The 68,862-nt window shown below is 62.1% G+C and overlaps 1 protein-coding gene across 2 annotated transcripts; it reads right to left on the minus strand.

Moving 5' to 3' along the window:
* Window positions 1-10,821: 10,821 nt before the first annotated feature.
* On the minus strand, window positions 10,822-48,445 carry CD82 (CD82 molecule). Of its 2 annotated transcripts, XM_079103045.1 has the most exons (9): window positions 47,781-47,918; window positions 24,628-24,709; window positions 21,989-22,061; window positions 18,614-18,738; window positions 18,457-18,531; window positions 12,945-13,046; window positions 12,179-12,382; window positions 11,963-12,046; window positions 10,822-11,560 (listed from the first exon to the last, which is right to left on the minus strand). In XM_079103045.1, exons 2-9 carry the CDS (start codon window positions 24,688-24,690, stop codon window positions 11,483-11,485), a joined length of 804 nt encoding a protein of 267 aa, XP_078959171.1. In that variant the 5' UTR covers window positions 24,691-24,709; window positions 47,781-47,918; the 3' UTR covers window positions 10,822-11,482. The 2 variants fall into 2 exon arrangements, 1 of the variants encoding a protein (XP_078959171.1); XR_013757652.1 differs by lacking the exon at window positions 10,822-11,560 and having other exon boundaries at window positions 47,781-48,445.
* Between the last annotated feature and the right edge of the window lie 20,417 nt (window positions 48,446-68,862).

Genomic DNA, 68,862 nt, shown 5'->3' on the forward strand with positions numbered 1-68,862 from the left:
CCCTGGGGACAGACGGCCCCTCCCCCGCCCGGATGTGTCATCTTCAGGGGGGCAGCCAAGGGTGAAGGGCTGGTGGGCTGGGGGCGGGGTGGGAACAGGGAGGGTGACGTCACCCTGCTCTTAGTAATGCTTTGGCAGAGCCTGAAGCTCCCACCTTGGGGGTGTAGCTGGGGCCAGCGGCAGGCTGCCAAGTCTGATCCAGGCTGGGCACCCTGCCAGGAGCACCTCGGACAGGGCCTCCTGGGCAGGGGGCCTCGGGAGGAGCCACCCTCCTGGGGGCTCTGGAGAGTGGTGTCCACGTCGGATGTCTGCAGAGGGATCCCCAGAACAGCTGTCTGTCTGCTTGACAAGATGGGTGGCCAGCCGCCCCCTGGTCCATGTCCGACTGTCTGACTGTCCAGCAGCTTATTCCCTCCATGGTCTGGCTGGGTTATAGCACTGCCGCTAGGAGATGCCAGGCGGGGTGGGTGGACCCTGAGCAGGCCCCTGCAGACTTGGGGACCCTCTGACCCCATCTGCTGGGGCTCATCAGATACCCAGCCCTGGACCAGGAGCCGGGGGGGGGGGGGACACAGCCACCCTGCTGAGGCCCTGCCTTTGGGTGCCCGTGTTCTCTAGGGGGAGGGCCGCAGTGCCCTGACGGAGGCCTGCGTGGGGCGGGCCAGGTGTCGGTGGACGAGGAGCACCACTTCCTTCCTGGGTCCTGCTCTCATCCACTCCCAGGGGGACGGTCCCCCCATCCCTGGATAAAAGGCTGGGCCGTCCCAAGAGAGTTCTGACCCCCTTCAGTGATAAGAAGTCCCACTCACTCTGCGCTGCAAACACAGGTTGATGACACAAAGCACCTGGTGGCCCCGCGAGTCTCAAAGTTGACCTTGGTTCGAAGCTCAGACCCTTTCTGCCCCTGCTGCCCTCTGCAAGCAGAGGCTGGGTAGAGTGGACCTTCTGTCCCTGCTACCCAGGGGCCCGGCTCCTGGCTCTGCTATGGCACCTCTGGAAGCCACAGGCTTGGAGGGGAGGGAGGGTTCTAGCCCAGCGGGTCTGCTCCCGGGCTGGCTGAACAGCTCCCACCAGGCCCCCCGCAAGCCCCAGGCGGCGACACTCCCGCCCCCTGCTTCCCACGGTGGCTCGGTCTCCTCAGTGAGCTTGGGCCGCAGCCCTGAGGAGGGAGAGTAGCTGTTTCCTGAAACAGCTTGGCAGGCTGGCAGAACACATAGCGGTCATAAGTTTCGGGGACCCCGGCCCATCCCACTTCAGACTGGGTCCTTCTCTCCACCCCAGCAGCTAGCAGCCATCTCTGGCCTCCCCCAAGCGAGGCGGCTGTGACCAGGCTGCTGGGTCCCCACCCACTGGGGATGCATGGGCCATCTGCTCATGGTCCCTGGGGAAGCCTTGGCCAAGCCTGAGGGAGGGACAGGGACGCCCCCTCCGCAGGGTCTGAAGTCCAGGCGCCCCCAGCCCTCCCTGCCAAGCCTTAGATGAACTTCCTCTTGGGCTGCCCGACCCCAGACCCTCACCTCAGGCAGGCCGTCCATCTGCCCCTGGCCAAGCTCCGCCATGGCTCCTGTGCTCTGATGACCTCGGCTCTGCCCTCGCTGTGCCCTCCTCCAGGATCCCCAAGCACAGCGGATGGGGGCCTGGCATTCGGAGCTGCTCAAGCTGGAACGGGGGAGCCTCCCTCCCCGGCCTCCCCCTCACATAGGACGCCCACCTCAGCCCCCTGGGACGCGTGACTGGGGCTCCTCTGCCCACGCTCCCTTCTCCCAGCCTGGCCTGCAGCAGTGTTCCCCAGATTGCCCGGGTCTCCAGATCCACAGAGCTGCTGGTGCAAAGCCAGGTTCCCAGAGCCCCTCACACCCAAGGGGTCAGTCTGCAGCATGGGCTCAGGGACCCGGGTCTCAGGTCAGGCAAGTAGGGGGCCCTGCACCGAAGGAACGCATGGCTGTCCGGCTGTCCTCGCGCCTTACTTCACCCTGGCGCTGAGAAGGGCGCTCGTGTCTCTCTCCTCCACTCAGTCACCAGACGTGCGTCCCATGACCTCGCTGTGTCTGGCCCTGTGCTCCAGGCCGCGCCCGGGCGGGGACAAGCCACAGGCCCTCAGGGCAGCTGGGGTTCAGAGGGGTTGCTACCCTTAGCCAGCTATTGCCACTGACCTCAGGGAGCTGCCGGGGACACTGCCTGGAGTCGGGCGTCCAGGGCTGGCTTGGCGTCCAGCAGCCTTTGGCCCAGTAGCTCAGGAGCCCTTGCAACTGCCCAAGGGGCCACGACCATCGCAGCGCTGCTTTTGGGGGAGGACTCAAAGCAAGGGAAGGGCCTGGGCTTGAACTCGTGGGCCGGGTGTTGGCTGGTGGGAGGCAGCTCCCGTGCACAGGGTGCCCACCAAGGCCGTCCGTGCATGGAGCACAGTCCCAAAGGCAGGTCCCAGGGCGCCGGAGCTGAGGGGAGCGCCCCGTGGAGGCCCTTCGGAGCTGGCCGGGCCTCCGCGTGAGCTCCTCTCAGCCACGTTCAAGGTTCCAGTTCAAGTTCAGGGCTGGCAGCTCTGCCCAGGCCCCCAGGCAAGCCCATGGCCTGGCCAGCAGCCCTGGAATCCGGCAGGGTGTCCACACATTGGTGAGTGCTACTGGCCCGAGCAGCAGGCGGCAGCTGAGGCTGAGCCCTGCACGGGGTCAGGGTGGCCCTCCCCAGCCTGCCGTGGGATCCGGATAGGACAAGCCATGCAGCCTGGCCCAGCCGGCCGGGCCTCCCCATCTGGGAAAGGGGCTGCCTGGGTGCTGCCGTCCGAGGCCTGCTGTGGGATAGCTGAGACACCGGCCATGCTGAGCCCGTCCTAGGGTCTTCTGTCTAGTTTAAAGATGAGGAGGTGGGGGTCCAGCCGGGCGGGGTGACCTGCCTAAGCTTTCTCAGCCAGCGAGGGTCCATCTGTAGGGACCTCCCCAGCACCCAGGTGGCCCCAGGGGACGACAGCCACGTGGTCCCCTCACTGCCTGGGAGACCTCGGGCCCCGCCTGCTCTTCTCCTGCTCCTCTCCTGCTCCATTTCCCCACCACCCAGCTCCCCAGCTCCTGGCCACGGGAAGGCTCCCTGCAGGCAGACTCTGACTGGCCGGGGTACCTGAAGGAGGACCTGCTGGGGGACTGGGCTGAGGACCCTTGGTGGCCTGTGGTCACCGCAGTGATGTGACTGCCCCCTTAGGAGGAGCCTCGCCCGAATCTTCCATCTGTAAACAGCTCACCCAGGGAGGCGGGCACGGTGCCCGTGCAGGAGATGGCAGGGGTCCAGTCGCTAGGCAGGAGGGGGCTGGGGTGGGCGGGGATGGAGCTGTCCACCACTGCCACCCGGACAGGAGGGAGCAGGATGGGCCTGCTCTCCCCTCCCCCACCAGCACACGTCACCCCCTCCTTGGCTGGCTGCCACCCACAGCGTCACCCAGGCCTGAGCCATGCCACCAGAAGCCAGCCAGCTCTTGGGGTCAGGCAACGTCCTCTAAAGGTCCCACCGCCCTCTTCCTCCTCTCAGGCCCCAGGCCCTCACTCGCCAGCCTGGGGGAACTTTCAAAATCCTTTTTATGAAGAGGCCGGGTGTGTGGGGTCTCAGTAGGACACCCTCCTGAACTCAGGCAGATGCGGACCTGAATCCCGTCCTGACCACGTCCGGGCCAGGGGACCTCAGTCTTCTCACCTGCAAAGTGGGAATGGCCCCAGCTCCCCAGTGTCACTGGAGGGACACAAGGGCTGAGCGAGGGACCCAGGAAATGCATCCTGGAGGAAAGACCCCGAAGTGGTGGGCGACAGGCCTGGATGGATGCTTCCTGGCTCAGTGGGAGGTGGAATAAAGAGAAACCCATCGGCGCCCCATCTGTGGCACGGAAGCGTCTCTTCTTTGTCTTCCTTTCTGGAAGCGCAGGGGAATTAGAGGCTCTGGCTGGGGCCAGCGAGACGGGGTGAGAAAGGGCATAATTCTCGGGGATGGAAGGCTGAGAACATTCTGAATGACGTCAGCGCCGTGTGCAGAATGCATTACGCTCTCCCAAGTGCTGCTGCCTTCTCTGGCTCACTGGAGAGGGAGGCTCAGAACCTGAGTCCCCGGGCCGGTGTGGCTCAGGGGCAGAGCATTGTCCTGCCTGTGGGCACGGGGCCCTGGGTTCCATCCCCGGACAGCAAAGGAGGGAGAGGGAGAGAGCGTGCGTGAGCTCAGTGCCAGGGCCCTTTCTTGCCCGCTTGGCCGTGCATGAGTCTCAGACCAGACCCGTGTTTTTTCTTCAGCTTCTTTGCTGCTGTGACCAAGCAGCCTGCTTAGAGGAGGGGATGATTCGGGGCTCCTGCTCCAGGGGTCTCAGTCCACAGGCGGCAGGCTCCGTTGCTCTGGGCCCGAGGGAGGCAGCACAGCATGGAGGAAGAGTGTGGGGGAGGGCGGCAGCTCAGGACGAGAACCCGGAGAGCGCCGCTCGCCAGGGCGGCCACCAGCTCCTCCAGCCCCGCCCAGCTGCCCCTACCCGTGAGTGAGGGGAGCACAAGGGGCTGCGCCCCCCCCTCCCCGGTCCACGGGGAGCAGGCCTGCGCTGGCCCCGAGGCTTTGGGGCGCACTCCCAGCCGTCTTGTCTGAGCCGCTTTTCTTGTCCACCAGCCCTCTGAGCCCCTGTGAGGACGACAGTGGGCTCAGGGCCGGGCCTGGCCTACCATGGCCCTTAGCACACGCTGGCTGCCATTATCGTCACCCAAGCGTCACCGTCTCAGGTGCTGCTGTGGTGTGTAGTGACCCCCAAGTTCAGGGTCTGCAGGACCACCATTCTGTAGCTTGTGTCTCTGTGCAGACACCAGCCTGGGCTTCGTGGGCGGCTCCTCTGGTCTCCTTTGCACCTGTGGCTGGGGGTGACCCACCTGCCTATCATCTGCCATCAGGCTGACCTGGGCTTCACAGGGTAAAGACATATGTGTGTGAGAGACGGACAGACAGACGTGAGGGTGAGCGTGCGTGAGACACTCTGGAGACTCGGGCTCAGGACGGGAACCCTGTCCTGTTCCCGACGTCTCCTGCCCAAAGCAAGTCCTGGGCCGGCCTGGCTGTTTTGCAAACACCTGACCGCGCTCTGCAGTCCGGGGACAGGCACCAGGCCTCCGGAGTGCCTGGTCAGTGGCTCCCACCCAGCTGCACCTCTGCCCTTGGCTCCCCAGAGGGCCCGCGACCCCACTCTGCAGCCCCACGGAGCCCGGCCCCTCAGGAGCTGGAAACCAGGCTGCACCCGCACAGGCATACCAGGAGCTCCGGGGGACCCCATGACCTGTGCCCCGTGGACCGACCGGGTGGAGACCTGCCCCTCAGCCGCAGAGGAAGGAAATGCAGCCGGCACACTGGACGACCCCGGCCCCAGCTGTCCGCGCATCGGACCCCTTGACTACCCCTGAGGAGGCGTCTCAGGCCAGCCACGCCCGGACAGGCCCAGCCTGGGAAGAGCCGTCCTGCTCACGGGCAGCGGGCAGGCGGGAGCCCGAGGGCAGGCCGGGGGGCGCTGTTCTGTTCGGGTGCACTTCTGACCGGCTCCTGCACCTCCTGGAGCTCTGAGCCCCCAGCCCCGGGGACTGGAGTCCGGGGCCCTCCTGGAGGAGGGGCTGCCCTCTGCTCCCGACTCAGCACACAGCTGGCTCCGTCTGTTGACTGCCAGCGCCCCTCCCCCACTCGATGAGCTCCTACTTCAGGGACCGTCCTCCTTTCTGTGAACTCAGGCGCTTGGCCAGAGCCACACCCCAGCCCTGCTTTGTATTTTATTTAGAGACGGGGTCTCTCTGCGTTGCTTTGCGCCTCACTGAGCTGCTGAGGCTGGCTTTGAACTCATGATCCTCCTGCCTCGGCCTCCCGCGCCGCTGGGATGACAGGCGTGAGCACCGTGCCCAGCAGGGACCTGTCCTTCGTGACCCCGTTCCTTCCTCCATGCCTGGTGTCCAGTGGTACCCAATCATTATGGCATGAGTGACGGAGGGAAAGCGGACTCATTGCCCTGTGCCCTCCCAGAAGGGCTCTCTCTATTCCTGTTCTGAACTACAAGGTCTTCGCTCCCCCGGCCTTGCGGCCTAATGGGAAGGATACGGAGTCATCGGTCCCATTTCTCTCCCTACAGCACGATTGTGGGCATGTGCTGTTGTTCAGGTTGTGCACTGCCAGCTCCAAGGGGAGCCACTTATTTAGACTATGCTGTGAAGGGCTCCTCTTGGATTCTCACAGCGGGGCAGACCTGCAGCAATGGTCTCAACCTTTCCAAGCTTTGGTTTCCCCAATCACAAGGGGCAAAAGTCAACACTAAGATGGCTCCTGTCAGGAGAGACGGGGCCCTAGGAGGACGCACCGTCCATGCTGGCTGGGACTACAGCGACCTCTGCAGTGGCCTCTTCCCTCTGTCCTCTGGCTGCCTGGCTGTGGCTCCTCTGGAGAAGGGCCTCTCTCCTCCAGTCCTAAAACCCCACCGACCCACCAGGCGGGGTCCCGACTGGCCTCCCCACAGAACGAATCTGAGCCACACCAAGGGCCTGGGCCCCCCTGAAGGACCCCAGAGGACTGGCTGCTGGGACCCAGGGTCCCTGTCACCCCGGAGCCCCAGGCCGGGTGCATCCAGGGGGGCAGAGCAGGGGAGGAGGGCAGGCCCTGCCCACGGCCAGCTGCCGCTGCACCCCAGCCCCCCGGCCTTTGGTCCCTCACTGCCCGCCAGCCCTGCACTTGGGCTGCTCCCCTGGCACTCTGCACGCAAGGGCCCTGTGTCCCTGTCCCCAGTGGCTGCCGCCTGAGGCTCCTGAGCTCCCGTGGTGGGTGCCGGTGGGAGGCTTGGCTCTGGGCCGCACAGTCCCCAGCCAGCGGCAGGTGCTGGGAACGACGCTGGGGGCGGCCGGGGTCAGCCGTGCTGGCAGCTCAGTCCCTGCGGGCCTGCCTGGAGGTCCGAGGTCCCGCGTCCCCCACTGCCTCCTTCCTGTGCAAGCAGGGCAGCCGGGGAGGACCCCACTGCGGGGACCCCTCACAGGACGGGCCGCGGGGCCCCATGAGCCACAGCCTCCGTTTTCCAGAAGAGACCGAAGAGAGACACGGCCTGCCCCTTGTCACCCGGCCTCCCCTCGTCACCCGGCCCAGCTGAAGCTCCGACCTGCGCTGCTGAGCCGCCCGGGCAGGGCGGTCCTGGGGGAGGGCCAGCGGTCAGCACTCCGTTCCTTCCTGTTTGTCCCGCTGGCCGTTCATTCTTCGACTTCCTTCCGCAGGATGGGCCCCAGCAGCCCGGGCTCAGAGGCGCTGTCGCCGTGGGCGGTGGGTGGGGGCGGCCAGCGCGCTGCGCCCGGCCTGCGTGCAGAGCGCTGGGTGCGAGGTCCCTCCTCACAGGCGCCGGTGGCAGCGGGTGTGCTCCTGCCCCGTCCTCTCTAAGAGCCTGGACTGCCACCTAGTAGGTGTCCCCTAAGCATGCCCAGGACAACCAGGGAGTGGGCCTCGGTCCACGGGTTCAGAAGACCCGCAGGACAGCCAGGCTTTGGTCCCGAGGCCGGGTGGCGGCTCGGTGTCTGTCCCTCTGCAGGGGAAGGAGATGGTGGCAGCCCTGGCTGCTGGATGCCCCAGCAGTGTCCCCCACACCCTGCTGTCCTCGCCTGGGGCAGTGGCTCCTCTGGAAGACGCCGGGGCTAGGAAACGGGCTGAGGTGGGCAGCTGGGGTGTCCCGCCAGGCCAGCAGGCCTCGGACTTCCTGCACGCCACAGCCACCTGCAGGCTGAGGAGCTTGGGTGGCTGAGGAGCTTGGGTGGCTGTCCCTGGCCAGGAGCAGACTGAGCCCCTCGGGTTTCCAGGGCGCAGTGTATGTGCAAGTGCGCCGGCCCTTTCAACCACATCCCAGCCGTCCACGCTAGTAATTGAAATCGCCAGATAGTTCCACACTGCCTACCCCTCAGGGACCCCGTTCCAGCCCAAGCCCTCCATCCCCATGGGTCAGCATCCACAGCGGTCAGTCCCCCAGCCCTGCTTCCCGGACACTGGCAGGGCCCCTCCAGGGAGCCCCCATGGTGCTGCTGGCCCCACTTCCTGCCTGGCCTCAGGGAGCAGAGGGTGGGCACCAGCAAGGGGCATTGGTGCCAGTGCCTGTCCTCTGCACAGCATGTCCTTGACCTGGGTCTCGGCAGGAGACATGGCGGTGACCCTGTCCACTGCCGAAGGCCAAGCGGCAGCTCGGAGGGCCCGGCTCGCCCAGAAGGCGGGCAGCAGGAGGGACGCCCAGACAGGAGCAGTGCACTGGTCACTTCAGGGATTAGAAAAATGTCCCTACGCCCCCTCCCGCCTTGCAAGCCGGCCTCCCAGGGGCCTGGTGGAGTGGGAGGCTGGCCCGGGTCCTCCCCAGAGGCTGATGAGGCCAGCGGGCCAGGGCCCACTGCCACCAGAATCCAGGACGGTGGAGTGGACTCTGGGTCTGGGCCTTCAGCGGTCAGCCCGTGGCAGGGCGGACAGGACGCGGCCCGGGGCTGTGCCCGCTCCCTCCTCCTCTGGTGTGGCTGCGTTCTGAGCCCTGGGTCCCCAGGAGGATGCGGTTGAGCTCACTGAGCTCAGCACGTCCCTGGGTCCCTGGACCCCTGACCCCTCACCCGACAGGGCCACCGTCACCGCGGGACTTGCGTTTGGCCCCACTGCCCACGCCGGCCGCCAGCCCATAGGTGCAGGCGCAGGACGGCGCTCACACCAGCTCCCCTGCTGCGGGCGCCGGGGTGGGGGGGGGTCCCTCGGCTGGCCTGGCCCGTCCCCCAACGCCCGTCAGCAGAAGCCCCAGTCCTCCTCATCTGGGAGAGGCCAGGGACCTGAGCTCTGGTCCTGCCCCTCCTGCAGGCCGTTCTCAGGGCAGGGCCAGCACCCGGGGTCCCACGGTCCAGCAGGCAGTCCTGAAGGGGCAGCTCCAGCCGCTCTCCATGTCTGTGCTCTCGCCTGCCACAAGGGGGCAGCAGGGTGCTGGGGCACAGGCTGTGCGAGGCTGGCGGCAGCATGTTGAGATTAGCGCACCTGTTCCTCTGGTGCTTTTTCATTTCCTTTTTGACACCGGGGATTGAACCCAAGGGAGCTTGACCACTGAGCCACATCCCCAGCCCTTTTTAACATTTTTTTAATTTAGAGACAGGGCCTCGCCCAGTTGCTTAGGGCCTCGCTAAGTTGCTGAGGCTGGCTTTGAACCTGTGATCCTCCTGCCTCAGCCTCCAGAGCTGCTGGGATGCCAGCAAATTCACCTGTTTCCCTTCACTGTCTTCACCTGTAAAGTGCGACTAATAATCCACAGGCAGCTGTGGACTCGCCGCGGCCGCGCTGGCCAGGGACCGGCTGTGAGGGGCAGTGCCTCACGTGCAGTCACTGGCCTCCCCTGCTCCTCCTGGGCAAGCAGCACGTGGTGGGCACATGGGGCTTTCTGCTAGGGGCCCAGTGCCTTTTCTCGTTCAACAAGAAGGTCCTTGAGGTTCGTGTCTGGGTTGGGCATGCACTTTAGAGTCTAGCCAGCCATTTCTCCCAGCAGGTAAACAGGAGGGCAACTCGGGAAAGGAGAGCAGTAGAATCATCAAAGTCTCCTCTTTCCGCCCCATTTTTTGCTTTGGCCACCGGGAAGCTCAGAAGCAAAATTCTGATTTAACCTAACAGGGAGGACTTGAGGATGGCACTCACTTTCACCTCGTGTCCCACCCAGATCGGTGGGTGGTGCCGAGTTGAGGAGGCATCCGTGGCCACAGAGAGCCACGCGGGCCGTCAAGTGAGGTCCGGGTGCTTCTGGACTAAGCAGTGAGCACTGGGGTCTGCGAGGGAGCGCGCTGTGGGCGGCTGGTGTTGGCCACCACGGGATGAGCAGCCTGATGAGCAGCCAGCTCTGCTGATGGCCAGACCTCCGCTTCCTCAAAAATGTCCCTTTTTCCTCTGTTTCATGCTTTGAGACATGTGCTTTCTTGTGGGAAAGGCAGGAAATCAAGGAAACAAGCCGACCGATCACCTGGAGTCCTGGCTCTGGGGCAGGACAGGCAGTGGCAGGAGGGTCCAGGTGTGGAGAACTGCCCACCAGACTCAGGTCTCCCCAACCCCAGCGCTGGGCCTGCCCTGCACATCTCTGTCCTGCAGGAGGCGGGTTCAGGTCAGGGCGGGGACGCGGCCTCCTTGACAGCACCAGGCTTTTTGGCCTGGACACCCCCACCCCATCTCTCGGGCGACATCTGCCCAAGGCCTGAGGATCTACAGCAGGACGACTCAGGGGTCGCTCCAGAGGGCTGCAAAAAGGCAGGTTCCTGTCCCCACCCCGAGTCTGCCCACCAGAGTCCACTTCCACAAGTGCCCCAGGACATGACCGGCCCCCAGGCTTGGGGCTGGCCGCAGCCGGGAGTGGCTGAGAACCTGGGCTGGGGCAGCAGCGCCCCCTGCTGGGCGCTTCGAAAACACCTCCCATCTTCTGCCTGGGCACCCAGGCTGGAAGAGACCCTTCCCCAAAGATCCCTTCCTCCTCCTACTGGGACCCCAGGGGTCAGAGGAGAGACGACAGCAGGCAAGTGCCCACCAGCTGCCCGGCGGCGCCTCCCCGCGGTGTGCCCTGAGGCTGAGCCTCTGAGCCCCCTCGGGCTGCAGGACACTGGGCAGGACTTTCTGGGGGCAGCTTCCCCTGGTCTCAGAGGCAGGACCCCAGACGGTGACCTGTCTTAGCACATGAACAACTGCGGCCACTGCCGTCCGGGGTGGCAGCCTGCGCGGGGCAGGGCTGCCCCGGGGACAGCAGCAGGGCCCCACCCTCCAGCAGGGGCAGCCTCTCGCGCACCTCGGCCCTTCCCAGGAAGAAGCCTCCAGGCCACCTCGGGCTGGATGGTCGCAAATCCTGTTTAATAGTCAGCCTTCAACGTTCCAGAACATCCGCAGAACTGGGCCACAGCCCCTCCCCGCTCCCGCCAGGAGGCACAGTCCTGCCCGCCCGCAGTCCAGCGGCAGAGGATGGTGGCTCAGAAAGGCCAGCCAGGGTTCTGGGTCCCTGGAGAATCAGGGCCAGCTCTGCCCATGCCCATGGGGGCTCCTGGGGCCCTCGTGGCTGGAGGCCCCCCAGCCCGGGGCTCACCGCGCTGCCCCAGCTCGGTCAGGTCTGGGGCAGGAGCGCCCAACCTCCCGGCTGCCCCCAGTAAAATGTGAAAAACCAAAGGCAGGTGCGTCCAGAGGAAGAAAGCTGACCCACCGGGGACAGTCCCCTGAGTCCCAGGGTGCCCTGTCCAACCTCCCGCAATCCTTAACACAGGCCCAGGGCAGCAGAGGGGCAGCCTGCCCTGCTGGGGCTGCAGGAGCCCAGAGAGCCCTCAGCAGAAAGCAGGAGACCAGAGCCACCAGGGCTCAGTAAGGAGGCAGAGAGGGGAGGCCCCGGCCCCGGAAGACCCTCTGCCAGCCAGCCCAGGCAGGAGGGGGCTTGGAGGGAGGTGGGGCCGGCCAGAAGGAGCCAGGAGTTGGGCACGCTGAGGAGGCGGGAACAGCAGCTGCCTCAATACTTGGGGACCTTGCTGTAGTCTTCAGAATGGATGTGCCGGCACAAGCAGATGGACAGCAGCATCCCCAGGAGCTGTAGGGGAGAGGTGGAGGTCAGGGAGGGATGCAGGCCAGGGAGGGATGGAGGTCAGGGAGGGATGCAGGCCAGGGAGGGATGGAGGCCAGGGAGGGATGGAGGCCAGGGAGGGACGGAGGCCAGAGAGGGAGCCCATCCGGCACCCAGTGGCCAGCCCACTTTCCAGGTCAACACCTAGCTTTCCGCAGCCTGTGCCTCACAGCCACCCAGCAGTGCAGGCCCAACAAGGAGACCCAGAGAGGGTCGGCGCCTTGGCTGAGGTCACAGAGCCAGGCAGGACTCAGGCCAGAGGGCCTCTGGAGGTTCGTGGCCACCTGCCCCGCAGGTCTCGGCCTTCCGAGGACATGGGCAGGGCAGAGATGAACCAGGAGGCGGAGCATGGGGCGGGGCGGGGCAGACCTCGATGACAGCGACGCCCACGCAGACTCCGAGGACGACGCCCAGGTTCTCCTGCAGCCACGCCTCCACCTTCTCCATGCAGCCCTGCAGAGGGAGCCCCAGCCGTCACCGCACTGCCCGCCCGCCAGGGGGCCACCCCGCGGCTCTGCCGTCCGGAACCCGGAGCCGACTGCCGCGGGAAGGCCGGCGCGGCCGCGGGGGCGCAGGCGCACGCACCTCCTTGTGCACAGGCCAGCGCTCGGGGTCGTTGCCGCCCTCGGTGCCGTTGCTGGGGGCCTGGCAGAAGCCCGTCTGCTGGGAGAGCCCGTCATCCTCCTCCCCGCCATCCTGGCAGGAGCAGGGGTAGGTGACCTCGGTGCGGTTCATGAGCTCCGCGTTGTCGGTCCAGTTGTAGAAGCTGACCCAGCCGCAGCACTTCACCTGGGCAGCGGGGACAGGCTCCTGGTGACCACCGCGCAGCCGGCGGCCCCTCCCGCAGAGGCTCGGGTCTGCCGCTCACGGGCCCCTGGGGTCCCCGAGGGTCAAAGGGACAGCTGGGCAGGTGGCATGCCCAGGTGCCCAGTGGAGGTCGGTCCCCAGCTGCCTCCTGCCCTCTCGGGGGTGGAGTCCCGCCAGCAGCCAGTGGCCAGCAGGGGGCGCTCGGGCTCGGCTCCTGGGTTTCCTCACCCCAGGGCCTGGGCCTCCCTTCCTGGGCCCTCCCTTCCTGGGCCTCCCTTCCTGGGCCTCCCTCCCGCAGAGCAGGCTGACCCCACAGGGGAGGGGACACCCGCAGGCTCCTGCACCCGAGCAAAATGAGGCGGCCCCCCTCCACCCCTCTAGGACACGGCGCAGGGACTCTTGTCCGAGGCCCACCACGATGACCACGTCGTGAGCAGGGCCTCAAGGCCACGCCCCCGGTGGCCCTGTGGGGGCGCGGGTGCCAGGGAGGCCCGGCACGGTGCGCACGCTCGCGAGCCGCCTCCAGACGCGCGGGCCGGCTCACCTGCGCCTGCACGTAGTCCCAGGCCTCCTGCAGGCTGTCCTGGCTGCTGGCGTTGTAGTTCCGGATCAGCTGCGTCACCACGTCGCCCATGTCCTGCTTCAGCTGCGGAGGGGAGCGCAGGCTGGGGTCAGACTCCTGGAACCCCAGCCGGCCTCCGCTCGCACCCCTTAAGCCGCACCCCAGCAACCTGCTCCTGCGTCCACAGGCCCAACCACTTTCTTGACACCTCCTGGGCGCCCATGGGGTCAGTGCTGGCCTCTCCTGCCCTAGGGTCTATTTTGCCCGCAGTAACCGCATGGCCTTATTTGCGGGGGGTGGTCCTGGGGATTGAACTCATCCGCACTCGACCCCTAAGCCACGTCCCAACCCTGTTTTGTATTTTATTTAGAGACAGGGTCTCACTGAGTTGCTTAGCACCTCGCTTTTACTGAGGCTGGCTTTGAACTCTTGATCCTCCTGCCTCAGCCTCCCCCAGGCTGCTAAATGCACATTTTTCCATGTCACTACTGCAAAGATTCTGGTGGCCTACCACCACTCAGGGAAAATGCCAGTGTCCTCTGAATGACCCCTGGGCCCTACGCCATTTGCCCCTGCTCTTCCCAGGTGTCTCTGTCTCTCTTCTTGCTTCCTCTGCTTCAGGTTACACAGGGCTCCTTGCTGTCCGCATGCTGGGCACACTCCTGCCCCAGGGCCTTTGCACTTGCTGTTCCCTGTGCTGGAAGGCTCTTCCCTAGATGTTAACATGGCTCTGCTAAACATCACGCAAAGTGTCAACCCTTCCCTATCCCCCACCCGCTTCAGCCACCCTTCCCGGCCCCCTTATTCTACGGGGGTAAGTGTGGGGTGCTGTCTTCACGGCACTTATATCACATCCTCCTGCTTCCTGGCTCTGTCGCCCCTCTCCTCTGCTGCATGGGGACAAGGTAGCCTCACTAGAGTCCCAAGAGGCTGGAGCAAAGCCGGTCAGAGTCTGGCACAGGGTAGGCGGATGACACAAACCCACGAGTGGCCACTGCCCTGCCTGCACCCTGCCGCCGCTGAGGACTGACCCTCTTGGAGGTCAGGGGCCAGGACCCGCCTCAGAGGGCGGATGGGAGGAGCTGGGCCCACCTGCCTTCTCCCCTGGACAGGTGCAGCCACAGAGAAGGGCCCCGAGACCGCGGACGGACACCAGAGGGGCAGCCTGGGCCCTGAGAGGGTGGCAGGACGGCCCCCCTCCCCTCCCCTCCCCCGCCAGCAGGGCCCCACAGAGCCCACCTCTGGCCTGGGCTGGTCATCCACCCTGGTCAGGACTGGTCTTGGCTAAACCCCACAGAAGACAGACTTGAGATGAGGCCCAGAGAGGCCCGGGCACCACGCCCACCCGAGGCCGCCCGCACCAGCCTGAGCTGAGGCTCTGCAGGAGCCATGGGGTGCAGGCAGCAGCCGAGCAGAGGACAAGCCAGCGGGGCCCCTCCTGGTCCCTGTCCCAGGCCCAGTCCCCGCACCCCGTGGACCTTCCGGGCACCTGGCATAGATAGGCTGACTGTGGCCACTGCTCAGCCGAGGACCCACGGCAGGACCCAGAGAGGCCACACAGCCCAAGGGGAAGGGCACACTGGCCTTCCAGGTGCCTGAGGCCAGGCCCTGGGGCTGAGGCAGTGCCCCTGGGGTGGGCCTCGGGGGCTGGCCCTGCCCCTCTGAATGACCAGGCGGCGACCCCGGAAGGCGAGGCCCTGGGCAGGGTCGTTTTAGGACGCTGAGTCCCATGGCGGCTGGTTTCGCCCGCTGTGCCCACACGCCTGCAGGGCAGTACCTCGACCTGATCCTCCCTGCTGACCTACTACGGCCTAGGTGTCGGCCTAGGTGTCGGCCCTGTTTCCTCTTTACTAACTCACAGGAGACAGCCCAGAGAGGCTGCGTCACTTCTCCAAGGCCACACAGCCAGCGGGAAGGAGCTGGGCTTCGGGTTCCAGAAGCCACCATCTTACCCTTTGGGCTCCATCAGCTCTAAGCCCGCAGCCTGCCTTGAAGGGGGCCAGGAAGTTCTCGCTGGGGCCCCAGAAGCTAAGGGTCGCCTGCGGACCCTGGGTCTGTCCTGAACGGTCTCCAGGGAGCAGATCTCCCTGGGCGGAGAGGAGGGTCCAGGCTGCTGCTCCCCACGCCCCCCAGTCCCGCTGGCTGCCCACGACCTCGGCTCTGCCCACGCCCAGTGTGGCGCGGCCGACCTCCCCAGCCCAGGAGAGGTGACGGGCAGGCAGGCTGCCGGTTTCCAGGGAAACACCAACCCGAGTCCAGGGACCCGGGCGCAGAGCTGATGCCTCGGGATCCAGGGCCCAGGGGACCTGAGTGGGGAGGCCAGGGACATCACCGTGGCAACCAGGGTGTGCCAGGGACAAGAGGGAGCGGGGAGGGACCGGCCGCCCTCGCCCGGTCCTACGGGGCTCTCGCTGTGTCCACATCCCCCTGGGTGGCAGGCAGGCCCGGTGCTGCCCGGACACTGCGGCACAGCCAGGGGTTCCGAGGACATGTCCTCAGAGCCTCTTACGGATGTGGCGGGACGAGGGCCTGGCGTCCAGCTCCCCTGGGGACCCAAGAGAGGGCGCGGGCAAGCGACAGAGACCTGTTGTGCCCTGGAACTGGCACCAGGCACGGGGGCACCTGCGTGGGACTGTGGGCTTCCTGGTGGGGGGGGTCCCGGGTCTCCCGAGGGACCTGGGGGAGCGGTCGGCCCTTCCAGGCCACAGAGCCCCTTCCCTCCAGCCTCTCAGCCCCCAGAACAGCCTCTCAGAGCCTCCACAGCCAACCCATGCGGGCTGTCGGGTGGGTGAGCTATGGCCGTGTGCACCAAGCCCAGCACCCAGCACCCAGCACCCAGTGTGCTCACTCCCTTCCTCTGCTCCTCCCACCCACAGCCGCCAGGGAGGATGAATCAGAATCCCAGACTGTCAGAACTGGCCATAGGTCACAGATGGCTCAGAGAGGCTTGGTAACTTGTCCAAAGTCACACAGCAATCACTGGCAGGCCTGCCCCAGAAGCCAGGGCCCCTAAATTCGAGACCTGGACCCTGACCAACAACAGGAGGCAGAGGAAGCTCAGACAGCTGGACAGCCAGGAGGACGGCCCCGGCACACCTGAGGCCAGGTGCCCCTGCACTGAGCCCGGTTGGTGTGGGTGGCAGCAGACACTCGCCCCTGCCGCCCCTGCCAGGACCCTCGGCTGGGCAGCCCCGCCTGGCGCCCCCGCGGCTCTGGCTCAGACTTTAGAAAGGCAGGGAGGTGCCCGCCCCAGCGTCAGCCCGTCCAGTCCCGAGGGCCACCTGCATGGAGTGGACCAGGAAGCCTCTCTGCCCTCAGGGTCCACGCTGCCACCAAGAGAGTGGCCATTGCTATTTGGGGACTTTGAAAGGACTTTTTAAATTTCAGAATTGCAGGTCCCAGACGGGGGGTCCGATGTGACTGTCGTTTGAGGAGAGGACACTGAGCACAGAGAGGCTGGGCAACGCTTCCGGGGACACAGAGCAGGGCTGGACATGGGCCGCCTGGTGCCAGGCTTGTGTTTTAGCCACCATCTGTGTGCACAGGCAGTTGTGGCCTCTCCCAGTGGCCAGGGAGCCAGGCAGGGGCGCGAGGCAGGGATGGACGAAGGCTGCTTGCCGGCCTCCCGGCTTGGCCTCACCACAAGGGCAAACAGTTGGTGGGCTATCTGGTCTCCCAGGATCTGCGATGTGCCGGCAAAAAACCACATCACTGCGTCCAGCCAGGGACACCAGGCCACAGAGCTTCCCAGCAAGCCAGGAAATGTCCCCTGCCTTCCAGAAAGGCACCGCGCAGCAGGGCCAGGAGGGGAGGCCAGGAGCCAGAGGGGGGACCTGGTGCACAGAGGGCGGCTCGTGTCCACCACGCCCTGCCCTGGGGCGGCCGGGCCGGCTGGCTCCTGGGTCCTAGCCGCTGCTGGGAGGTGCCTGGGGACAGAGGGGTCGCCAGGCCTGGCGCCTTCTGGCTTCTTAAGATGGAGATTATAGTCTGGCTCCCAGTTGGTCCCAGGTGCCATCTCTACTGGCATGAATCACAGGACGGGAGGCAGGCTGCCTGAGGCCCGGCAGGGCTCTCGGCCTGTCACAGAGGCCAGTTCTCTGGGGCCTGGTTCCTGCCAACCCGATTGCAGCGTGCCACGACTGGGCCAGAGGGGGCCTGGGCCTGTGACCCCTTTGCTGGGAAGGAGTGTCTCTTGCTAACCACAGGCTTCCAGAGCCAAGTAAGCACGCTTTCGTTTATCCAGTCCACCATTTCCTCTTTTGCTCTGGCTGCCAGGAAGCTCAGTGTTCAAGTCAGCCCTGACCTGCAGCCCCTGGTTTCAGACATAGTAGTTTTCCTGGAGAATGGGAGACTGTTCCCATGCTTCTGGGAAACAATTTGGGTATGGATTAGAAACAAGTAAAGCGGATTCACATCAGACTTTGCCAGCAGGACGCCTGGCTTCCAGCGCTGGTTCTATTACGTACTCCTGTGTGAGCTTTGGCAAGTTGCTTAACCTCTCTGCCTCCACTGCCACTTCTGAATATAGGGATTTTTATACCCACGACCTCATAGGACCGTCGTGAGGGGTAACTGAACACAGAGCGTGTGCGCGCCCAGCTGCCCCAGCGCTCGGTGTGTGTGGATCCCGGCAGGGATGGGGTCCTGGTTACTGCTCCTGATGTGGTTAGTGTCGGCCGTTTCTCTGAGCATCTGTCAACATAAACCACCCTGCAGAGCTGCTGCAAGGACAAGACCACGTAGGTGACGCTTCTGAAAGCTGCCACGGGCACACAGTAGGTACTCAATTCACAGCAGCCACCCTGGCTCTGTTCTCTCTTGCGCTATCTTTATAGAGTTTGAGGCTCAGCCTCCTGCGAAGCCCTGGGTGCCTCTGTCCCCGTGTGGAGGAGTTTGTTGGAAGTTTTCTGAGTAAAAGAATGGCCCTGGCTGGCACTGCCCCTTTCCCCTTCTCTGGCCCCAGCAGTGCAGACGCTATGGCTGGTGCTCTGGCAGCCATTTTGTGACTGTGAGGTAATGGCATGTCACAGAAAACCCATCCCAGTGAGGATGAGGCTGCTGAGGAGGCGGAACAGGGCCTCCGAGCTCCCAGACCAACCTTCTGTATGAGTCACCAACAGACGTCCCCTGAGTTTAAGCTGCACAAAGTCTTTCTCTTCCCGAACACTCAGACCTCCCTCGGACACAGGACCCATCTCTCATTAGCGGCCTCCACCCTGGGCCTCGCCTCTGGAAGCGTGACGCGGCTCTCATGTATGCTAAGGTGTCTTCACAACAGCAAAAGTGTCACTTAGTGAAAGCCCGCGCCGCAGGCCGGCTCTGGGCGGGGTGAGCCCGGCTGGCTCCTCCGGCTCCCGGGACCCGGGCTTCAGGATGTCCTGGTTCATGGAGGGTCCGTCAGGCCCAGGTGAGGGACAGCAGGAGCGGGGCACAGGCCATCACGGGCACAGGAGCCCCGCAGCCCGGGGCCGCCCAGCCCGAGGGCAGCGCTTACCTTGCCCACGTTGAAGTAGAAGAGGGTCCCGGCGGCCACCTGGGCGATGAGGATCAGGAGCAGGAAGGCGAAGTACTGGGGACAGAGAGGCCGGTCAGCTGCAGCCCGTCCCTCCCTCCGTCCACCCGGGGCTGCCCGAGGGAGGGGCCGCACTCACCAGCCCCAGCAGGCAGCGGACCTCGTTGACGGCGCCCACGCAGCCCAGGAAGCCCATGAGCATGGTGACGGCCCCCACGCCCACGAAGACGTAGGCCCCCACCTTCAGTGAGCTGGAGGAGGTTTCTGGGACGGAGGAGGAAGGAACCGTGAAGGACCAAGTCAGAGGGCCCAGCAGGGCGAACACCTGGCCTCAGGCCCAGGCTGGCTCCCCCCGCACCAGCCAGGGAGCCAGGGAGCCGGGGTCACCCAACAGGGAGCTGCCTCCCCTGGATAAGCCGCATCCTCACGTAAAACTGCAACCCCGCACCCTGATCCAGCCTAACCTGCAGCCCTGCCGAGGTTCTCTTCCTTTGCCCTTCTCGGGATCAAACCTGTTCTGTGTCTCACTGATTCTCCTCACTCATTATCTGCCCCGACCCCCCAAGAATGCGAGCAGCAGGAGGCCGGGGCTTGGCTTTGTTCCTGCTGAGCCCGCAGCTGGCAGAATGGTGGTCTGGCACAGTGAGGTGCCCCACAGATGTCTGTGGGATGAATGAGCAGCGGGCGCCTGGGTTGGATGGTGCTGCAGGGCCAGGGACTCGAGAGCTTCCCGCCCCTCGACACACTTCTGGGGCGCTCCACACGCAGCCTCCTGCCCTGGCCTCAGCCTGCCAAGTCTGGCCACTTCACAGAGGAGGAAACCGAGGTTCAGAGAGGCACCCTGCAGGGGCCAGAGCAGGGATCTGGAAACACGATGCGTGGGGCCCTTGTCCACCCAGCAGACGAGGCCGCCGGGAGGCAGAGGGAGGGCCTCTGCCCACAACCTGCCCACCGTCCTTCAGTGCCCAGGAGAGGCCAGGGCCAGCACTTCCGCACCCTGGCTGCAGGGGGAGGCCACTGCATGTCCCCAGGAGTAACTGCCCAGGGGGGCAGTTAGGGGGCTCACCACGTCACTTCCTGGTCACAGACAGCGCCTGGAGCTCAGGGAGAGACAGGCCCACCCGCTCGCCGCCCCACCCCCGTGGCCTGGGGTTCCTGGCGCGGCCCCTCCCCGCAGCCCTCGGGTGGACAGGAGCCTGTGGCTCGCGCCTCCTTCCTGTGACTGGGTCCCAAGGCTCCTCCTGGGGACGGCTCCTGGGGACAAAGCAGCCAGCTCGGCCTGAAAGCCACCACGTGCCAGCCCGTGCCGCCCTCTGTCCAGGCCACCCTGTCCCTATGACCTCGGGCTGGGGAGGCCACCCCTCTGCACGGCAGGCCCATGGCGTGGAGAGCACGGCAGGACGAGGCCAGGCGACCCCTGGGCGGCCGGGCCCCGCGGGCCACCTGCTGTCTGCTCGGCGCACGGGAAGCGTCAGCACTAGGTTCTCTTAAAGCCCCTGTGGCCACGCCGCAAGGGCCCGTTCACGAGACCGTCCCACTCTCCACCCGGAGGGGACCACGAGTGTCCCGCGTGACCTCAGGAGGCCGAGAGACGCGCCATCATCTCCCCACTATCTTTGGTTCCGGGGATGGAACCCGGGGCCTCACCACTCAGTCCCGTCCCCGGCTCATTTCATGTTTTGTTTAGAGACAGGGCCTCATGGAGCGGCTCAGGGCCGCACCATTGCTGAGACTGGCCTCCAGCTTGCGATCCTCCCGCCTCAGCCTCTGAGATCGCAGGTGTGCGCCGCTGTGCCTGGCAGTTATTCCTGTTCTATAGCTGCGGTGGCTCAGAGAGGTAAGTGACTTGCTGAAGGTCACACAGCAGTGAACAGCAGAGCCACGATGACTCGGCCCCCTGCATCTAGCTCTTCACCACAGGGGGTCGCTTTTCTCAGAAAGCCCTAACTCAGGGCGCGGTAGAGCCGGGTGGCGTGGGGGTTCTGGGCGCAGGCTTGGAAGCCATGTCCCCCGCTTGACATCTCAGGTCCCTGTCTTCTGGCTGTGTGCCCTTGGACAAGTCACTTCCCCTCTCTGTGCTCTAATTCCCTCTATAAAATGGGGATGGCCCAGCCCCACAGGCTCAAGCAAGGATCCCACTGGGTACAGAAAGGGCGGCGTCACGCGGGCCCAGCACGCAGCAGGCAGGCCGGGCGCTCCGGTTTCCCGTTCTGACCCTGGCCGGCTGCGTGACTCTCAGGGGGCTGCCCCCCGTCTCAGTTTACCCAAGTGTACGGTGACCGGGTCAGCGGGTTCCGATTCAGGCCTCCGACCCTGGCCACCTGAGGAGTCCAGGCGGGTGGGGAGTGTTTTAAATGACAAACAGAGCTGGCCCACGCCCGCGGCATCAGGTCTCCCGCGGCGCTGTGGCCGGCCTGTACTCATAAACACCCGCGCTCAGCCAGCCGGCAGTGCCCAGGGCAGGTGCAGGCGGGTCTCGGGACTTCGCCCTGAGGCTCGGAGCCTGCTGGGCGTGGGAGGTGGAGGCAGGGAGCCTGGGTCTGATGGAGGCGGAGGAGGCTGTGTCCCCTGGGAGGGTGCAGGAGCCTGGGGACTGTGCAGGAGACCCAGCTCTAACCCCACAGGAGGCCGGGGGCTGACAGTCCCAGGCCCTGTGGACGGTGGCTGAGGGCCGGCTGCACTGACCCATCTCCTGGAGGGAGGCCCGGCTCCCGGGGCCAGTGACAGGTGTGGCCCTGCCTCACTGCCTCCAGCCAGGTGTGGCTTTATTTAAATCAAGCAGCTATCCTGGGCCAGAGTCCAGACTGGCTGCCCGGGCGGCTGCTAGGAAAGAAGGGTTGTCCCCACGGAGCCCAGGACAGCCAGGCAGCCAGCCCTGGGATTCCCTAGGAGACGCAGGAAGTCTGTCACCAGGTGACACGGACCCCAGGCTGTGGCTCCCCCCCCTCCCCCGCCACCTGCAGACTTCAGGACCAAAGCTCTCAGTCCTGCACCTGCTCATCAGGAGCTGGGTGACCTCCAGCCGGTGCCTTAACTTCTCTGAGCTGTTTCTCCATTTGAAAGGCGGGCACAGGCTCGCCCCACCTCCCGGGCTCTGGGGAGCTGAGGCAGGTCACGTGCGCCCCAACCCAGCGCCAGCCAAGGTGGCCCTGCCAGAACCTCCCTCCACCACGGAGTGCCCAGCAAGTGCCCGGCCACGGCAAGTGCTCCACCAGCACCCAAAGGCTGCCCGCAGGCGCCTCCTGCCTCCATCTGAGCTGGGAAGGGGCAGGCAAATGAGGCCGGGCCGGAGGGAAGGGACGGAGGACCGGCCTCCTCATCTTCTCCAGCCGCCACTTTTCTCCAGGCAACAGCCGCTTGGCCTGTCCTCCTGGGAGCCCTGGGGAGGGACCCTCAGCACCAGGTGACCACATGCCGGGGGCGACTGAGAAGCGGCAGGCACTGAACCCAAGGGCCCTGGGGAGCGCCTGGCCTGCGTGGCCCCAACGGACTCAGGAGGCAGCGGGCTCCTTACGCAGGACGGAGATGAAACTGCTCCTGTCGGCCAGGATCCACACGCCGAAGCCCAGGATCACCGCGCCCAGGATCTGGAGGGAGAAGACCGCAGTCAGCGGGGGTCCCCAGGGGGTGGGAGCCCAGGGAAGGGAAGAGGGCAGGGGGCACGAGGCCGCCACCTCCCTTGCCCCCCAGCCCAGGGATGTCAAGATGGCCCCACTCCCAGCAATACAGAGAGCAAGTCACGGGCCTGGGGAGTCCCCGGACCCAGCCAGGGCAGCCGAACCCACAGGGGCAGCATCCCGCCTTACCCCCTGGCCCTTGCCCAGGTCCTTCCCCTCCATCCAGCCCAACTCAGGCCTGAGGTGCCCAAGCAGGCCAGCTCGGGGAAGACCCTCCGAGGACCTAAACATCGAAGTCTAATTTGTCCTTCGTTTCTCAGCAAGGAGGCCAGCCTCCCTGACTCCTGCAGGCAGACTAAGGTGCCCCATCCTACTGCAGCCACTGACTGACCCTCGTCCATCGCCAGCCCCTGGGGCCTAACTCCTGCCGGGTCTGCCTCCCTGGGTGGCCTGCAGCTCCCATGGTCACGGCTGGGGGACGCAGCTCTGTCGCTGGGTGGCCCTGTCCCCAGGCACTGGACAGCAGGGGGAGGAATGAGCCCTGAGCTGGACTCCACAGGTTTTGGTGGCCAAAGAGCCACCTGCCTCTGTCCCCTCTGCTGGGTGACGTCTCTGACCTGAGCTCAACCCGCAGGGGGTCCCAGCCGAGATCCACCCCGCCAGGCGGCAGAGGCTGGCGGGGCCCCGGCCCTGGGCAAAGTCACCAGCTGGAGGACAGGGCGGCCCTGCCGTCGCTGCTGGGGCCCGCGGAACCCTCCTGCAGGGCCCTCTCACCAGCCCTGGTGCCACCTCAGCCAGGTCAGGTCCAGGGCCAGCGGCCTGTTCCCTTCCACTGGAGACCAGAGCCCACAAAACCCTGCTACGCTGTCAGACTCCAGGTCGACTGGACACGTCCCTCCGGAAGTCCTCATGCCACGGGCTCGGGTGGCTCCTGCCCCGGGCCTCCCACTCAGCCCAGACTCAGCACCGCTGGACAGGCTGGCGGGCCCGGTGGTCCCAGGCTGTCCTGGGACCGCAGAGTGCCTGCCCCGCACAACTGCACTCGGGGGCGGGCAGGAGGGGACAGCCCTCCTGGAAGGGAGCAGGCCACGGGCAGGAGACCTCTAGGTGGGCACGACCTCGGGCGGATGAAGACCCCCGCGCCTGCCCGCCCCCAGCCTGCCGAGAGGAGCCAGGGAGGGAAGCCCCCAGGCTGCTGTGCAGCCTGGTGACCACAGTCTGACCCTCAGGTGTGGCCAGTGCAGCCACCAGGCCATGGGGCGGCCAGGAAGGAGGCCAGGCCTGGCAGCCTCCCAGCAGGCAAGGCACCCTGGCACCCCACCCTGTGAACCAGGCCTGGTGGCTGGGCCATGCTCCAGGCCCACCAACCCTGCCTGCCCTGCCCTGGCCTGCAGACCAGGCCAGCGGGGAGGGGGCACAGCTTCCTTCCTCAGACGGCCCTGCACAGGGTTTCCTGGGCAGTTTGCCAGGGCGCGTGGCGTCGGGGGAGCATGGCCTGGGCCGCAGCAGAGGCCACTCCCAGCCCCAGGCATCTCCTGACCCTTCCCAGGCCCCAGCCGGCGTCCTTCCCCGGCAGGTGCCCGTGGTGTCCTGGAGGGGCCCTGCCCCGCGTCCCTGCTGGGCTTTCCCCCTGACCCTGGGACCCCCAGGGCACTACAGGAAGCCCTGCCCACCCCAGGAGGCAGGTGCCCGCCACCCGCCGGGCAAGTCACTCCCAGCCCTGCCTTACGATCCACCCGGGTCGTCACTGGACGGAAGCCCGAATCCTCGGCCTCCGCCCCAGTATGTGACCACGCGGAGGAGCCCAAGGCAGACTGCGTGGTGTCCTGGGGGACTGGCCCCTGAACCCCTAGGACAGGGCCCCGGCGCTCACGCCCCTGTAAAGTGGCAGGAAGTCGGCCGCCTGCCTGCGACCACCCATCTCTGGATCGCAGTGACACCTGATGGTGACACAGAGGCTAGGTGGACAGTCGCCGCACGCATCGTCACGTCGGCGGCCACGTGGGAGGCCGTGCCATCACGTCAGTGCAGCCACGTGGGAGGCCGTACCTGCTCCCTGCAGACACGACTAAAACCGAAACCTTCCATCTGCCGTCGGCTGGGTCCACAGGAGCAGAGCCCTGGAGGCAGAGGGCGGCCTGCAGGCCAGCTGTGCGGAGGAGTGACAAAGGGACCGGCCGGCCGCCACCTCTCCTCTCCTTCCCTGTCCTGAGGGGTCAGCCTGGGCTGCACGGAGGCAGTGCTGCCTCACCCTGCCAGGGCCCAGGAGGTGCGGGGAGGAGGCCAAGACCAGCCCAGGGCCCTGGCCAGAGGCTCCAGTCTTTGTCCACAGGGGCTGGGATGGCCAGGAGAGGGGGCCGGCCTTTGCAGAGAGCCACCAGGACGTCCCTTCTGCCCCCACTGATTTCCCCGGGACTGTCCTCAGCCTGGCAGTCACCCCACCAAGGTGCCCATGACCCTGACCCTCTGCAGGGTCTCAATCTGGATGACCTGGAGGACCAGCTGTGGAGGGGCAGGTGGCCGTGGCCGTACTTACGAAGAACAGCAGGTTGAAGAGGAAGAGGAAGTATTTGGTGACCTTGACACAGGCCGCCCCCATCCTTGGGTCCTGGAGTTCCCTGGAGAGAGGAGAGAGTGGCAGTCAGGGTGGGGGCTGGCCCTGGTGAGGGAGCCAGCTCAGTCCACCTGAGGAAGCTACCAGCACTGTCCCTGCTTTAGGGAGGGCTGAGGCCCAGAGAGGCCAGATGACGGGTCCAAAGTCACACAGCTGGAGGTGTGGTCCTCTGGGTGGCTGCGGCCCCTCGACGCTGGGCAGCCAGGGCCTGGGACGGCTATTCCACAGGGCCGGAGGGAAGGCCCTCCCCTCCTCGGCCAGGCCCTGGACTGGCCCAGGTGGGCTCTGGTTAAAGTCAGAGGCCAGGAGTTTAGCCATCCACAGACAGGCCCAGAGCCCAGACCTGTGGCTTGTCCCTCTGCCCAGCAGACTCCGTCCCAGTCCAGGGCCTGGGGCTCTGGGGATGGCTAAGGCCACAGTCCTGGCTTCTCAGAAAAGGGACTGAGAGACAAACCCCCCCCCAAGATCACAAGGGGAATAAACAGGCACCATCAAATGTCCAAGGAATCCAGAAAACATGACGACCTCACCCAGGGATGAGACCCGCGCTCGGCCACAGGGCCCGCACTTCCCGCATGTGACAAATGGTTTTAAACATAATCGGTCATGGTGTATGCAGCGTTTTGTGGCCTGCTGTTTTCATTCCACAGGATGTCAGCTCTGGGCCACCAAAACTGTCCTTCTATGACATGATTTCACGCGCTGCACAGGAGTCCGTCCTCTTGGCTGGTACTTATCATTACCAATTTTGGGGTCACAGACTCCGCTAGAAAATCCACATATAGGTAACACTTTGCAAACGATTTCTGGGGGTCCATGGACCCATGAAACCCACTGGGAAATTCCAATGACCTCAGGTTGGAGCCGCAGATATGGACAGGCCGCAGAGAGCCCAGCTGATGGTCTATGATGGGACGCGCGGGTCATCTCCAAGGTCCCTGTCACCCTGGTGATGGACACTGTGCCCCTCCACACAGAAGGATCCCCAAGAGGGGGACCCAGGAGGGACAGGAACAGGCAGGCTGGCTGCCCTCGCCTCCCCGCTGAGGCCAGGCAGCCCTGGGGGCGGGGGAGCCAGAGACCAGCAGCTGGGTCTGGACAGCTGGCCTGGGACAGCTGCACTGGCAGAGCTGGGGCGGGGGCAGGGCCAAGCCACAGGCCCAGTCTTGCTCCTGCTGCCCCCTGGAGGGGAGGGAGACCACAGAGCAGAGGGACAGGAGGGAGCGCCTGGCTGGTGTCCCTTCCACTCTGAATGTCCCGGCTACATGCAGGTCCCCGCCTCTTCTGAGGATTCAGCAATGTCCTGTCCTCCCTGTCGAGCGGGGGCTCAACTTGGATGTCACATAGGTGCCCTGGCAGGGTTGGGGACAGGCTGAGGGAGAGGCCCGGCCTCCCACGAGGTTCGGCCGAGCTTGCTGGATGGCACGGCTGCTTCTCTCCCGAACAGATGGGGGCAGAGCAGGAAGCGGAGCTGCCAGGGAGGGGCAGGCCACCTAGGAGGGGCAAAATGGCCTGAAGCCTCCCAGGACCCAGTCTGGGGACGCAGGGGAGCGGCCAGTGGCAGGCAGGTGGCCTGAGCGGCTGCCCGCAGCCTCCCTGAGAGGAGCACACAGGACTCGCCGCATCAGGAGAGCCCAGAGCCACGCTGGCCGCGAAGGGGAAGGCCTGCGGGGCTGGGACACAAGGAGGCCATTGTGCTTCTTCCCCTGGCCGCCAGCGCGCCTGGCAGGCCCCAGGCCTCAGAACCTGCCAGAACAAAAGCAAGAGAAGGAAGGTTCTCTCCCAGAGCGAGGCCTGCTTTTCTTTCCTGCCAGGGACCTGCTTTGTTCCAGCTTGGCTGGACCTCTTCCCAGGGTGCAGGGACGTGGGGCACACTCAAGGGACAAGCCTGGCTCTGGTCCAAGCAGCCCAGATAGGGCGTCACTTCCCCAGGAGGACCCGGCGCAGCTGCCTCTCTGGGTCCTCGTGAAATCGGAGAAGCGAGGACACGGCCCTTGGCAACCCGAGCGTCCAGGGAGGGCTCCAGCCAAGGCCGCAGGTCCTCTGAGTAGCGGGTCTCCCGGTGGCCTCGCGCGGAGGGCGGGTGTCAGGAAAGTGGCGACTCTCACAGGGGAGGAGATGGGCCACAGGGACGGCCGCCTTCCCTGGCTCCTCGACCAGCCCGAGAGCGGCGTTCCTACCCGGGGCCCCTGCGGCTCCCACAGGCCAGGTGACTTGACCGTGCAGCCCACAAGCCCTGCCACTCGGGGTCCAGAGCCCCAGCTCCTTCCGCCGGGAAGTGCTCCCAGCTGGGAGCGCTGAGACCCTAAGGGCGTCGGGGACGGCACAGTCCTTGTCCAGTCAGCGGGCAAGCGCCAAGGTGACAGCTCCAAGGCCCGGCCCTTCCCGCCAGGCCGCACCCTAGGCTGGCGTCCCGATGCTCCAGACCCCGGGGCACCCCTGGGGGTCTCCGTCACTCACACAAAGGGTATAAGGCCTTAGGCTAGGAGGCTCAGGGGCTAAAGGAGCGTGCCCAGGGCCCCACAGACCCCATCCCAAGCAAGAGGCTGCGGTCTCCACGCTGAGTCAAGAGCAGGAAGCCCTCGCCTGGCAGGCGGCTCAGGCCATCGGGAGGAGCCCGGAGGCCACAGAGACCCACCTAAGGGTGGAGAAGGGAAGATGGGCATGGGGCGGGGGCGGGGCAGCTCCAGGGCAGGACAAGGTCCAGTCACAGGCAGCAGCAGACAAGGACACTCTCCACCCTGAGCCAGAGAAGAGCTGTTCCACGCAGGCCAGGGGCCAGCTCCACTCGGGCGGGGACTAGCCAGCTTAGCCCACCGTGGAGTGCGGCACCAACCTCAGAGAACCCCCAACCACCACCACGAGGACAGGCTGAAGCTGGACACCGGGAGCCCAGGTATATCCCACCCTGGCCTCCCACGCTGAGGGCTGCGCCTCTGCCTCCCCCCAGGACACGGAGCTCAGGGGTGGCAGAGGCAGATCAGCAACCATGCCTCTGCACAAACCGGCTCGCTGCCTGTGGCCGGAACAGCTCATGAGCTACCAACAGATTTTCCTTTTTTTTTTTTTAGTACCAGGGACTGAACTCAGGGGCACTCGGCCACTGAGGCACATCCCAGCCCTATTTTGTATTATTTAGAGACAGGGTCTCACGGAGTTGCTTAGCACCTCACTGTTGCTGAAGCTGGCTTTGAACTCACGATCCTCCTGCCTCAGCCTCCTGGGCCGCTGGGATTACAGGCATGCACCACCGCACCCGGCCAGATTTTACATTTTTGAATAGTTGAAAGACTAAAAGTACATTAAGTCATGGAAATGACATGAAATGCAAATTTTCGTGTCCATAAACAAAGGTGTCCGGGGCACACAGCCACCCCCAGCAGCCTAAGACTGACTCCCTGGCCCTTTACAGGAAAAGCCTGTGACCCTGGCGTAGGGCATCTGATAGCACCCATGCCAGGGTCAGGAAGAGGCAGCCAGGGCCCACCCTCAGCGTGGGGTCTGGGGAGACAGGAACTGACTGCTACTTAGAGAACACGCAGGGGCCCTGGTCAAGTGCCCACATCCTGGCTCTGCGGCCACACAGTCCCGGGAGGGGCTCCTCTCCTCCCCGTGGAACGGGCACCCGACACCTCCAGCTGGAAGAGGGAGTGAGTCGGTGCCTGGCACCACCAGGGCCCGGTGGGCAGAGCTGGGCTCAGCATTGGCTTGCTGGCGGCCGTTGGCCGGGTACTTGCAGAAACGAGGGCTGGGCATCTTGTCTGCGGATGAAATGGAGCCAACTGAACGTCCCCAGGTTGTGCTCTTGTCTGCACTTCCTGTGAACTCTGGAGGGGTGCCCGCGCTTTCCTTCTGGGGTGCATTACATACTCTGACAGCACAAGGGGGCACAGCACGTCTTGGGGGAAGGTTCCAGAACAGCCGTGGAGTGCAGTCGGCTCTACTCTGCAGCAGGTCAACTGGCCACTTCTAGGCAACAATTTAAACTGACCAAAGGTATCATTTTCTGCCAGAACACTCGGCACAGTGAAGTGGTTATGCTGACACCTTACTAACTTCTCCAGGAAGCTCCTCCTCTGGCCGGGCTTGTCCACTGCCCCCGCCCGGCCCCCAGGACCACGTTGGTTAAGGGCTTGCTTCTGAAGGCGCCAGCACTGGGCGGCTCAGGACGGGCTGCAGCAGCAAGCCTGGCTGGAACGCACGGTTCCTGTCACCTCCTAGCTGTGTGACCTTAGACAAGCCACTTGATCTCACGGAGCCCCACTATACTCCTCTACAAAGGAGGAAGGGAAAATATATGTTGCAAATTTTTCCAGACACTAAACTAGACAGTGGGGTAGAACGCCCAGCATGGGACAGGGTATCAAACGCAGCGGCTGAACAGTAACTTCCTACTCTGTCCATCTCTCCTGTGGACCACGAAGCCTTGAGGGGAGACTACATGTTCTTCATGAGATCAAAGTAGGCGCCCAACAGTGTGGACAGACTGGATGGGTGGGTGGATGGGTGGATGGATGAGTGAGAGGTTGGGTAGGTGGATGCGTGGATGGATGAATGAATGGATGAGTGAGTGGGTGAGTGGGTGGATAGGTAAATGGATGGATGGATGGATGGATGAGTGGGTGGGTGGGTGGATAGATGGATGGGTAGATGAGTGAGTGGATGGACGCATGGGTGGATGGAAGGATGGGTGGATGGATGGATGTGTAGATAGATGGATGTGTGGATAGATGGATGGATGGATTAATAGGTGGATGGATGGGTGGGGGGATGGACAGATGAGTGGATGGATGGATGGATGGATGGATGGATGGATGGATGGATGGATTGATGGGTGGGTGGATGGATGGATGGATGGGTAGATGAGTGAGTGGATGGACGCATGGGTGGATGGAAGGATGGGTGGATGGATGGATGTGTAGATAGATGGATGTGTGGATAGATGGATGGATGGATTAATAGGTGGATGGATGGGTGGGGGGATGGATGGATTAATGGGTGGATGGACAGATGAGTGGATGGATGGATGGATGGATGGATGGATGGATGGATGGATTGATGGGTGGGTGGATGGATGGATGGATGGGTAGATGAGTGAGTGGATGGACGCATGGGTGGATGGAAGGATGGGTGGATGGATGGATGTGTAGATAGATGGATGTGTGGATAGATGGATGGATGGATTAATAGGTGGATGGATTAATGGGTGGATGGACAGATGAGTGGATGGATGGATGGATGGATGGATGGATGGATGGATGGATTGATGGGTGGGTGGATGGATGGATGGATGGGTAGATGAGTGAGTGGATGGACGCATGGGTGGATGGAAGGATGGGTGGATGGATGGATGTGTAGATAGATGGATGTGTGGATAGATGGATGGATGGATTAATAGGTGGATGGATGGGTGGGGGGATGGATGGATTAATGGGTGGATGGACAGATGAGTGGATGGATGGATGGATGGATGGATGGATGGATGGATGGATTGATGGGTGGGTGGATGGATGGATGGATGGATGGATGGTTGGATGGATGAGTGGGTGGATGGATGGGTGGGTGGATGGATGGGTGGGTGGGTGGATGGATGGATGGATGGATGGATGGATGGATGGATGGGTGGATGGATGGATGGATGGGTGGATGGATGGCCTCCTCCCAGGGCCTTCCCTGAATACCTGAGCCCTACAGAGGGCAGCCCTCCAGCTGCCGGGAGAATCAGACCATGCCAATGCCCAGTGCTCACCTCTGTCCTGCCTGAGAATCACGAGGGGTGGGATCAGGCTAAGTGACCCTAGGGGCAGCCAGACTGGACGTGTGGGTTTGTCACACAGCCCTCACTGCAGCCACCAGCCGTCCGCAGGCGTGGAGGTCCCCGGCTGGCATGCAGGTTCCCTGAGAGAAGGGGCCGCCCTGTCCCAGAGCCCCGAACCTGCTGGGTGCTCGGAGCGCTCGGGACGCATTGCAGGAGCACAGAAGCGAAGGAGGCCTGGAGAGGCCAGAGGGTCTCCTAGAGGAGGCAGCTCGGCTCCACCGCAAGTTGAAGACACTAGACGAGGGCAGGGCATCCGGCAGGGTCAGCGGCAGGCAGGGCCGCTCCCTGGAGGCTGGACCTGAGCCCCTCTCCTCAACAGCAGGCAGCACGGACCCCACCACCAGGGGGCAGGCTTAGTCCCCACCTGCCTGGGGTCGCAGGCCCTGGGGAGCCCCGGGACCAGGTGTGGCCCCAATCTTGGTGGAATTCCCCGGGCGCTCTGTAAGCTGCCGGCCCGTCCCCATCGCCAGAGACCCTGGTGCCTGCTCTGGGGAGAGCCCGGGGGCCGGGCCGGGCCTCCCGGGGCACCTGCACAGGTCGAGAGGTACTGCTGCAGCTGTCCCCAGAGACCCTGCTGCTCCGCGTGGGCTGCAGGCAGACACCGGTGTCCTGGTACGCGGCGCCCGGCGGGGACAGCCGGCCGGAATAGTCACGCAGCTCTGTCCATCCCGGCCTCCGGGAGGCCCATTTCCCTCAGCATTGTGGGGCAGGTGACATGTGGGGCCAGGGCACTGTCGGAGGGGCCCAGAGGGGTCACAGCCAGCCGGGCGGAGCTCCAAGAGGAGGACCGAGGCTCTGGCCGAGTTTGCTCGCCACCTCTTGCCCTGCGCTGGCCCCGGGGCTCTGCGTGCACAGGCACAGGGGGACAGGCACAGGGGACAGGCTCAGCATGCGGTCCAGCTGGGCCCGCCGTGGCTCTGCGAGTCACCATCCCCCCAGAGCACGGCAGGGCTCCATCCGGGCAGCAGCCCTGAGCCCGTCCTCCCAGCCGCCGCCCCGCCCTGCCCCGTGGCCCTGGACGGTCGCCTCTGTGCTCCGGCCTTCCCACCTGCGAAGGTCAGGACAGGCTGTGAGACCCAGGGGCAGAGGGAGGGGCCGGCACTCAGTGGGGTCAAGTGCATGTGACATGGTGACCGGAAGGGGCTGATTTCCTCACCAAAAATGGTGGCCGCTGCAGGCCCATCCCGGCCTGGAGGCCACTGCGCTCCTGGGCCAGGTCATAGAAAGGCTGGGGAAGGGCACTCTGCCCTGCTCTGGGAGGGACCCCAGGGGCCTGCCCGAGGCCGGGAGGTCCACCCCGGTGGGCAAGTCCATCCAGGGGTGCAGTCTGCCCACATCTAGGGGCGGGAGGTGGGGAGAGAGCGGCCTGGCCGCCGGGCTCTGGACTTTGTCCTCATCACCCCTGGAAAGCGGCTGGTCACAGGCGGCCTGAAGCCCCAGCCGATTCCAGGGCCGACCTCTGACCTCCCACTCTCTCATTCTCCAACTGCCTGTCTTATCTTGTTGTTGTTGTTGTTAAAAACAAAACTAACAAACAAAAAAACAGAAGTGGTTCCCCTGGGCAACGGGAGAAGCCTAAGGCCACAGAGCAGGAGGAACCTCGGCTTTCCTTAGACCTCCTTGAGTCCCAGCTCTGCTTCCTACTTGCTGTGTGACGTTGGGAAGTTACTGAACCTCTCTGAGCTCCAATGTCCTCACCTCCAGCACTGAGATGATGGTGAGGCCCTGTCTCCTAGGGCTGCTGGAGGTTTGAGGAGAGCATGGGACAAGCTTTGGGGGCCACTTAAACATAGGGAGCACACCCCTCTCCGGCCCTCTCCGGCTGGACGAAACACATCGTCACAGGATTTCAGAGTTCAGAGTGCCTCTGTGTGTCCCGCACGCATGTGGAGCCGGAAGCCCCCTCACAGGTCCCGCCAGGCAACTGGGTGGACTCCTGGCACTTGGAGGACAGAGGCCAGCAGCACTGCGGCTCATTTAGCCTCTGGAAGGCCCTCCCCCATGAGACCATGACTCCACTTAACAGATAGGGAAACTGAGGCTCGGAGGCTTGGGGACATGCACAGGGTCACACGAGCACCTAAGCCATGACTGGCACTCAGGTGTGACGGAGACCAGGGCCCCTTCCTCACCTGCCAGCCAGGTGGGAGAAGCGGGTGGCGGGCCGGACCCCCACCCTTCCACACCCCATGGCTGCCTGTCCCCTCCTGTCCTGACCCAGCTCCTGGAGGCCTGGGCCCAGCTCCCTGTCAGCAAGGAAAACACTGCTGCGCCACTCCCGGCCAGGACGTGCCCGGGGTGGCTGGCGAGGCCACAGGCTGGCCCTTGGCAGGAGGTTTTGCTCGAAAACCCAGCAAGGAGCCTGGAGAGGCTTTGGGTGAAGAGGGAGGACCCTGACGGGAAGGGGAGGGGAAGAGCGCCTTCTCCTGTCCCGTCTCCCCGCCTGGCCTCCGTGCAGCCAAAGACGCACTTGGAGGCTGAGCTGTAGCCTCCGACCTCCCGCTCCCCAGGCTCCCCTTCTGGACGGTGCTCAGCTTCTCGGCAGGCTGCTTGGGCCCCTGCAGCCCTGCTCCCTCTGGAGGTTGGGTCCCCAGGGTCACGGACTCAGATTCACAGTGCCACAAAGGCACTGGGCCTCACCTCGTCCAGCCCCCATCTTTAAAGAAGAGACTGAGGTCCAGAGGAGACGGTGCACTCGCCTTCCTGGGAAATGTGCATCTTCATGTGGGTGTTGGGGTGGGGGGTCTGGTGACAGCGGCGGGTGCCCCGGCCTGATCAGTCACGGCCTGGCAGAGGGTCTGTTCTGCACAGAGATGGAACCACAGGACTCCACTCGGCCCAAAGCGACTGGCCCAGGGCTCCCCATGGAGGCCGAGGACATGGCCATCTCAACAACTAACTGGGACACGAGGTGGGAAGTTAGAGGACACGTAGGGACTACAGGAGACGCGGTCCAGGAAGGCTGAGTTCCAGGGCCCTGGATGGCAGTCCGCGGGTCGCCAGGGGCCTCTCAGAAGTCAGCCGTCTTTCGAGGACCTCTCTCCAGCCCACGGCTGGGTACAGAATGATGAGGCAGATCATGTGCACTTCAAATTGGAAGAGCCCTGAATTCCAGTCTCATTTCCCAGAGCTGTGCGACATTTGACAAGTCGGCGGCCCACCCTGAGCCTCAGTATCTTCATCTGTAAAATGGTCTCTCAGGACTTTTCCAGAAAGAAGTCAGAGTGAGTTTCCCTAGGCCCGGCGGGTGTGCGCAGAGGCTAAGGACACCTGGGAAAGGTCGTCGGGGCCTGAGAGCAAGGCGTCCCCTCCTGGCATGGCAGGAGGGCCTGCATGAAGCCGTGGGCAGACCGAGATCCTGCGGACTGCCCCAGGAGGATCACCGGCACCCAAGCGCTTGGAATGGGGTCCAGCGGGGGAGACTGAAGAACAGAAAGACTGACGGAAACCCCCCACCACGGGGCCGCCACGCTACTTTATCTCATTTAACCCCCAAGGCATGTCGGAGCGCTGGGCTCAGAGGGCGGAGGCCCTTGCCCTGGTCACACAGGGGACAGTGGCACAGCTTTGCATTCCAGGCCCTCTGACTGGAGTCGGAGGTCGTATCCACTGTGTGACTGGAGGGGACACTGGTCAGGCGAGGTGTGAGTAGTGCCCAGACCCCAAGGCCGTGGGCTTCTGGGAGCCAAGGGTGAGGCCCCGCGTCCACCGCAGCCTCTCGGAAGGACTCCCCCTAGCCAGCGTGACAGGCGGGCGCAGAGGCCAGGCCGAAGCAGCAGCCTTCAACCCCAGCTTCCTGCTCATGGCCACCCAGAGGGCAGCAGGTGTCCCCACCCAGAACGAATGGCTGGGGGGGAGCTGCCTTCCCAGGGTCGTTCCCTGCCTGCTGCAGCTTACGGAGCCCCACGGGGGAATGACCCCAGCCTGGACCTGGGTGGACAGAACCACCTCTGCTCGAACACACTGTGTCAGGAGCCGACACGAAAGTGGAGCACCCCTTACGCACCACAGGGCTCCCCTCCCCGCTCGCTGAGGGACCAGAGGGGCTCCTCAGAACACGGGCCCCAGCGTCGAATGACAGGGCTGGCATCTCTGCAGTCGCTGCTCACCAGAGATGGTGCCGAGCGGTCACCTGGCTTGGTTGGCCCTCTCAGTGACCCCATGGTTTTGTTTGGGGGTCCCGGGATTGAACCCTGGGGCACTCGACCACTGAGCCACACCCCCAGCCCTATTTTGTATTTTGTTAGAGAAGGGTCTCCCTGAGTTGCTTAGCGCCTGGCTAAGTTCTGAGGCTGGCCTCCAACTCATGATCCTCCTGCCTCAGCCTCCCCAGCAGCTGCAATCACAGTCACGGGCCATCGCGCCTGGCCGGTTTTGACATTTTACAGCTGAAGACACTGAGCCCCAGGTGACACAGCTGGCATGGCTGGGAATCAGACAACATGCTGACCAGAGCCCCCGTGCTCCAGGGCCACACTGTGCCGCCTGCAGCAAGGCGATAAAAGGCGGGAGCTAGAGCAGCCCTGCCGAGCTGAGCCCGGCTGGTGGGTTTGAGCCCAGCTCACGCTCGAGCGCCAGGCGACACCCTGGGCTGCCACCAGGCGCGGCTCTATGCCCATTGCAGAGCCTGGCCAGACGGGCTGGCAAGGGTCCCCTCTGGGCCAGGCTGGGAGGCCTAAAACTGAGACCGGCTGTGGCCTGAGCGGGTGATGAAGGAGAGCGGGCACTGACCAGGGACCCGGAGGCCGCGGGCGGCCCTCTCACCCCGCACCCGGGCGGGCAGATGCGAGGCCCTGTCCCCCAGGGTGCCCTCCCCACAGCCCCTCGGGAGCACTGCCCTCCGTCACGGCCCACTGTCTGCCCCTCCGGTCACCCCTCCTGAGTCTCAGCTCCTGCCTCTGGGAAATGCGGTCCCCATCCCTGCCTCCCAGGGCACAGGTCTTGGCGCCCCCGGGAGCATCGGGCTGCTCTGGCCTCGGGGGAAGTGACGGGGGACAGAGCCAGGGAGGGTGATGGGCCTGCACACAGGCCAGGGCCCGAGGACCCCTGGGGCAGGCTGGCCTCTGGGCACCAGCTGGGGGCTGCCCAGGCCGCCCCTCACCTGCCTCCTCCAGGCGTCCTCTGTGGTCCTCTGGGCCTTCCCTCCGCAGCATCCAGGACCGTCTCCGGGACACGCGGGCAGCCCATGAACACCAGGTCTCCTCGCCAGCCCTGCGCAGGGAGGAGCCACCCTGGGACCCCATCTCCACATCAGCTGCGTAGCCTGGCCCCCCATGACCTGGAGGAAGGGCCGTGTCCCCCCAGCACGTTGCTGGCCTGCGGTGGGACAGGGGCCACATAACTAGCCCAGGCACTTGGCTGTCCAGTCAGGTGCCCTCCCCAGGGCTCCCGGCCTCTTGGGCTTCCCAGGAGGCAAGGCCACATGGCCTCTAGCCCCAGGGTGTCCTCGGCAGGAGGCCACGGGCTTAGGTCCCACCAGGGCTCTCAAGAGTCCTGCTGGGCGGAGAGGAAAGGGCAGCAGAGGACCAGGAGGAGGGAGGAGGGAGGAGGGAGAAGGGAGGAGCGTGGGGCTCCCACCGGCTGACCTGGGCCTGGGGTCTCTGCAGGGGAGACAGGCGAACCCTGGGGTGGATGGAAGCTGGCCCAGGCTGGATCCCACCAGCAGCCAGGTCCACTCTGCCCCCCGGCCACCCAGAGGCTGCCCTGAGTGCCCACCCTGACAGGCCCATTTTGTAGCCAAGAGCCCTGTGTCCCCTTGGGGCTTCCTGAGCACCCTGCAGCTCTCTGTCCCTTACCAGCCACCAGCCATGGCCCCTTCCCAGCCCACTCTGGTCAGCCCAGGCCTCCCCCAGATCCTAGAGACAGCAGGACCGGAGCCCAGCAGAGCCCTGCACCCCCACCAAGATTCCCAAGCTGGCCTGGGTCTCTGTCACCAGAAGGTGCTGGGGTGCTCCCTAAGGAAGCAGAAGCAGGCAAAAGGAACCTGGCCTCGGCCACCATGGTGAAGTCACGGCCAGCACCAGGTCCCAATAGCCCCAAGGAACCCCTTCGGAAGAAAGGAGCCGCCAACCCCACCACCCACTCCCTCCCTTTCTGTGAGGTGGGGACAGCCCCTGTGCAGATCCTAAAGCAAGGGGGCAATCAACCGCCACCCGACCCTAGCCTCCCTCTTCTTGCTTCCGTAGAGGGACAGCCTGGCCAGCGTGGGTGGAGGGCAGGGAGTCCTGGCGGCGGGCTCAGGCAGGCTGCTTCTCTGCCTGGGGTGGCCACACTCTGTCCCTTAGGAGGTGGAAGCCTAAGGAGCAAGAGGCTCCAGCACAGTAAGAGGAGTGTGCCGATGGCTACTATTGGGAGAAGGTTCTGGGCCACACAGAGTGGGGGAGCGGGCACGCAGCCAGTCAACCACGCAGAGAGAAGGAGCCTGTGCCCCTAGTGGACCCCAGGCGCCAGGCCTGGGATGTTGCTGACCAGCTCAGTCACAGATAGTCACTCAGGGCCTCACACCTGGGCGGGCAACTGGGCCCCTCTCCCACAGGAAGCAAGGACCTTGGAGGGAACACAGGCTGCGTCTTCAGAAGGCAAAGGGACGTGTCAATGGGCAGCAAGTGGCTGGGCTCAAGGGCTCTGCACCGGAGCCCTCGGGGCCTCAGGTTACCTGCATTCCCACCCCTGTCTGTCCAGCACAGGAAGCCTCCCGTGGGCTCATCAGGTGTGAGTCTGAGGTTGGAGGAAAGATCTGGAAACTGAGGCTCAGAGAGGTGGGTCCCGGGCAAGGCAGGAACCAGCGAGGGCCTGTAGCACCTGGCCAGTGGCCTCTGCAGGGCGGGCTCATCCCTTGGGGAGTCTAGGACCCCCACTACTGGAGCAGGTCTCACGCCCGAGACCAAGGACCAGCCCGGGGCCCGCGGGCGGCTGGCACTCTCCTCCCAGGAGCCTCACAGGTCATCGGTGAGGACAGGCCCCTTGTCACTCTTAGGAGAAGACAGGTGACTTGTGCAAGGTCCCAAGCGAGAGAGCGGCGGTCCTGTGGCCGGCCAGCCCCCGGCACACAGACCCGGCGGCCCAGAGCCCTGCCTGGCTCGCGGGCGCCGGGCCCACCTCTGCCTGGCTGCTGGAGTCAACTAACCGGGTCAGCCGGTTCTCCTGCCGCCGGACAGACGGACCCAGGACAGCGGGGTGGGCTTGGCCAGAGGATCCAGGCTTCCCCGAGGGGAGACGCGCCAGAGCCAGGCCGGGAGTGAGGAGGCTCGAGGCCACAGGACGAGGGCAGGGCCGGCCGGCAGCTGGGGACGGACAGCCGAGGCCCGTCTTCCCTCGCCGCGGCTCCCGGCCGAGCGAGGATCCCGGCCCAGCCTTCCCTACAGCCCAGGCGCCTGGCTCCCAGGACCCACGGCCTGGCCAGCAGCACGGGCCCCTGAGGCTGAGGACAGAGGAGCCTGGAGCCTCTCTCCTCGCTTAGGGAAGCAGCGGGGATCATGGCCAAACTCAGGGTGACCAGCAAGGACAAGGCAGGCCTGGCCTGGGACTAGCCCTCCTCAGCTGCAGGGCCCTGGGACTCTCACGCCGTCACCCTCTGGGGGGAACAGGCTCGGGGATAACACCTCCTGTCTGTCCCCAGGGCTGCTGGACGCTGGAGGAGCAAGAGCGTGAGAAAGCGTCCACCGCCCATGGCTGTGAAAACCAAGGGGTCATCAGGAGGAGCGCGACTCCGTGCCCAGGGGGTGCCTTGTCCCAGAGCCCAGAACCAGGCAGCAGCCCAGCAGGACCAAGATGGATCTCCTGCAAGGCCTGCACCCCAAGTGGGCACTGTCCCTGGGCTGACCCTCTCTGCGAGGATGCGGGGCTGGACAGGGCTGCTCCCTCCACCTCCGGGACCCTCCAGCCCAGACCAGGCACAGCCTGGGAGTCTGGATGCAAGCCGGCTCTGCCCCTTTCAGCTGGGACCTTGGACAACCGCAGCTCCTGGACCCTCAGTTCCTCATCTGTAAAACAGGCTGGGAGCTCTGCCGGGGGCCGCTGGGGGCCGCCCCGGGACTGGACGCCACGGCTCACGCACACATCCCACGCCCCCACCCGGCTCCTGCCAGCGCAGCCCAGGTTGGGCAGGAGGAAGTTTCTGGCTTCCCAGAAAATCTGCCACAACAACTGGGAAGGCACCCGGGCTGGAACCGAGCCATGGGGGAGGATCCGGTTACAGAGAGAGCGGGTGGGCTGGGGCGGGGAGTTCTCAGAGCCCAGGGGAGCCGCCTCCCTGCTGCCCTCCCGGGGTCTTGGGGCAGGTACAGGGTCAGGGAAGACAGGCCTGCAGGGAGAAGGCGGGGCCTGGGGCACAGGGTCCCAAGTTCCAGTGGGACCTCTCCTGCCGCCTTCCAGGGTAGCCTCGGACGCAGCAGGTGCCGTCAGACCTCAGTTTTTCCTTTCTGTAAAATGGGGGTGGTGATCATCATCTCTTCCTGCTGCTCATTAAGTTTCCATATGTATGAAGCCCACAGTGGAGAAGGAGTGGGAGGTGGTGGGTCAGGGAGGGGGTGGTGAGCTCGGGCCTCACCGGATGAGTGCCCACTCTGGGCAGCACCAGGAGCCGGAATTCAACACAAGCCCACCCCTCCCTCCTTCCACTACCCTGCTGGTTCTCAAAGTGCGGTACTGCAGTCCCGCCGGATCAAGTGTTAGGAATGTTCCTTTTCAACCAGGAACAGGGGTGCACACCTGGAATCCCAGCAACCCAGGAGGCTGAGGCAGGAGGATGGTAAATTGAAGACCAGCCTCTACAACTTAGCAAGACTGTCTCAAAATAAAATAAAAAGGTGTAGCTCGGTCTAGAGTGCCCCTGGATTCAGTCTCTACTATGGGAAAAAAGAAAGAGAAAGGGAAGAAAGGAGGAAGGGAAGAAGGATGGGTAAAGGAAAGAAATGAACATTCTTGGTGGGGCCCCAAGCCAAGAGAACCAGCCGCTCTGGGGGTGAGGCTTTGAGGGACCCTCCAAGTGCGTCTTGCACAAGTCATTTTGAGAACCACGGCAGTAAGTACCACGTCCACCTCCTACTCCAGAGACACTTCCTCCCACGGCCTCGTCTCCCTGGTTTCCATAAGGCTGTTTGGAAAGGAGTCACGGCAGGGATGGGAAATTAAATAGTAAAGAGATCCCATAATTAGTTAATGGTATCGTAGGTGCCAGAGAGGACGGAGGAGAGTCAAAAGTCAGACCGTAATTGCGCTGGCGTTCTCCCGCTGTCCGTCCCTTTGGCTCACTGAGCACACCCGAGCCCGCGCCTCCCCCTGGGCGGCCAACTAGCCTCTGGGTTGGCCAAGCCTCCCGTCGTGGGGCTGGGGCTACAGCTGGGGGTGTTTTTATGTGCATGGAGGAGAGGGCTCTTGAGACTGGTCCTGAGACGTTGAGTTTAAAGACCACCCAGCCGGGAAGCCACTTCTAAGAATGCACTTCGTGAGCTCAGGAGATTTAAGCACAAAGTAAGTGAAAGGACAGGTGGTCACTATAGCAATGTGGATGCTAATGAAAAATTCAGATGGCCTGCCTTGCGAGCCGGCGACACTCTGGCAAGTCACAGGAAGCTCCTGTGCTCTGATGATCTGGAGTTGGGAAGCTCACTGTGGAAGACGATTGAGTCACACGGGACCCTTGTCCCTGTGCCCCACACAGTAAGCCGGGCAAGGGGCTCACTTGGTAGGATCCCAATTTGGAGTGTGTGCACTTTTTTTTTTTAAGCCAAAACACCAAACCGCCAGCAGTGGTTACCTCTGGGTGGTTATTTCCTCCCATGTGTCTGGTTTTCACCCTACAAATTTTTTCACAAAAACTTTCCTCCACAATTAGAAAGTTTGGGGGGTTTTTGGGTGGCCATTTGGTTCAGATGAAGATGAACCTTTTTTTAAAAGTTGACAAGAAATATCTGTTTCCTGTGTTGGAGTCGCTGGCCTGAGGCCCCCTGCTCTGAGAGCTGGAACCATCTGGAAGCACCCACATTCTACATGGCCCGGACAAGCACGATCGGAAGGATAAGGGGAATCTGAAGCAAGCTATCAGTGTTATCTCATTTAATCCTCATGGTAACCAAAGCTCGGGGAGGCTGAAAACCTGCCCGCAGGTGAGTGGACACCGGGAGGTAGAGCTGGCCAGTACCGAGGTCTGGTTGACCTTGACGTCAATGCCCGAGAGGCTGGAGGAGCCCCCCGCTGTAGTGACAACCCCAGGGTTTCCCTCCATGCCGCTTACACAAAGTTTGAGAATCGCAGCTCAATGCTACTCTGTCTCCCGACAAAAGAGAAGCCTGCTGGTCACCCTGCCAGGCAGGGGAGAGGACACAGAGAAAGGGGATCCCGGGCTTTGGGGCTGACACTAAATGCAGAAGACACATCCTTTCTGCCCCAGTTACTCTGTGTTCAGAGAGGCCAGGGGTGAGGGAGATAGGCTGTCTACCTGTGGGAGGGTGACCCAAAGCCTGGACACCCACTCGCCTGCTGCATGACTTCAGAGAAGTCGATCCTCCCCTGCTGGGTTTCTATCTCCTCTACAAATGACAATTTACACAGTCCACTGCAACCACCTTGGGACGATCCATCTCCTAAGAGTGATGGGAGAGGATCTTCCTCTGCAGCGGTGCGCCTTCTAATTATGATTATTATCACTGCAACAAACCAACGTTTATGGCGTGCCGACGGCGCACCAGGCACCACTCAAAGGACTCGTGTGAGTGCGGCTGGGGACGCCCGCTCCTCCCTGCGTTTGACGCCTGGCCAGGGACCTCTACCAGGGAAAGGCCTCCAGTCTCGCTCCGCCCCCTTCTCCGCTCCCCGCCCCAGACCCCACAGTGGCGTATCTGATTGGTTCCTGGGAGATGCCCCTCTGGGCGAGCTCAGCCAGTCACCTCTCGCCTCTCCCAGGGCCAGGGTGCCTGCAGAGAGCCTGCGATCCGCGGTTCCCGCTCCTGTCCCCTGGTCCCGCGTGGAAGCAGGCTCTTGTCCAGCCGGGGAACTCTGCCAGTCCAGCGAACTCTGCCAGTTCTAGGTCAGAGAGGAAGCCCTGGGGCCCCGGATCTAAAGCCACATTTCTGGTAGGACTTCTAAGTCATGAGCTTCCTTTTGGCGCTCCATCTTCAACTGCATTTAGTTCACTGAACCCTCCCGAAGCCCCCGAGGTGTTTGCATCCTCCCTGTTTCTCAGATGAGAACGCTGAGGCTCAGAGAGGCTACCAGCCGGTTCATTCCAGCTACTGTTGAACTGCTTTCCGAACACCACCCAGCGCCCAGGGTGGGTCCCCGCCTGCAGAGCTGGATTACCCTCCCTCCATATCTGACTCTGCCCTCCCAGCTGGAGTGGCCTGGACACTCCCTACAGTTTCTGAGGCTCAACGCACTGATAATTTGCTTCCGACCAACACTCTCCCCTGCCTTTGAGAAGATAGGATTTATTAGCAACGAAACCTCAATGTGATTCAAGTTCACATAACACGTTGTTTACATATGTAAAAATATTTTTATAGCTTTATTGTATGAATTTTTTTTCTTGAATATAAAAACTACACCAGCTCACTGCAGAAGATTCAGAAAATTGGGAAAAGAAAGGATAATCATCTCTAATCTACCCTCTGTAAGTGTAGGTGGTGACACCTGTAGGGGACCTACCCACATTCTGGCCTTGTTGAGTGGGGAGCAGCTCTGCGACCTGTGTTTGCAGTGCCTCCCTGGGACCTGCCAACCTCCTGTGTCCCAGCCTGCTGCAGTGCAGGGGACAGGACAGGCACCCAGAAGACCTTTTGCTGGGGAAAAATCCTTGCAGCTGCCCAACACTGCCTCACTGGCAAAAGCCACGTGGAACAGGACAGGTGGAACAGGACGGTAGTTATGGTAGTTATGGTAGTTAAGGTTCTGCAATTCGAGAAGGGTGGAAACTTGCCCCAGGTCACATGGATGGGCTGGGACCTGAACCCAGGTGTCTGGTCCCCAGACCCAAGCTAGCCCCTACTCCAAAGCCTTAAATCCTGCTTCCTATTAATAACAAGTTTCAAAATCCACAGGTAGGCACTTACTGGGTCCAGGCACTGTCCTAGATGTGGCACAAAGAGTAGCTCCTGTATCCACGCCAAGCAGCCCCGTGAGGCATGGACGGCGCCCCTGGGTGCCCGTGGGGTCTCAAGTCGCTTATAAAAAATGGCATAATATTTGCATATAACCTACACCCATCTCAATACACTTTAAATCATCTCCACACTACTCACAATTCCTGCCAGGACATAGATGCTGTGTAAACCGTTGTTACACTGTTTTGTTCAACAACATGACAACTTTAAAAAGTCTACATGTTTGGAATAGACAGCAGTTTGTTCCCTGATATTTCTGATCTGTAGCTGGTTGAACCTGCAGATGGGGATCCTGTGGATAACGGGTGCTCGATCTGACACAGAGCGGCTGAGACACTTGCCCAAGGCCAGGCCCCGCTGCCCAGTAGCCACAGTGGAACCACCTCCAGGAGTTTGGTCTGAGGTCTGTGATCTCCCCGGGACCCCGGAAGGCTCTGGAACACTCACTGAGGAGAGAGGCAGCAGCCCGGGGGCCTCGCCCGCTTCCCCCAGCCAAGGGCACTGGGCAGCTCCACAGCAGAGCAGGACATGAACAGGCTTCCTCACGCCAGCCTTCGGCACCATGTCCATCCCTCTGCAGTGGCCCTGACAGCCCAGGCTCCTCCACAGGAAAAGCCAGCGGTGGGCCCCCAAAAGGGCAGGTGCCTCCACAGGAAGCCAAGAAGTCAGAGGAGAGGGTGCACCCCAGAGCTGCCTCCAGGAGCCTGCGTGGACCGTGCCCAAGTGGGCACCTTCCCCTCCCAGCCCATGCCCACGGGCGGCAGCACCACCCACAAATTGCTGACCTGAGGATGCCTTCGCTGGCTGAGTCAGGGTTCACAGCAGGCCACGGGCCCCCCACGGGGCTGGGCTAGGGAAGTCAGGCTGTTCCCCTCTCTGCAGGGTAAAGGCCAGGCAGCAGAAGGGAGGCAGAGGGCCTGGCCAGGGTGACGGGGGCCAAGCAGCTGCTCCCGGTGCCTGGGACCAGGTTCCAGGTGTAGGGGGGACAGCAGAGGGCAAGGCAGGGGCACCGGGTCCTGCTTCCTGGCTCCCCAGCTAGCTCCTGAGTGCCTGCCGGGTGCCAAGCCTCACGCCAGGAGTCCAGGCTACAGTCCCTGCCCAGAAGGCCTCCCAGAAGCCAAGGCCTCCATACACCAAGACCAGCAAGACAGGGTGAGAGTGCCCGCGTGGGCACGCACGGGGAGGGGAGGGAAAGCGGTCCTCCTGCCAGCCAGCGACGTCCAGACTGACCCCCTCCCGAACCAGCCGCCCTGGAAGAGCTAGGGCGTGTGGCACAGATGGACAGGATGGATGTTGGAGAGGCAGAGACGGCACAGAAGCTACCCTGAGGACCGTCGCGGGGACCTGAGGAGCAGCGAGGTACCAGCCAGCCTGGTGCAGAGTAACGGCCGCTCTCGTTTATTGAGCAATCACTACGTGACGAGCAGAAAGTGCTGGGTACGACAGTGGCTTCTGCGTCAGCCTCATGACGTTCCATGAGGACACTGCCATCGGCCCCAAATTACAGATTCAGACATCGAAGCTCAGAGTCCCACAGCCAGGGACGGGGACTCAGGATTCTAGCTGGAAGGTGGCACTGCACCACCCTGCTTCCCCTCCCTATGCAACTCAGAGAGAAGGCAGGGGCTTCAGGAAGGGGCCGGGATGGAAGAGCAGGGAGGCAGGACAAGTGTGTCCCAGGAGAGTTGCCCGGCCCTGCTCTGTGCTGGGACTTAGCATATGTGTGTGTGCATATGTATGCACAGGTGTATATTCACACATGGGCCCCACGTTGTAAGGGAAAGATGCCAGGTTCTAGAACCCCCTGAAAACCAAGTAAAGAATAGGCCATCAACAGTATAGGGAAGGGAAGCCCAGAGAGGGAAAGGAACTTATCTAAGGTCACACAGCATACAAAGAGCAGAGTTGGAACTAATTGCAAGATCAGAATCCAGGCCTCCTTGCTCCCCTCGGCTGCTGCTCCATGTCAGCACAGAGTGAATCAGATGCAGACAGGAAACCACCACGACTAGGGGAATCCCGGGGTGAATGGGCAAGGAGTCAGCCCCGAGAGATGTCAGTTGGCTCTCAGCGGTGCTGGGTCTGTGGCTGGCTGCCTCTTTGCAGGGAGCCCGGGGGCCAAGAGGAGGGAGCAGCACACCACCCAGCCTGTTTACCTCTGGGCTGCCCCTCCAAGCTCCTCAGGCCCAGGCTCAGGGGAGGGGGACTGGTGGGCAGGACAGTCCCTGCTGGGATGAAACGCTCCCCCAGCTTGGCCTGTCCCTCTCACACAGGGGCCTGGGCAAGAGACCTGGACTTTCCCACCTCTCACCAGAGCCAGCTGCTGGCTGTTTGAAGCTCGTGATTAAAGCACAACTTCCATAGGAGAGAGGAAGCCGGGCCAGGGCCAAGGCCAAGGCCAAAACAGGGGTGCCAACAGATCCCAGATGCTCCTGACTTAAGGAAGGCCCAGGGCTGCGGTTTGCTCAGACGTGTCTGGTCCTCAGCAGACTGGATGGTCCCCGGGGGCAGAGATGGCCAACAGGACTTCCTACTCTAGTCTGAGGCCTCCAGAGAGGGCCGCCCCTGCTCGGCTGAGACTTCAGGGTCCCAAGGGAACCAAGCCCCTGTCCCCTCCCAAGGACAGCACAGGCTGACCGGTGAGCTCTGCCCTCTGGACTAGGTGAGGAGACCCGCAGCTGCTTCTTTGCACCCACTGGGACCTTAACCACCAGCCCGCTGCCCTGGGCCTGGCCCGGACGCCTCTCCTTCATGGTGAACAAGGGGCCTCCGTGGGTGGCTCCCTGCTGTGGCTGGGACCCCACCCACCCAATTCAGCTACCTTGCTGAGCCCCTGCCGAGCACCCTGGCTGGGCAGGGCGAGGAGCAGAAAGAAGTGCAGGCATGCTGGACTTTTCTATCCCCTCGGCCAGAGGCAAACGGGGCTGAGCCACGTGGGGCCGCTGCCCAGGCCCCTCGGTCCCCATCACCCTAGCCATCGGTTCTCTATCCCTTCACCCCGCGCATCTGCCACAGATGCCCTTCCCACGGTGCCACCCACTACGTCACGCGGGAGACTTCAGCGGCCCCCACTGTCTACAGCTTGAATCTGAACTTCTCACCTTGGCATTCAGGGCCCTCCAGGCGCCCAGCCTACCCGCCAGTCCTGCTCGCACCCCACAGTTCCAGGCTTCAACAGACTGATCAACCCAGCAGCTCCTGAGGAACCAGAACGGGTGACCTTGCATTTGATATGACCTTCTTTCCTGCCCAGTGCACCATCTGGCCACTCCTCAGGGCCCTGAAGATCCTCTGGCCCTTTCTCTCTGCATCTTGTAAGAGAGGCCGGAAGGCGTGGCTGAGCCTCCCCTGAGGCGGAGGGAGGGGGAGGCGTCCCATCAGATGTCTGCTGGGCCTAATGGCACTGTGGGTCTCCCCCTCCCCACTCAGAGCCCCCTATCCCCGCCACCACCACCAACTCTCACCTCCGGCCACTGAAAGAGGAGTCTGTGCTCCAGGTTGACCTGAGCCCGAGGACCGGGGGGCCCGGGCAGAAAGTACTGCTGAAGTCTCACCCCTGTGCTGGTTCTCAAGTGTCTCACCCCTGCACCCCTCAGCTCCCGAATGCCTCCCCCCGCCCCGCACACACACATAGTCCCCTTCCAGAGTGTGGCCTTCCATTCGTCTCTACTCTGTGGGCCTTCCCAGCGGTTCCACCGCACATAGCTCATCTCCCCAGCAGACACAGGCACCTGATGTGAAGCACCTGCAGTGTCCTCTGGTGTGAGACCCTGCCCAGGCAGACACAGGGCCCTCCTGCCCACACCTCCACCGCAGCCAAGCTCGCAATGGAGTAGCCAGGTCCCAGTCACCAGGACGGCACAGACCCTCACAATCCCATGTGTCCCTGGGTATAAGTGACCTTCTCCAGCAGAGACATGGTGGGAGTGTCAGTAGCTCAGGACGAGGACAGGGCCAGGTCTAGCGAGTCCACCTCTGCCTCCCCTAGCTCTGTCTTAGAGATAGTAGGTGCTCAGTAAATGCGTTTTGGTTTATTTAATCGAACCCAGCAACCTCAAACAATATTACGGAAAACCCAGCCACTCTTTGGTCCAGATGACACAGACACCAACCTCCTAATGAACCAAGTGATGATGGTGGCAGGTGGCAATTACTGGCTCCCACAAGGTCAGGCTCATTTCCCGGCAGAAAACCAGTCCATCACCTGCTCAGCCACCTCTGCAGCTATCCCATAATGAGTCCTGCCTGGGGGCTGGCACCTTGCTAGGCACTGTATACACCTTATCTTGTGCAGTTCTTGCTACTTGGGTTCTGCCATTACTCCCAATTTACATACCAGGAAACTGAAGTTTGAAGTGCAATTCAAGTTGTTTGGTCCCAAAGTCCTTGACCACTAAACTAGGATCCCAGGTAGCAGGCCGAAACAGGGCACACACTACCAGGGACAGAGCCTTTCAGCCCACGCTGGCCGGCCGTGTCACAAGAGCCCCAGGAGCCTGAACTTGCCTCTGGGCACAGGGTTCGGTGGGGTTTTCCCTTCTCTTCCCCATTCACCGCGATAAGAGCGCTGTTGGTAGGGTGGGCTGTGGGACCCGCGGACCAGATCACCTGGAAAAGCCCCGCTGAGTTTCCGACTTGAAGTCTTTGGGGGCCCAGCTCCTCCGCTGAGCTCAGAATTTGGGAGAAGGGAAAGAACGGAAACCCCCTGCTCTGGGTCCCCTTGCCGTGGCTCACGAATTCGAGCCCCATCCGAGGAAGCAGTGTGAACTTTAAAGCAAGTCGCCTGGTTCAATCCCACTTTGCAAGGAGGCAATCTACGACGGAGCAGCGCGATCTGCAAACCCGCGGCTTCACCGCAGGCCCTCACCTTCCGGGGTTCTGGTGAGAACAGGAGACGAATCACCTGGTTCAACTTCCTGCTACCGGACCCGAGAGAGCCAGAGCCCGGCGCAGGGACCGGCTCGGGGCCACCCAGCTGCCGTTGTGCATGGCGGAAACGGAGAACCAGGGGCTTCAGGACGCAGCTAAGGCTTTCTCACCCCCAGCTGCACTGCCCTGTCACTCGGAGAGGCAAGCTGCCGCAGCCGGCTGCGGAAGTGGGGACGAGCACTAACTTGGCCTCTGCTTGTCCGACCGGCCTCCCCAAGCCCCCTTCTCACCTGCTGGCTTCGCTTTTTGCTCCGCGCTACAACAAGTCCCGCGTCGCTCGCGCGCCCCGGTCCGCGTCGGACTGCGCAGCCGGAGCTCAGTCTCTCCTCGGGCCCCCTCCCGAGGCTGTCGGGGAGCGCAGGGGCCCCGGCCAGGCCCCGCCCCGGCCCCGCCCCGGAGGCTCCGCCCGACACGCCCCCTGGCCGCCCTCCGCGAGCCCGCCGGCCCCGCCCCCGGCCCTGCTGGAGGAGAGGCCACGCCCCTTGCCCTGCCCCGTTATGGCCTCCCTCTGGGATCCCGGCCCGTCCCACCTCCAGGTCGCGCAGGGAGTGAGGCCGCCCCGGACTACCTAACGTTCCGCTCCCGTCGGCCTCCCTCACCCTCCTCCGCTGGCGGCCTTCCGAGGGCCTCCCGTCGTCCCCGCTTTCTTCTCCAAGCCCACTCCTGGCCCGCCTGGACGAGGCCACGCCCCCGCGGGTTCTCGGCGCCTCCCTAATCCTGGCCAACTCGGGGCGCTGGCCTGGGGCCCCCACGCTGGCATTCCAGGGCGTCTGTATCCGGGTGCAACCGGGAACAGCGTGGGAGCGGTTTGCGTTCCAAGTCCCGGCCTCTATCAGGAGGCGGCCTGGGCCCAGGCGCTTTGTGAAAATGCTAACAGCCACCATTGATTGAGCTCCTGTCGGGGAGCAGGCTCCATGCCAAGCTGCTGTAAACGAACTAACCCTTGAATTCCCACCACTCATGCCCTACTCAAGTTGCGCCCATTTTACTGATGTGCAACCTGAGGCTTAGAGAAGGGAAGTCATGGTCTTGGCGTCTCATGCTGGAGGCGGTGGTGAGAAGGATCCAGCCCCAAGCCCTGAATCACAGGCTTCATGCTGCCCCAGCTTGCCTGGACTGGCCCCTAGAGAAGTGGCCCGGCCAGCCAGCTGTGGTGGAGCAGGCTGCGGTGAGGGAGGGGGCGGCAGGAGGGGTATGGGCCTGAGCTCTCAACGTGAACTTCCTCCCTTGAGAAGTGGCTTAGAATTAAGGTGGGTTGCAAAGGATCTCCAGGTGGCGGTAGTGCCCTGCCTGCATCCCAGCCCTCTGCACTCCCAGACGCTAGATGACCAGCCTCAGGCAGGTTGCCACGTTAATGACCAGGGCCATTAACCTGTGCAGCTGACAAAGTTCTTTCACCCCATTATCTCATTGGCATCTCACAACAACGCCATTGTGGGCAGGGTGTGACTGCCTGCTGTGCTTGGGTGGAATAGGGCAGGAAGCTGGATCCCAGCCCAGCCCAGTGGCCCTGAAAGCACGGTCTTCGGTCTTCGGACCAGAGACGGGCATCAGTACCTGGGAACTTGTTAGAGATTTATATCTGGAGGCCCATGCCAGTCCTTCTGAATAAGAGACTCTGGAGCAGCTGGTTTTAACAAGGCCTCTGGGTGATTCTGAATCATACTGGAGCTTGAGAAGCACTGTTGAGTGATGGTGAAGAAGCAAGGATCCCCCAGGCCAGGCGGCCTCCCGACAGCTCCTCCAGGCCGAAAGGTACCTAACCTCCCCACAACGGGCCCTGAAAGGGGAACAGGAGCAACACCTGTTCCTGAGGATGGCCACAGCTGACCGAGCCGGAGCACACTCAGGAAGCGTCTGGCCTCTGCTGGAGCATGTGCCTGCCCAGTGAATGTTCTCTTTCCAGCAAAATGTCCGTTTTCTATAATTCTCACACTGAGTCAGGCAAGTGGAGCTAGAGAATCCCTATAGTCCACTGGGTTGTCCCACAGATGGACACCGTCCATCCTGCAGGAGGTCAAAATCCTAGCAAGTTTCCAGATGAGATACAGATGCTGCTGGTCTGTGGACCACCCTTTGAGAACCACTGTGCTTTTCTGTCTTGGGCTGGTTCCAACTCTGCACCCTACCCAACCCTTGCAAAATGGGCATAAAATACCCTCCTCTTCCCCCTGCTCCATATCCTCTCCCTACAAGCTCGGGGTGTTTGTGATGGTGACTTGCAGCTGGCAAAACAGCTGGATCTCATCTGCCCTCTCCTGCTCCCTGGGCAGACATTCCTCACATTAGTCCCAACTGCTACCCTTTCTGGATTAGAGATGGAGGCAGCTCTGGCAGCATGCAGGGCAGTCTGCTGGCGGCTTCCGGAATCTGGGCTGTATTCTACCCCCGCCATTCTCTGCAGCCCATGGAAGGGGGTCTCCCTGCAGCAGCTCATAACCTGGGCACTGGTCCTGTTAGGGGGACCACACTGGACACCCAAGTTGAGACTGCAAATTAAGGCCCACATACCCTGTATCGAAACATTTAACAGATGGTTAAAAAGAAAAGGTATATTCTTGTACTTTGACAAATGTTCTTTAAACAATCAAGAAGACTATGTTCAAAGTTAGAATTCATGCTGGTGTAGGTCAGCCAGACCCCGGCCCACCCACCCCACTTCTACTCTCTCCATCTCTGTTCTGTGTCACAAGGGGATGAGGACTCAGGTATGTGAACACTGCAGCCCTGTAGCCAGTGCTTGGCCCCTCCAAGGGACACACACCGGGGACACACACCAGGGACAGGATCATTCCAAGGAGGACAGATCTGGGCAGGAGGCTTGTGTCAGCCTGGAAACTGGGTTTGAAACCTAGTCCTTGAAAGCTAGCCAGACAGTTCCAGGTTTTGAGATGCCAGATCCACAAAGGGCGTGGGCTCTAGGTGGACACAGAAGCCCCTTCTCACTGCCATGGGGCCTGGTCCCCAGCACAGTGCCTGGAAACTTAGGGGACAGCTGTTGAGTAGGTGTGCCTGAGTCACTGCTGGAGTGCCCAGTGGAGATGGCTCTCGAGCACTGTCCTCACCCCTCTTCCAGGAGAGGCCAGGCTTAGTCTTGAAATTGGGCATTTTGTCAGGTGGAAAGCAGAGACACTTCTGGTGCATGATTGGTGTGAAATTCTTCAGCTGATTTCAGGGGCGCCCTGCAGCCCCTTGGAGGTGGGGAGGTGGGGTGCCAAGACCTCACAGGGGTTTGTCCATGAGGTCCCGGCCTCTCAGACGTTCCCCTGCACCTCGCAATCCCCTAAGACCTTTGCCCAGCTCTGGGGTGGGAGAGGAAGAGTGTGATGCTTGTTTCCTGCCGCTGTTGTCTTATTCCATGTTGCAATACTCGAATGAAATACTTGAGGTTGGGTAGCTTTATAAAGAAAAGAGGTTTATTTGAACCCATGGTTCTGGAGGCCCAGGGTCGAGGGGTCACATCAGGTGATGGCTTATTATGTCAGTGGCCAGGCAGCACATGACAAGGGACAGAAGGGGTGCATGTGTATCTCTCTTCTGCTCCTGCTCGCTCCCTCTTATAGAGCCACCAGAATTCAGTCATGGGGACTCCACCCTGTCACCTTATCTTCATCGCTTCCGGAAGACCCCGCCTCCAATTGCCATGGTCAGATTAAATGCCTCCCCTCTTTATGCCTCAGAGTGGGGACTACATTTCAACGCGGTCTGAGGGACACAGAGACTACATCCCGACCATGGCCCTTCATTCTGCCCCCGAGTCTGCTATTAGGGTGATCGTGGGGCAGCGGTGGCCCTCTGCTCCATGCCGTGTCCGCTGGCCTGCTTGGGGACAGAGTGCTCGTTTTCCAGAGGGCACGCTCCCAGGCCAGCAGGCGTCAGGGGAGAGCCCAGCTGAGCCTGCTCTCGGCTGCGTGTCCTCTCCGGACACTGCCTCAGGTGGCCTGGCCTCCCCACAGCGAGCCTGCTGGGTTTCAGAGCAGAAGGAGGTAGAAGCAGGGCCATGTCGGGTGGCATCGCTCCTCAGCTTTCCAAGCCTGGGGGTTGTCCCCAAGGCTCACCCGTTCTCAGGGACAGCCTCGGTCCCTGTCCTGACCGCGGCGTGGCAGGTGGTTTTGAGCCGCCTGGGGGACCGATGCTGTTGCAGAACACACACCTGCCCAGGTGGGTCGCAGCACGACCTCTGAGGGCGCTGGGAGTCCGAACGAAGTCGACTGGAAGAAAAGAGCTCTCTCTCAGGGCCTCTCTGCAGCCAGCACCTCCCTCCCCGGCCGGTCTCGGGAAGTTAGGACTCAGGCGGCTGACGACCACCCCAGCAGGCTCCGTCCTGATGCCCGCGGCCAAGACGCGGAAACGGAGCACGGAGAACTTAACGGGCCCACGGTCAGTGAGAAGCGAGAGAGAAGAGGAGCGGGAGTTGACAGGCCGCTCGGGGTTCAGTGCAGAACGTGAGCCCCTGGGAAACTCAGATTGGGCCGTCCAGTCCCCGGGGCCCGATCCTGAGTGGGGACACCGGGACCCACCCCAGGCTGGCAAATATGAACTGCAGTCTCTCCCGCCTGGGTCCTCACCTCCCTCCCTTCCTCCCTTCTTGTAATTTTAGTGGCTGGGGACCAACCCAGGGTCGCAGGCCGCTACCACTGAGCCAGCCCAGTCCGCCCACCCTGAAGCATAGCGGTCCTGCATTCGAGTGGGCCGGGCCGGGCCGCTGACCTTCTTTCTTGTTGGGGGACGTCAGGCGACCTGAACAGCTGGGTTAGGGCTGGGCGGGCAGTTCCCAGGCTGAGGCTGAGCTGGGTTCACCCCAACGCTGATCACTTAGTGAAGCTGGGTTGGGGCCCTGCCCCTTGCTGCCTCCAAAGGTCGGGGGTTAATCCCACCAGCCCTGGCCTCCGGGGACTCTCGGTGCCTGCGGGACCTTCCCTGCCATGCTCCAGTGGCAAGGGCGACAATGATAAGGGCAACCTCAGTGGGAAAGGGAGCTTCACCCTGCGCCAGGCACTTTTGGAAGGACTGATCTAAGCCCGGGTAACTACTCGGATAACCGGATAACCAGCCCCGTTGGGAAGCTCGTTTGCTCACTGGCGTGGTTCACAGCCGATGGCGCTCTGGTGACTGGCGGGAAGGCTGGCTGCTCTCCCCTTCCCACAGTCCTGCTGCGCTGGCTCTTTGCCCTTTGGGGGGCATGAGCTCAACCTCAGGATGTGGGGTGGGTACCCCAGTCACGAGCCCACACCCCCACGACGTTACACGTTCTTTCATTTAGAATGGATAGGTACGCATCCGTCCTTTTGCAGAGTACGAACCACAGGCAAAAAGAAAACTTAAAAGGTAAGCATAGAAACTAAAAGATAAATAAACACAAATCAATAAAGCAAGAAGACACTTTTGTGTATCTCATAGATCATATCATACACTGCCACTTGTCACTTCCTGTGACCCCCTGGACCCTTTGGGGAGCCCAGTGTCACGGCCTCCTGCGTGCACGGAGGAGAGTGGCTGCAGCAGCAGAGCAGAAGACAGGGGCGACTCCCTGCTCACTTGTCCTGTGTCCCCAGATGCTCACAAGCCCTGAGAAGGACAAGGAGGTGCTGCAGGAGGAAGAGGAGAAAGGTCAGCTGGCACACCTGCAAACCGGGGGCCATCCCCCCCTGAATCAGGCAGAGGTGACGAAGAACACTCCCACGGTCCAAGAAGCCCACGGCCGAGACATCTCCCTCTTGCACCGCTAAGAAAGCCAAGGTTCAGAGTCCAGTTGAAAACGTTTCCAGTGCATGGCCAACACTTAAAAATTGGGAAACTTCACGTTCATGTTTACATGTATGACTTCTGTTGAAAAACAGGAACACCAGACATATTGACGTATGTTTGGACAGGTCAGGGCCTGGCTGGTCCTGAGTCCCAGCGGCCCCCTTCAGTTCATCCTTCGCTGGCCGCACTCCCCACCACTCCCTATTGCTCACCCAGCCTCGTTCCTCATTTCTGCAACTTGCCTGGTTCTGGTGGGCACCTAAGTTTGCCAATAGGGGTCAACAGAAACAGCTGACCTTCAGACCGAGAGCAGTCTGAGCAGCCTCAGTGCCACACAGGAAGGCAAAGACTCCACCCCCTTTCTTTCCTCCCTCTCTGACCCTCCTAGGACAGCCAGCACATCTGCACAGCCCCTCTCTGTGAGCGACGGCTGCGACCTCAGTCCAGACTCAGCTTTCTGCCAGGTAACTAACCTTGGGCATGGTCCTTCTCCTCTCTGGATTTGTTCCCTTACTTGTAAGCCAAGAGCACTTCATACACAATATTTGCTACTTTAGAACTGTAAGATGGCCTGGTTAATTATGTCCAAGTCATTTTACCTAAAAAGTTGGAGAAAAAGAACAAGAAAACTAACTTCCTGCCTCTTCCCTCTAAAGTGAGCATGTATCGCCCTCTGGTGTCCACAGTGCACAGTGCACAGTGCAGCCAATGGAGAGCCGGGGTGGGAGGAGCCGGCACCTGTCTCAGGTTAATTCCCTTTCGCTCAAGGACCAGGAGAAGGTGGGTGTGGAATTCGGTCTCTGCACCAGCTTTCAGCTGCAGACGCCCCACGCTGCGCAGACGAGGACACTTGGGTGGTGGGATTGACAGGCCAAGGCTAGCTGGTGGAAGTCCCCCTGGTGCCTGGAGGCCTGAAGGAGCCGATGACTCTTCATGTAACACTGGCGATGAGATAAACCACCGCAGACGCGAGTCACAAGCACCGCGAGGGAGATCCAATTGCTCCTGCAAAGCACTTAGTAACTGGCTCTTGCAAAGCCCTCTAAATTGCTCTTGGCTGGAGAGTCAGGGTCAAGCTCAGGGTCCAGGAAGAAAACCTCCGACTCATTGCAGCACTGGCTTCATGAGGTGACCGTCACTGTCACCATCCTCCCTCCACTGCCGCCAGGGAACACAATGGCGGGAGCAGGCCCTTTCTAGAGTCAGCTTCTTCCTGGTGTTCACCTCCAAATTCCAGCCTGGCACGGGCACGTCTGCCCAGAGGCACCAGGGCCACTTGCGGGCAGGCTGGCTTGGAGGCAGGCCGGGGACTGGAATTCCTTGCAGCCTTTCACCCTGTGACGCCTCCGTCCCTCCTGAGGCTGCTCCATCCTTCCAACGCCTCCTCCGCGGCAGCCGGTGGCACCAGTGGCCAGTGACTTGTACTGTCCGTGGAGTCACCACAGGGAGAGGGGCTGTGTAAGTGAGGCCACAGAAGCGGGGACATCACCTGCTGGCAGGGCCAGCACCCCAAGGAACTGGGCATTCGGGCAAGAAAACCACTCTCCAGGGACAGCACCGCCAGACCCTCATCCCCGCACGTGTGAGAGGAAGCCAGGCTCGCTCAAGTTGGCGAGGTTTGGGGGACCTGCAAGGGACCTGGTGTTTAACTGTCCTCTCTTCTCCAAGGATGACACACCTCCTGAAAACGCATTCTTCAGGACCCAAGTCCCAGGTACTGAGAGTGAGCTTCGGCATCTAGGCTGAGGCTGGGGCACTGCCCTTGTTCTGCATCCGTTTTCGAGGTCGCCCTGCAGCAAGACATCCCCAAATCTGACTGACCCACGACAACAAAGGTTTATTTCTCACTTAGGTTAAATGACCACTAATGATTCCACTCCCGGCTGAAGGCAAGCCGCTGACTGAGCTCTCCACTAGAGGGCAGTGCCCTCCTGGGGAGGTGCTGCAAGTCACATGACAGTGGGGGGCTGTCTGATCTTAGAGGGGCGACAAGTGGAACTGAAAGGACACTGCTCACTGGAACCGTGGCAGCCGGATTCTGGGCGACAGAGTCCCACAAGCAACTGTTAGAAAGTAGCAGGATTAATAAATCATGTTTAATACTATAAATGCAAAAAATCATGCTTCTACCTATGCACAGGTATAAGTAGCAGGTACTGGGCAATGTATATATTATATATATGATGTATGTAATTTATGCATATAATAGTATACATACTACTTACACAAAGAAATATATTTGCCATAATTATTTGAAAACATATTTTAATTCCAATATTTCAAGGATTGCCATAATGATTTGAAAAATTATCCAAAATTCACTCTGATTATATGGTCCACTGAGGCTGCTATAGAAAAATATATCAGACTGGATTATTTATTTGTTTATTTGCAGTACTGGAGATTGAACCCAGGGTCACTCTACCACTGAGCAACATCCCAGTCCTTTATATTTTTTATTTTGAGACAGGGTCTAAGTTGCTGAGGCTGGCCTTGAACTTGTGATCCTCCTACCTCTGCCTCCGGAGTTGCTGGGATGAGAGGCGGAGGCCACGGTGCCTGGTTCTTCTGAGTAATGTATAAACAACATAAATGTATACGTCACAGGTCTGAGAGCTGGGAACCCGAGGCCAAGGAGCCAGCAGGTTAGTGTCTGGTGCTGCGCTGCTCTTGGCCTCGAGAAGGCACCTTCTAGCAGCATCTCCCCGGGGTGGGAGGGCGAGCGAGCTCCTTCGGCCTCTTTTCTAAGGGCGCGGATTCCACGCAAGAGGACCCTATACTTGTGACCTGGCCACCTCCCGGATGCCCTTCTTAATACGGTGCACGGGGTCAGGTTCCAGCACATGGCCTCAGCGGAGACACCGACGTTCAGAGCACAGACTGACCAGCGCACGAAACGCCTGCTCTAAGGATTTGGGCGGCAGAGCGCGAAGGCAGCTGTGCGCACGCGCGGCCGTCCCGCCTGGGTCCTCGCCGGGGCTCAGGTCCCAGGCCCCTGCGCGGTGTGCAGCTCTCCTCCCGGCGCCCCGCCTCATTAAGCGCAGTACCTTCTTTCGAAGAAAGCGGAAAAGCCTCTGGTGCAGGGAGGTGACCTGGACATCCAACCGGATTGGAGAACGAAGGGCACGCGCGAGGGCGCCCGCGTTTGTCCCTGCGCTGCCTGGCTTTTGCAGGGCGCGCGTTCCCGCGGTGGTCAGGTCCGAGTCCCCAGAGGAATGATGCGCTCTGCCCACGCTGTCACTGCTGCCTCGGTGGCCGTGACGGCCGGCTCGTCGCCACCAGAGCCGCGGCAGTCCCGCTCGCTGTGCGCGCTGCGCCGCGCGGAGACCTTGGAGACCCCGATTTACAGATCGGAAAACCAAAGCCTGGGGAACCCGCGTCAGAGTCGCGGGGGAGCCTTTGGGCCCAGCCGTTCTGACTCCAGAGCCCCCTCCGCCCTGCGTGGACAGTGCTCAGGGCTGGCGCCCGGTGCCCGACCCTCCCGACAGCGCCTCCCCCGGGTAAGAGCAGGCCCTGACTCCGGAGGCTGGCAGGGGATCGCGGGCAGTTCTAGGCTCCAGCCCGGCCTCCTGGCCTCCGAAGCTTACCAGCCGACAGCAGGTTCTGTGAACATCGTCAGTGACAACGGAACCCAGGCGCATCGCCGCGGAACGAGAATCCCTCCCTGGCCGACAGGCGCGAGCCGCGGGGCTGCCTGCGTCTTCCGGCCACGTCCTTAAAGGAGGCGAGGGCGCCTTCACCTCCCTTCCCTCCATCTGAGCTGCCCCGATGGGCACATGCCCGGGGAAGCGGGCCGTCTGTCTGGACTCTGAACAGAAACCGCAGGTCGAGGACGATGAAGGAAGAGGAAGCCTAGGTTCTCCAGGGCGGTGAGCGGCAAGGCCACGCGGTGGGAGGGAGATGGCGCCCATCTGCTGAAGCCACGGAATTGGGTGTCTCTTGCTAACAGAATGACATCCATCTTTGTGGCTTCTCTTCATGTCATTGGGGTTCCATGGATACTGAGTGTGACCTTTCACCCACTCATCTCCGTATTCTGAGGCATTGCTGTGGTTTGGATGCTGAATGGCCCCCTGGTCCCCAGGGTGGCCCTGCAGGAGGAGGGGCCTGGTGGCTGCCCCTCAGGTCACTGGAGGCATGCCCCTGAAGGGCACCGTGGGACCCCGGCCCTTGCTCTTCCTCTCTTGCTTCTTGGCCGGAGGTAAGTGGTTTGCCCCACCTTGGGCTCCCTACCATTGCCCTCCAGGGGCCCGAAGAAATGGGCCCACCCAATCTTCAATGGGTACCTCCAAAACTGTGAGCCAAAACGAACCCTTTCTCTTTATAAGTTAATTATCTCAGGTATTTTGTTACACTAATAGGAAGCTGCCTGATACAGGAACCCTGACTTCAGCCCTCATCGCCCAAACACCTTCATCTTTCACTCCTCGTCTATTTCTGTTTAAAGTGCTCCTCCCTGTGAGCCCCCTCACCATCTGTAGAGCAGGAAGAGTGAGCTCAACTTCACTGAGGGACAGACAGATGAGTGAGGCCACAGGTCAAGGGCTTCCGGCTTTACAAAAAGGATGCAGTTTGCCTGGCAAGGTGACCCACGCCTGTAATCTCCGTGACCCGGGAGGCTGAGGCAGGAGGATTACAAGTTGGAGGCCAGCCTCAGCAATTTAGCAAGGCCCTGTCTCAAAATAAAAATAAAGAGGACTGGAGATGTAACTCAGAGGTGGAGCATCCTGGGCTCAGTCCCCAGCACCACAAAAGAAAAATAAACAAATGAAAAAGGATGATGTTCCGGAACAAGGACACGGAGGTGACACCTATGGAATGATGGTGGTTAGGGGGACTGGCAACAGAGACGGAGATTCTGCTGGCGCTGACACAGATGCTCATTACCGCCATCGCCATGGAGATGATGTGGCTGCTGGTGGTTCATGGCGCCAGCGGTGGTTCCAGGGAGGACGGTGTGGCGGTGTGGGTGGCGAGGCGCTGACACGGCCGAGCTGGGGGGGTTCATGGCTCAGCTTTCCTTGGTGAGGTTTTGCGGTGGCAGGTCTGGTCTGCTCCAGGGTCTCCGGCCCCTTCCCACGCACACCTGGGGAGCCTGGCTCTCCTCTGCCTCCCTGCCACCCCTTCCTCGTGCGCCTGTGGGGCGCACCCCTCTGCCCCTCCCGCGCCCTCCCCACTTCTATCCCCTGAGGCATTGGGATCCTTCCCTTCCTCTCTGGCTCTATCCCTCCACCCGGCCGCCCTCGCCCAGTCTCCCTCGGGGACACATGGCCCCTGCTGACGCCCTGCTTGCTTTCACTCTGTCTCTCCACTCAGCGGCCAGAAAGTCCCTTTAAAAACGCAAACCAGATCCCGTCCTGTGTCCGCAGCCCATCCTCCTAGGGGGTCCTATGGGCGACTTGGGCGGAAATCCAAGTCTGACTGCAGGCACGTGATGCAGCGCCTGCCAATCACCCGACTCCTCCGGGCCCACGCTCCTGCCACTGCTTCAGTTTCCCTATGTCCCAAGCACCTTTCCACCCCAGGGCCTTTGCATTTGCTGCCCCTTCCTCCAAAGACACCGGCCCAGACCTGCACAGTCAGCACAGTGTAAGGGTTCAGACCAGGGGCTGGCTCCTAGGTCTCTTGAGCCCGCAAGCCCCAGGGGTCTGCTCTAGGGGGCTCTGGAAGAGGCCTGAAAGCCATTGGTTTTCACAGTCCTCACTGGGATCGTTGTCACATGGCTTCTCTCCTCAGCCGGAAGTTTCTCGAGGGAGAAGACCTCCCCTCCTGCCTATCCTGACCCCTCAACCATGCCAGGCCACAGTGGATCTCCAGCCCTGCGACCGGAAGGGAGGTGAACTGCCCTGCATCTTCCAGAGCGTCACCCCAGCACGTCATGCTCAGGAGCCTCCACCAGGGGTCGCCCTTGCCTCTGGAACGGGCCCTGTTGTCCTGCGCCTTGGTCCAGGTACCAGGCAGGGACGGTGGGACACAGAGGATGCGGCCCCAGCACAGCCGGGCGCTCCCCCGCAGGGGGCCTGCAGAGTGTGAGGAGCTCACAGAGGAGACCCTGGGGGTCGCAGCCCCAAGCCTGGGCTCTAGGCCTGAGGACGCCAGGAGGACCCGTTCTCCCCTGAGCCCGTTTCCGCACCCACAGAGTGCGGGCCACCCTGCTCCGACCGGCCGTGGGTCAGCGCCAGAGCCGACCTGACAGTCAGTGGGCTTGATTTGCGTTCTTGCTTGTGCGTCCATTTTAAATCGACTCCTGCATTTTCTGGGGAAGGCAGGGCCGTTCACAGCCCTCGCCACCTCACCGAGTCCATCTCTCTAAGTGGAAATAAAATGGAAACTCAGCACCTAGCACTCTGAGGAAGAAAGGAGCGGGGGCGGAGTGTGTGGAAGACGCCAGGGAGCCGGGGGCCCAAGGGGACCACACCTCTGTGACTCCCTTCTCTGTCCGCTTGAGCAGATCCCGGGGAGACCCAAGTTCTTTCCTGGGGGGCAGAGGCACTGGAGCTAAGGAGATAAGGGGCTGGATGGGCACGTACCTCTCTCTGCCCTCTCCCACACCCTCCTTGGCTGTGTGACTCAGGTGGTCCCCTGCCCTCTCTGTTGAATGGGGTGGGCCTCCACCAGGCCTCTCCGGGCAGCCCCTAAGCAGGGGAAGCTGTTGGAGCCACACGCTAGGTGGAGGCCAGACGCGGAGGCGAGTGAAAGGCCGCCGAGCCTGGGTGGGGACGCCTGCCCGGCCGTCCTCCCCGCGTGATCCCGGCTGGCTGGGCCCTGCTGGTTGCCCTCGGCCCTGCAAGTGCAGTCCCCCCACTGCCCTCCTGCAGCCCAGACCCCTCCTCTTGGACATCCCACCCTGACCCCTCCACACCCACAGGCCCAGGGGACCACAGTAGGCTTGGGAGGGGACAAAGGAGGGGACACAACTGCATGCACACCTTCCCGGGGGGTGAGGTTGGTGCAGAGAGGACCCCAGGCAGAGCGGCTCCTCCCAGCCCATCTGCCTCCCTCCAGGACCAGTGAGAGTGGGCTGGGTGTCCACGGCCAGGGCCGGTGTTGGGGCCAGTGGGAGCCCACCCATCCCCCGAAGGCCCTTGCACTCCCCTCGCCGTGGTGATTAACTGCAGGCCAGGCCTGCGGAGGGGCCATCCGAGGATGGACTTCACTCCCAGGGGGACCCAGCCCGCCTGTTCTCCAGGCCCATCTCTCACTGTCCAGCACCTTCCCCTGCAGCTCCTCTCACTCCTCACAGAAGGACCCAGAAGCTCCCAAGGTTCTGCTCCTTTCCCTCACCTCCCAGCTGTGTGACCGAGAGAAGGTCACTGGCCCTCTCTGACCCTTAGTCTCTTCATCTCTATCCAAGCCAACGATCATGGTTCATAACAGGAGTTGTTCTGAACTGTACGTGGGACGGTAAGTCTACACACCCGGCCCGGGAAGTGCTACTGTCAGACCCTGTCGTCGGTTTTCAAGTGCGGCCAGTGGAACAAACGGAAATTTCTCATCCTGGAATTCCAGCTCTTGGGTCTAGTTCCGGCCTCTGCCGTTCCTCCTTCCGGCCTAGCCGCTCTCCTCCCGGCTCCTTTGCTGTCCAGTGAGCACCCAGCTCTTCCCCACTGGACAGCCGAGCCGCTGCTGTCTGCCCTCTGCCCCACTCAGATCTGGCGTCCCCTGCCCGCTCCTCTCCTTCTCCGTAGGTCCCTGCTCTGCTGTCCCCTGTGTCACCCGAGATCATTTGGGGCCTTCCTTCTTACCCAGCACCCTCTCTGGCTGTCTTCCCCGTTTGATGTGGAGCAGCCCGTGACATGCTCCTGCTGTGCCCCACGTCCAGCTCGGGGCCAGGCACGCGGGTGGTGCCCACCTCCCCCCATCCCTGTGAATGGAGGCACCGAGAGAGGAAGCAGCTGGGCCTCGGTCACACAGTGGGTGTGGAGTGGACCCGCCTCCGGTCGGGGACGCTCTTCTCAGTAGGCGGGTCCACCTGACGGCCCTGCCCCCACCTCCTGGCCAGCACTGGGCAAAGCAGAACTCGGGATCCCAACCTGGCTGAGCACCACCAACCCTCGAGGGCCCCACTCACCACAGGGACTCCGCGGGTAGGGGCAACCATCCCTGCCACCTCTGGCCGCTGCTTCTGCGCGTACCGCGGTTCTGCCACCTTGTGGCCACTTTGGGAATTGCGGTGCTCTGGTGGGTTGTAGGCTGCTCAGTGGTCTCCGCACAACCTCCAGAAAAGGAGGCAGGCCCAGGATGATTAGGACCCAGTCCTGCTCTCCAGGTGCCCAGCCTTCAGGTAATCTATCCATGGCATGTCCATTCAGAACTGCCCTCCAAGATGGACGCCTCGTGAGACCCTCTCTCCATTCCATCCGGGCCACCTCCAGCAGGATGCCTGACCACCTTGCCTAGACGGCGGGGGTCCCTCTACACTTCCAGTCCATTCTCAGCGTCTGGAGCCACTTTGAAGACGAAGGTGGCATCCTGCTACAACCTGCCCACGGCCTTGCCAAGGTTCGCCCCACAGGCCCAGCTGGGCAGCAGGAGGTGCCAAGCACATGGACAGAGCTCAGAGGACATCAGCGGATGAGTGGACGCAGGCAGAGAGGAGCCTTGGGACCAGCATCTTGGGCAGGGAGCAATTTCTAGAGAGGTTAATGGCTTCGTTCTTTCATTTTGCTTTTTTTTTTTTTTTTTTTGGTTACCTTTTATCTAACATGGCAAATATAGATACTTTAAATGCTGAAGTGATGTGAATTTCCTCTTGATTTTATTAGCTGTGGCACATGCCTGTAATCCTAGTGGCTCAGGAGGCTGAGGCAGGAGGATTGCAAATTCAAAGCCAGCCTCAGCAACTTAGCAAGGCCCTGAGCCACTCAGCGAGACCCTGTCTCTAAATAAAAATATAAAAAGTGCTGGGGATGTGGCTCCGTGGTTAAGCGCCCTGGGTTCCAGTGCCCTGGGTTCCAGCACCCTGGCACCAAAAAATATATAAATAAAATAAAGTAAATGTCTTTAATTTGAAAAAGCACATTTATTTAAAGAATAACATTTAGTACATAAGCTTCCAGGTGGGTTGCAGGTATGGCTAAACTTGGAAGCTGGGGCAAGAAAGGACATGGCCGTGCACGTGCTGGGGACCAGCCTGCTGTTGGATAGATGGAAAGCTGAGGCCGGGGGTGAGGGACTCACTCCGGCCACACAGCAGGTCAGTGCAGGTGACCATGCGCACCTGGTCCTCTAAGAACAGGCCGGGCCCCCTAGTCCCTGTCTCATTCTCCGTCCCATTCTCGGGGGCCCTGGGGCAGGGCTGGTGGGTGCCAGGCTGGTAGCTGGCAGGTCTGAAGACGGCAGGACGGAGGCCAGTGACCTGAACAGCCTCCTCTCCATCGGCAGCACAGTGTCCGGCGGCTGTGGGGGCTCAGCCCATCCTCACCAGAAGCCTGAATAGAAGAGAGAACGAAAGACCTGGAAGCCCAGTCCTGCCCCAAGGGGCTCCCGACCCGGGAGAGACCAGGCCAGGCCTGTGGCAGCACAGCCAGGCCGTGAGGTCCCCTGGGCCTGAGTCTGCAGCGAGTGGACACCCAGCGCAGGGGACCAGTGGAGGCGGGGGCACTGAACAGGGAGGTGGGCGCAGAGTGTGGGGTCCGGGGAGAGGTGCGCCCCGCGGGGCCGGCGGCTGGGAGCAGAGGGAGGGGAGGCCAAGGCCTCCCGAGGACTCCCTGGGCCCCGGCGCCTGCCGCTCGCCCATGCACTCTTCGCCATCCTCACGATCACCCGGTCTTGTCCTCTTCCCCTCTCTGCAGAGCGCTGACGTCGGGTCAGGCGACCAAGGCCCCAGAGGCCGAGGGCTGCCGCCGCCCTGGTCCCTGGACAGCTAAGATGCTGATGCCTGGGGGTCTGGCATCGCGGGGGGCCGGGCACCAGGGCCTCGGGCGCTGCTCACCTGAGTAGCAGCTCTGCGGCTGCTCACCTCCTTTCCCTTTAGAAGAGTTGACCATGTTGAATGTCCTACTGTGGGGGTTGGGGCTGGGGCCGAAGCAGAGTCTGGAGAGGGCCCAGGGGTAACCCAGGTGGAGACGGCCCAGAGGGGCCACCCCACTGCCATGACAGGGTGCGGGCAGAGCTGCCAGCAGAGCCAAGCTGGCGGGTCCCCTATTCCACGCTCTGTCCCCGCCTGCCCGGTGGCTCTTTCCAGACTCAAGCATCAGACCTTCCCTCCCCTGGGCCAGGCCTTGGAGACTCGGCAGCATATCCTGGCATCGTGGTGAGCCGGCCTTGACTGACTCTGAACTTGAACTTGAGCTATGCCCTCTGCAGCATGGAGACAGCGGGTCTCACCCCATGTCCTGAGAGTCCCTGAAACCCCTGTGCTTGCTCCTATTGTCTTCTGATCTCTGCCAGGCTCAGCCTCTGCCAGGAGACTCCTGAGTGACGCCCCTTCACCCTGGAGACTAGGGAGCTGGGGTCTCAGAAGCCAGGCCTGGGGGCCGGAGGAGGATTTCGAGTCTGGCCTGCAGCGTGGTGAGCTGTAAATAAGAACGGGGGTTGCGGAAAGCGGTCAGGTGGCCTGGGGGTGTGTGAGGTCTGGCGGGGGGCCATGCGTGCGGGTGGGTCTGCTGCTCCAGATGCGGCGGCAGATGTGCCTGTGGCTCTCGGGAGGGATGCAGCTCAGAGGCCTCCTCCCACCTCACTCTCCCGAGGCCTCCAGGCCTGGCCAGCCGGGCTGCTGGACCCTGGGGAGCAGCCACCGCCACCCTCTCTGCTCTGGCTCCTTGAGTCTCTGGACAGGAGAGGAGGTGGCAGAGTGCGCTGAGGGCCCTGTCATTGTTCAGAGGGGAAACCAAGGCCAATGGCCGCTGAGCGACCGGTGCTGAGACCAGGCCGGTCTGTTGACCCCCTGCCCTGGGCCAGGGCGATGCAGGCCTAGGGAGCTCAGGCCCTGTTCCAGCCCCCCAGTGACAGGTGGTCTTCACCAAAGCTCCCCAGGGTGACTGAGATGCTGGAGCCCGAGGCCATGGATGCTGGTACTTGTCCACGGAGCTGGGAAGAAGGCAGAGGGCAGGAGCTCCTGAGCCCCAGGGTGGGATGTGACTCTTCCATCAGCTGGAAATTTTGTGGAAAATAAACCTGGGCAGTTTAGAGGAGAGGAGTTGGATGTTGCCATATTTTAGGGGAAAGATCAGCTTGATGAAGCTGGAAAGGCACTGAGGTCCCAAAGGGTCACCTAGGGAAAGGAGCTGCCCTCCAGTTTTCAAGGCCCAGAGAGGCCTTGAAACTGGTAACTCACTCAAGGAGCACAGCCGTGGTGGCTTGGACTCTGCTAGGGTTGGGGGCAGCCACAACTCTGGGCACTGTGTCTCCTCCCTGACCCGAGCCTGGGGCCCCTCCAGGACCAAGGATCACACAGGACAGGTGCGCAGCCCAGGGAGAGGACGGAGCCCCGCCCTCCCGCCTCCTCCTGTCTCTGGATCCCACACATTTGGCCTCAAGGGATCAAGATGGCTGCAGAGAAGCCTTAGAGGCTCAAAGAGGCCGATGGTAGGGATGCAGGGCAAGCCATTCCCAGGAAGTAAGGACGGGCGGCAGCTGCTGGGGAAAGTGACCCGGCCCAGACCAGGCGAAGGCCGAGGCAGAGTCTCCCACCCGACAGCAGTGCTGCCAGGGCCAGAGCCTCTGCCTGTCCCCGCCTCCTCCCCAGCAGGGTGGCTTGAGGATTCCAGTGGAGTCCACATGCCACCCTGAGAGAGTCATTCCCCTGCCCGGCCCTGGGTGGCATTCTCAAGAGGCATACGCTAGGCATGAACAGACGTCAGGCACAGGAACTAGCATCTTAGCTGTGTGACTTTATGCAAGAAACTTAATTACTCTGTGCCTGTAGGATAAGGGCCTCTGGCTGGGCACGGTGGCACATGCCTGCCATCCCAGAGGTTTGGGAGGCTGAGGCCAGAGGATCGTGAGTTCAAAGTCAGCCTCAGTAACTTAGTGAGGCCCTAAGCAACTCGGGGAGACCCTGTCGCTAAAGAAAATATAAAAAATGATGTCTTAGGAAAATTAACCCAATGGTAGGAAAATTAAGGAAGATTGGGAATCTAGAAAAGGGCCTTGAAGAGTTTTATGCTTAAACTCAAAAGGGCTTAAACCAGGGATAGACAAACTCTTCCTGTAGAGGACAAGACATTAAATACTTTTGAATTTTCTGACCAGAGAATCTCTATACCAGTTACCTACCTCTCCTGTTGAAATGTGAAACAGCTAGAAACAATAATTAATTAAACGCACATGGCTATGTTCCAATAAAACTTTATTTACAGAAAAAAAAATGGGCTGGGGAGGGACTCAATGGTTAGGCGCTCCTGAGTTCAATCCCTGGTACCAAAAAAAAAAGAGAGAGAGAGAGAGATTAGGGATTAAGGGCCTCTGTGTGCGCAGCGCATAGTAGGCTCTTCATTAAAATGGCCATTCCCTTCCTTTGTTTCTGCTGAAGAGGAAACTCCCGCTGCTCGGCCCCTCTATTGCCAAGGTCCCGGAGGCTCCTTCTCCGCGCAGCTGGCCTCTCCTCAGGGACAGCAGACTTGAGGAGAGGGGATAAAAAGCATCAGGAGCCACCAAGCACTGTGCCAGGTGTTTCCACCACTGCTGAGGAAACGGAAGCACAGAGAGATGAAGTCACTTGTTCCAAGACACACAGCAACTGAGAGACCAAGGAGGCTGGCGTCAGGTGTTTCCAAGGGCAGGTCCGTGGTCTCCCCAGTTCATTCTGCCATTTTTCTCTTGCAGTGAATCAGAGCTTTCAGACTGGCCCAGAAGGACAGTGAGGTGGCAGCAGTAGGCCGGGGGGAGGTGCTGGGGCCTTGAGAAGAGGGCTAGGGCTGGTGGGGCCCGCCTGGAGAAGGGGACGGGGACATGCGGGGACACGAAGGTCTCTTCGTGGTTTTGCAGAAAGATGCTCCTGGGCGATTCACAGGAAGGGGGATCCTGGGAGGATCAGGCTGGGACTGGTGGGGGGCTGGGTAGGGCAGCAAGGGCCAGGGTCCCCACGCATGGCAGCCAGCGCCCAGCCCTTTGCTCGTGGGAGGGAGGAATTCCTCCTCTGCGGGGCGGGCGGGGCCTCAGGCTCCTGAGCTGTTAGAGGCACCTCCAGCCCGGGGCCTGGAAAGTGGGGAGCCGCCCCCCGGGGCTAGCAGCAGAAGGCGGGCCTTTCATCCCAGGAAGGGACCCCCCCAGACCCTGTCGCTGTGTTGAATTCAGCCGAGCCTTTTATTTCTAATTCAGGAAGTGTCCTGACAATAAAGACATCATCGATATATTAACTCACCTCTTCAAGATCTCCAGCATTTCGGGGAGAGATTTTCCAAATGGAAACCAACCCTGTAATAAAGCCAACGATGTGTCCCTGGCAGTCGCTGCGTTTATGGGCGGCCAGTGGGAGGGGCGCTGGTGGAGGCCGGGAATTAAGGGGCGCCCCACCCCACGGCGTTCCAACCGGCCTCCGCCACCAGGTTGCCGATTCCATCTGCTTCTGCAGAAATTGTAAGACGTCACAGGATGCAAGGGCGACTTGTTGAGTCTTTGGCCACGTTCTCAAACCCGATTGACACCCGATTAACACCTGATCGACAAGGTCGCTGGTGTCTGTGAAACCCCCCCTTTTTTTGGCACCAGGGATTGAACCCAGGGTCTCTTAACCACTGAGCCACATCCCAGCTCTTTAAAAAATTTTTTTATTTAGAGACAGAGTCTCGCTGAGTTGCTGAGGCTGGCTTTGAACTCGCCATCCTCCTGCCTCAGCCTCCTGAGCCTCTGGGATGACAGGCGGGAGCCACCACGCCCATGGTCCCTTGGTCTGCGTGGGGGGCTGTGCTGCGTTCATTGGCGGCACCGGCTCTGTTCGGGCCTCGCAGCACCCCGTAGAGCAGGTAGGACTTCTCATCTGACAGGTGAGAAAAGCTGAGGCCTGCAGAGGAGACCGGCTTGTTCGATGTCACACAGCTAGAAGGTGGCAGTCATGATGGGGTCAGACCCAAGTCCCTTTGCTGAGAGGAAGGGGAGGGAACTCTGGCAGTGAGCGGGTCCCCCAGCCCAGCACCCCCTTCACCCTCAGAGTCAAAGTCTAGTGACTTCTTCTGAGTGGAATTGGCATATTCATCATGGAGAATCTTCTAGAAGCTAAGGTGTGCTAGCACAGGGCCAGCAAGTCTGGAAAGGTGGAAAGCAGTTCCTGGTCTCACTGATTTTCAGTGGTCAGGTCCTTGTCCCTGTCACCCGCGGGCCCCTCCTCACTGGAGAAGGGACAGCCCCAGCCTCTGATGGCCTCAGTTCTTCACACACCAGGAGCAGCCCCAGACAGGGGTGGGTCCAGACCGCAGGTGAGCATTCGCTGGCCCCCTCCCTCACTCCCTGGCCTCTGCCCCAGCTCCTCCGGGTTTCCGCGCTGCCCGGGACAGGCCAGGGGCAAGGGAGCCCCAGGGAGCCTGGCTGCGCTCCCAGAGGGGGCAGGGGAGCTCAGGGCATGCAGAGGTGTGTTTTGAAATCTGCTTCCTTTTGGCCACGCTTGAACTTCCAAGCTGCCGGGTTTGACTGACAGGCGGGGAGTCCGCGCCGGCTCCCTGCGGAGCCCTGGGGCAGAGATGGAGGGGCTCCGCGGGGGCTCAGGCGCTGTGTCCTCCGTCCCCCCTCCCGCTGCTCTCAGGGCCTGGGGGAGGGGGCGTGGGGTTGGGCTTACAGTGCCCAATGAGGCCAGGTGCGGATGGGGATCTGGAGGCGGAGACAGAAGGATCGGGATCCCAGCAAGTCTCATGGGAGCCTGAGCAGGGAGAGAGCGTGGAGCAGCACTCCCAGCCCTGGCTCCCGCACACTCACCACACATCCGCACGGAGTGAGCTCATCTGTCAGAGAGCTCGGGCTGTGCCGCGCCTGCTCAGAGCCCCCACACGGCCGTGAATGAATGCACCTTCTGAGCCACAGGCCTGCCCTTTGCGGGTCCCCTGCGCCCCCCTGGCCCTGCTCTGCCTCTCAGGCAACTCCTGCCAAGCTACCCTTCCCAGGCTCCCTTGCCAACCGGCTTCCTGTCCACCTTGGCCAGGGGAGGAAGCAGGGGCCCGGCCACCCCCGCCTCTCCGCTCCCGCTTTGGTGGCCTCTGGGGCAGGGTCTGTGTCGCCACTGTGGTTCCAGGGCTCAGCCCCCGCCTGACAGTGGGTGCAGCTTCCCCACTCCTGGCTCCCCGGATGCCGTGTTCCTTGAATGCCAGGGACACTGCAGGCCCCCGCCAGAGCTTGTCCCTGGGGTGGAACTGGCTCCTGCGTTCCACTCCTCTGTTGAAACACCTGGCCCGAGCTCCGGTTTCCTCCTGGATCTTTTTTCTTCTCCATTTTTATTTGCTCTAATTAGTCATGCATGACAGCAGAATGTGTGCCAATTCATGGCACACGATGGGCACGGCCATTCGTTCCTCTGGTGCACATGATGGAGTCACACCGTTCCTGTGGTCATACAAGCACCTGGGTTAATGGTGTCAACCTCCTTTCACCATCTTCCCCAGCCCCGCCCCCTTCCCTCACTCCCTTCTGCTCAAT

This window comes from Sciurus vulgaris, assembly GCF_902686455.1.
Source record: "Sciurus vulgaris genome assembly, chromosome: 11".
NCBI classification, from domain to species: Eukaryota; Metazoa; Chordata; class Mammalia; order Rodentia; family Sciuridae; genus Sciurus; species Sciurus vulgaris.

What these genes read in the sequence shown, in the direction of transcription:
- CD82 (XM_079103045.1), bottom strand. Translation starts at nt 24,690, where the DNA reads ATGGGGGCGGCCTGTGTCAAGGTCACCAAATACTTCCTCTTCCTCTTC. An exon ending in GGGACTACGTGCAGGCGCAG is followed by an intron (nt 12,383 to 12,944) that starts GTGAGCCGGCCC and finishes CCCGCTGCCCAG; the next exon opens with GTGAAGTGCTGCGGCTGGGT. An exon ending in GCTGGCCTGTGCACAAGGAG is followed by an intron (nt 12,047 to 12,178) that starts GTGCGTGCGCCT and finishes CTCCCTCTGCAG; the next exon opens with GGCTGCATGGAGAAGGTGGA.